The 72,089-nt window shown below is 45.6% G+C and overlaps 1 protein-coding gene and 1 pseudogene across 1 annotated transcript; one reads left to right on the forward strand and one right to left on the reverse strand.

The window, feature by feature from the left end:
• Positions 1-632: 632 nt before the first annotated feature.
• On the reverse strand, positions 633-57,288 carry ANKRD33B (ankyrin repeat domain 33B). The gene is made up of 4 exons (XM_054578330.1): positions 56,789-57,288; positions 23,291-23,420; positions 11,025-11,165; positions 633-3,273 (listed from the first exon to the last, which is right to left on the reverse strand). The coding sequence occupies exons 1-4, from the start codon at positions 57,152-57,154 to the stop codon at positions 2,441-2,443; spliced, it is 1,470 nt and encodes a 489-aa protein (XP_054434305.1). The 5' UTR covers positions 57,155-57,288; the 3' UTR covers positions 633-2,440.
• LOC129074698 (proteasome subunit beta type-5-like) lies at positions 41,776-42,557 on the forward strand (annotated as a pseudogene).
• Positions 57,289-72,089: the final 14,801 nt, after the last annotated feature.

Raw genomic sequence — 72,089 nt, forward strand, 5'->3', positions numbered from 1 at the left:
CTGTTAACTTGAAATTTACTATTTATAATTAATTAACATTAGGGGTGCATGCAGACACCAGACCCTCCCCTCTCTGTACATGGGGGTGGGGTGTGGTCATCTGTGAGGAGAGAAACCTAAGGCTCTCTCCCTAAAAGCAGGGGGTGGGGGGATTCTAAAGCACCTGCACAGATGCTGGAGAAATCTGCTCTTCATTCACTGTTGGGTATTTGGAGGTCATGACATGATCATTCGCCAGGGACGCCACATGGCCTCTCATTATGGCCTCTCATTATGACCTTTTTAGACCTCAGAGTACTAGGGCCAGGGATGAGCACAGCATTTAGCCAAATCAGAAGAAAATGGGCAGAGGAAGAAAAAGCAAGTGAGGAAAAAAAGAGGACACAAAGTGGGTGGCAGAGAACCAATGTGACAAAGCCAGGAAACATGAAATCAGAAGGGGCCCATCAGTGCCCTTGCCCCTGACACTAGAGGACAGGGGCAGGGAACGACCCTGGTGAGACAATGCAGCCAGCCACTCAAAGCAATAAAAATACATAAACACAAGAAAGTGGTCCTAAAGAAGTGCCAGATAGGACCATCCAGGAGACTACAGATGCTTCCACCTTGGGGACCAGTCCACATCACATCCAAGGGAGCTTGGCCAATCCGAGCTCTTGGGCATAAGGGGCACCTGCAACCAACTACTACCAGTGATGCTCACAGTGGGTACAGACCTCTGTGCCATTCTTATTTTCCCTTTCTGAGATAAGGAAGGAACTCACTACAGTCTGGCTTTCAAAGCTGAATTATCACAACTATTCCCCATCAGTTCAGGTGCACTAGGCAATATGGAGGGCTTTGCGAGGTAAGTGTGAGACCCCTGATCACTCAATGCCTGATGGTGCTGAGCGGGAAGAAACAGGGGAGGCCAATCCTGCTCCCACTTGCAGCATGAGGCAGCCAGGCATTGGCCCCCAAGGAGCCGGGGAGCACGCTTTGACCTACGAATCCGGGATTATAATAAAGACCTTCTAATTCAGTCTGTAACATTTTAAATCTAGAGCTTCCAAGCAGGATACTATTTAAATAAAGTGCTGTCAGTAGTGCATATGTGACATACTCTACAACCCACACGGCCAGTAGAATTTTTCAGTGCTTTACAGATTTAAAAACAAAAAACAAAAAACCTATGGACAAGAAAGTCCCACTGAGAGCTTGGGGCCCAGGGCAAGTCACGTCCATGCTCTGCCAAAGTCCCCACATCTTAGAAACCCTACAAAGTCAATATGAGGACGAACCGAACCTCGGAGCAGTTATCAAAGGAAAAATAAAAGTTCACATCAGGAAATCTCCGGAGCGGAGTCTGGGGGAGGGAGCCTGGCAGCCCGCTCGCTCGCAGAGAGTTTGCCTAGCAGGAGGGCGCTTCACAGCCAACTCTAATCCCTGTTCCTCTAGATGACAGCATCACCCTCCACTTCACTGGTTTTCACTCTGGGTTCCTTATTCTTTTTGCCTTTTTTTCCTATTTTAAGAACATTGAATTCAATTTATCAAAGAGCACATGACTGAATTTTGTATTTCTAATAATAATTTGTTAGAGTTGCTCCCATTTTATTAAAAAGTTTTTCCTCTTCTATCTATTTTTGAACATGGTAAAGATTTTATATCCGGCTTACCTAAAATCTCTTGCTTAAAATGAGGTTAGTTGTAGCAATAAATACACATTTCTCTATGCACCATTTCATGCTTTGACAATAGGTTTTTCTTCACTATTATTACTGTATAAATAAGAGCTTAAAAAATATGATACAAAGAAATCTGATTCCTGTCTCACTTGATCATTTTGCGTAAAAATGCCTCCATCAAATAGAAACAAATATTTGGCATCACTTAATCAAATTAAAAAGAACATACAGGGTTACATCCACCCAAGATGAGAAGGAAAGGCAAGATCAAAAAGAGCAAAACGGGGGAGAATTTCACAAATTCCATATGAAATCAGAGAGATATCACAGTTATTGCTAGAAACAGTATTTTAAACAAAGGATCTTCAGAAAAGTGCATTAAAACTGTCTTAAATACAAACAGCCCCACCACCAGTAAAATGTTGAAAATTTGATCATGATTAAAATATTATACAGAAATCACCCTTGGATAAATTGATTTTAAAAATTTTCTTGTTCTAAAGGCAGACATTTAGGCAAATTGCCTACTAGGTGTATTGATTGCTAGGGGAACTGGTTTTAGGCAAAGCAATCTGTGTTGCGCCCAGACCACTCCTGGGTGCAGCCTGAACAAACACGGATAGCTTTCCGGGCCCCGCAGAGGGTACTGTTCCGGAGGGCCCTGAGCAGCGAGGGCGGGCGGGAGGCGCACCCTTCCTGGAGCGGAGCCCCGCAGCGTCCCCGCGGACCCCTCTCGGGGCTCCGGGTGGCGCCTCACTCAGACCCGGCTCTCCTCACGTCCGTTTCCTCCAGGGCGCCACTCGCCTTTCCTTCTGCGCTGCCGCCGCCCGCTGCCTCTCCGCCTCTTCCGCCTTCCTCTTTTCCTCTTTGGCCTCCTTGTACCTCCACTTGGGGAGCTGCAGGTGGGAGCTGTCCTTGGTGCTGCCCTTCGCGTGCGCCCGCTCGGGCTGGAAGGTGGGCGCCGGCGCCTTGGTGATGCGCACCCTGGGGATGACCAAGCCCGGCCGCACGCTGCTCCTCCTTAGCAGCTGTAGGGGCAGGAGGCTGGCCTTCCGTGGGGCACCTGGCTGCTGAGGAGATGGGAGGCTGGCTCTCAGGGCCCCCTCTCTGGAGATGCTCACGGTGTGGGAGGTCCGGATTTGCTCCTTGGTGCCCTCCGCCTTGTCCCTCTCCTGGACATAGGTGTCCAGGGCCCCAGGAGCCTCCAGGATTTCCTGCACCGCTAGCCGCCTTTTCCCCACACAAGGGGGGTTCTCAGGGCACACAGTGTGGCAGGCGATGGCCACAAAAGGACTGTAGAGACTGGTAGTCATCCTGACCATGTGGTCCAGGGCCCCTCCATCCTCCAGGCCCCGGCGCGAGCGGGAAGTCAGCGTGGACCGCATAAACTTGCTGAGCCTCTGCAAGCAGGTTTTGGAGTCCGCAGGCCTCGAAGCCCCCTCAAGGGGCAGCAGTAGCTCTGGCCTGTACCATTCCCCAAACTGCTCGGGGCAGGGTCGCTCCAGCAGCCTCTGGATGAGGCGCGCTGCTTCAAACCGCCCCGTGTAAATGGCCCACTCCTGGGGTGACATCCCACGGCGGGGGTCCCTTGCGTGGACATCTGCTCCTGAAAAACACAAAACACAAACTGTTATGAGTGGAGGCAACAAGAGCTTATCCCTTCCACAGGCAGAAAACAAAAATTCAGTGGAATGAAACAAAGGTCAAACTTCCAAAACCTAATAACAGAATCTGCCCCTAGTCAGGCGGATGAACCCCTCTCTGATCGGCACCTGCTGCGTTTACTGTCACAAGTGCTCCATTGGATGGCTTGTCTTTCCTAAATGATACCACCTGAATTGAGCACCTCAATCTTGGAATTTCTTTTTTTTAAAATGAGATTTCTTGGCTTTTCATCAATGAGGAGATGATAACAAAGGTGCTTTGTGAACAGGCGACTGATGCTGCTAAAATGTTCTAAAAACTCTTACAGTAACAGTCACTTGCATTTATCTATCATCTCGCTTTTCCCTCACAGATCTCTGTGAGGATGGCTATGGTTGTTGTTTTGCAGAAATGTGAGGCCACTCACTTTTCCAGTACAGAGGCCACGTCTCACTTGCTTCTATTGCCTCAACACCTATCATCCTGGCTGGTAAGCATCTAACAAAGGTTTGTTACAGAATGGATGGCAGTCACAGTGGTCGGGGGCCCTGCCTGAGGCCTGGAAGCTGGTGAAAGAAAAGGTCTCCTGACCCTCAGCTCCATGCTCTTTCCACGCCCCACGGGGCAGTCCCTTCCTCAGGGGTAGTTTTCTGTGTCTACCTGGCCAGGCTCTAGTTCAGGGATTTAATCAAACACAAATCCGGGTGAGCTGCAAAGGTATTTTGTAGATGTGGTTAACATCCATAAGCAGTCTGGCTTGAAGTCAGGGAGACTCCCTGAAACAATGTGGGTGGGCCGTGCCCAATCAGTTGAAGGTCTTAGAAATGAAAGCTGGATTTTCTGGAGGACTTCAGCTTCAAGACTCCAGCATCACCTCCTACCCCAGTGTCTAGTCCACTGCCCTGCCTACAGGTATCGAGCTTGTCAGCTCCCCAAACCACGTAAGCCAACTCCTTAAAACAAATCTCTTAATAAAATAAACCTCTTAATGTATATCACCCATCGGTTCCATTTTTCTGGAGAACCCTGACTCCTACATCTTCACAACCTCGCCTACACTGGTCACTTCCTTAATAAATCTCCCCCATACCACCACTGCCCCCTCCTGATATTTTACAAATTTCAGTTTGGTAGTAAAGTAAGAATTAATAAGGAATTGCTGTTTGAGTCATCTTAGTCCAATCTCAGCCCCATATACAGTTAAAAATCATTCAGAATTTCAAGTCCCATTGGTCACGTTTCCACTGTCAGCAATGTGGAGAAGTGGGGCACTTATCTAGCCTGCGAGCGCCCCGGGACCAGGCCAGGCAGAGGCTTCTTTCCCACGCAGACCCAGGCGTCTGACCTGGGGGGACTGGTCAATATGTGCTGAACTGAGGAGAGCAGGGGAGCCTGGCAGCCCCCCGGGGCCCCATGACCCAGGCAGATCCAGCTCAACTGATTTCACCTGGTGACGCTCTTAATTCTGTGACACATTAAGGAATAGCTGTGTTAGAAGAGCGGTAATTATTTAGAACTGGAAATCAGGATGGAACTCATTAGCTAGAGTACAATTTATAAACGGACTGAAATGAAAAGGGGGCAGTAAAAGTGTCATTGCAAAAAATAGATGACACATTAAACCTTAATTAATTGCATGTCACTTAAAAAAGGGAACAAACTGCAAAATTAAAATCTTAATGAACACTGCTTGAAAGAGACATTTTTCAAATACTAATGGAAAACTCAAGGAGCAGCTGTCCAAAGCTGAGTGCACCTCTTCCTGTTCCTCTTGTACCTTTTCAAGATGATCTTGGAAAATACAAACATTCTAAAGAACAAAGGCCAGTCTAACTATAAAACAGCCCAAGAACATTATTCATGTTCTAAGTCAGGGATCCGTTTCCTTAAGAAATTACTATTAAGGGTAGTATGAATGGCCTTATTGTAGTGATTATATCATGAGAGACAAGTACTGATGCTTAACACTTTATATGTACAGGGTAGGGCAAAAGTAGGTTTACAGCTGTGAGTATGCAAAACACAGTTTATTCTTCTGTTATTATTTATTAACTATTATGTTATTTTTCCATACAAACAAATGTAACCATACTTCTGCCCCACCCCATATAGCTTTTAGAGAATATGGGAAACTTCCAAAACACGACTATCCATCTTCTTCCAGTGAGACGCTCAGCCTCCCCACCTCCTTCCCAACGCTGTTGCACCCAGGGCGCCAGCCGTGCAGACCAGAGTTGGACTCCGGCCACTGGATCCATTTGCTGCCGTGTTGAGTGCTAGGAGTTGTCTACACAAAATCCTCTATCTTATTCAAGGGAGCTACGTACTCAGTTCTAGACAATGCACCACGAACCATCTAACCCAGGGTTTCACAACCTCGGCACTATTGATTGCCATTTCTGGCCATATCACTTTGTTGTGTAGTTTGTCCTGTGCACTGCAGGACTTTTAACAGCATCCCTGGTCTCAACCCACTAGATGCCAGTAGCATTTCACCAGTTGTGAAAACCAAAAGTGTCCCAGGCCTTGCCAAATGCAATCCTGTTCCCCAAATTGGGGTATTTATCCCAATTTGAGCCCCAAAGAGAAGGCAGTTGCATCCTGCTGAAAGGGACAAATATGGCTGGGGCTGCTGCTTCCTGTCTGAGGCATGGATGTGCAGCCTGGAGCTGTGAAGACCATCTTGCAATCATCAGGTAACCAGTAAACAAGCTGGTGGGGGGGGGGCGCGGGGCACAAAGTAGAGAAGAGGAAGGAACCTGGGTCTGTGATGCCCCCTGGCCCAGGGCCAGCTGTGCATGGTGTCCGCCTACCTCAAAACTTCTAGCAAGGTCTGAAAAACATGCCTATCTTCCTTAAACCACTGTTAAGTCAGGATTGCTGTTCCTCACAGCAGAGAGCATTCTAAACCGGCCCTAAAGGAAAGCAAGCTGCCTTTCATCACTTATTCTCAGGCTGCTTTTCCCAGGGAGTCTTGGCCAGGTCCATGGAAAGAGCTGGAGACAAGCAGGGCGTGGGATACATTACTTCCTTCCTCGTCTCTCCACCAGCCCCCATTCGTGTTATCTATCCTTTAAAGCCCAATTGTGTCTCCCCTCTGCCCAGAAGCCTTCCCGGTCACATGGGACCTCTGTGGACCAGTCCCTGCAGGCCTCCTCCTATGCCACCTCTGGCCTGTTATCTTGGGCACTTGGGGTATAATCAGTATCACAGTTCAGGATGCAGGGTCACAGGAAAGCACCCCAGATGGGCATCAGGCCATCTACACTCCAGCCCACAGCACAGAGGGCAACTGCCACAGGTTTAATGTGCCCGGGGTCTCTGCTGCCCCAGGGATGAGCTGGACGATAAATACCCCGGCGACCCTGGTGCACCCCCACAAGGCATTCCTGAGGTGTCTTGTACTAGGTCTTTCTGAGGTTCTAAGGAGGGCTGGCTCCTGGCTGCCTGCAGGGGTCACAGCTCATCAGCACAGTTTCTTACCTTTCCTGCCATCCTGGCCTCACCTCCCTGCCCTCCACACCACTCCCCAAGGTCATCTTCCAGAAAAACTAAGTGCCCTCAAGTCTTTGCCTCAGGGTTTGCTTTCATGGGTACCCAAGCTAACACACTGCCCTAGATGATACAGAATGCCTAGTTTTTAACCCTTTTTCTGCTTAACAACTTGAAACTGTTCCAGCTGGGCAAATTCTTCATTCACAGGAAATTCACGTTTTCCTCATAAACAGAAAGAAACCTTTCAGTGGTATCACACCCTTTGGCTTTCTGGAAGCACACAGCCAGGGCTAGCTTAGAACAGAATGACCGCATGGTCAATACCATGAGTGTTCCCTCTTCCTCATTAAACAAGCCTCCCACACCTTCTGCTTTTTTCAATGGAACCACAAGTGACTTCGCATTTTTTTGTTTGCTTGGTTTTCTTCCAATAATCACACCACCCATTGGATGTAAAGCCAGCTCCCTTAAGCAAGGCCCGGACCTGCCAACCTCCTCCGAGTTCTGCCTGTCTTCAGAGATGATCATGTCCTCCACACGGCTTCCCAGGGCCACTTATTTAAATGGACCTGTCACTTTGGGGTATTAATATTCCATTGAATTAACAAGGTTCTACAGCGTTCCTTGTGATTCTCATCAGCAGATCTGACAGTATTCCTTGGGAAGCCAAAAACCAAAGAGCCAATAAATCAGCTTTTCAGAACCTGGTTATATTTTTATTAAAATCCAAAGTTCTGATAATTCTAACATTATTTTGTTCTGCCTGACAAGTTAAGATAAGAGCTGTTATGTGTCTGTAGGTTCTCAACTATTGGAAAAGGTGAACAATTGAGGGGAGCATCCAGTTCAACGATGCATCATTTCTATAATGAAATGGTTCTTAGTGAATATAATGAAATTGCAACTCAGAAATTCAAACTCAGGAGCAGAAGTACACTCATTTACAGCAGAATTTGTAATGAGAAGGAGATACACACTTTTACCCCAACCATTAATATGTAGCAACGAGAATGGATGCCTTCTGCTCCTGAAATAACCACAGGACGACCACCCTGTGTTACCTCTCAAGGTGCCTTTCACAGCTGTACATAAATGCCAACCTCAAAGAAGCACTTGGCCATTCACACCTTTAAAAGATTTAATTTTTCTTAATATTGATAAGACAAAAATACTTGTGCAAGTTTTTAAAATATCTTAACAACTATCCTTATTGCTGTCCACCAAACCCAGGGAAAACATTCAAGCACCCTCTTTTTTTCCCTTTTAAAATATACATACATGTCTGCTACAAAAGGAAAATGAAACTTGCTTTCCTGGGGAAAAGAACTATAAACTAACATAGTAGTAACAGTAGAAAATGAAAATATTCTAGAAGTTAGGCTCTACAACCAAAGCCTTTGGAGGCAGGGCAAAAGCTCCCTGAAAAAGGTGTCAGGATTTTATTTTAAGAAGGAATACAGGACAGGATGGAAAGAAGAAAGTATATAGAGGAAAAAAATTTTCTTTCCACAGTTTCCCTCTTTTCACATTTATACTAGTGACATCAGTGTTCACAATGGGGAACAACTAAACCCCCCAGGGGATTTTTGGCAAAGTCTGGAGGCAATTTTGGTTGTCAAACCTGGAGGATGCTACAGCCACTTGCCGCCAGAGGCCAGGGATGCTGCTGGGCATCCATCTACTCCCAAGACCACGAAGAATTACCTGGCCCCAAAAGTCAACAGTGCCAAGGTTGAGAAAGCCTAAGTTAATGCTTATTGCCCTCAATAAGAAAGTTTAAGTATCTCACCACAAGAATGTTTTTCAAAGAGAAGAATAGATCATATTTTTTCATTCACTTAACAGATAATTATTGAACACAGAAATTCACCAAAAACAATAACAATAATAGTAATAGCCAAAGCTGACTGAAGGCTTCCTTCACTCCAGGCACAAGTCCAAGGCCTTTCCACATGTGAACTCATTCAACCCCCGTCACGACTTCCTACAGTAGCTCCTGTCATTTGCCCCATTTTATAGAAGGGGAAACTGAGGCTCAGGACATACAGTTCAGGGATGAACACAGTCAAGGTCTGTACTCAGATGGAGTCTAGACTCTGATGGCTCAGGGCTCACGGAGGAGGAAACGGGAAAAGGAGAGCGCGTGAAACCAATGCCCACTTTGTTATCCAAACAGCTGAATGAGGCAGAAAACAACACTTAGCAAGGAACACACTGCCTGTAAGCAGGCCCATCTCTCAAGAGACCAAAAGGTGTTTTTGGAGTTTCACATCTGTGAACATGTAGCCAGTGCCTGAAACCTCCACTAGACCCGGAGGAAGATAGAAAAGCAGCAGAACCTGGGCATTTTCCAAGCGATTGGAAGGCGACTGACCTACAGACAAAAGGGTTTGCAATTCACATTAATTCATTGGGAAAAATGCACAGGTGTGACTAACACCCTACATTTTTGGTTGAAAAATTGAATTGCTAAAGATCTACACTCAGTTGTAACTAGATCCAGACTAAAAGCAGATGACACTTCCCCCAAACACAGAAGCAGCACACTAACCACTGTTTCGTCAGGGGTAGCCTCTCTCCCTGATACAGACAGACAGGGCCCAAACTGTTGAAACTGATGTCTCACTTTGGAAACTGTCGGTGAGTCAAAAGCAGTCAATGGGATTAGTTTTAAGTATGATCTTTTTTTATTGCCAAGAAAGTTTTCATCTTCAAAGCTTCTGTCTTCATTTACTGAATTTATTTTCCATACAACATTCTCTGAAACACTCAGGTTAAAGCAGGAGGAAAAAAACATCTAAAGCAAGTTGTGAATCTTACAACCCCGCTCATCACACGGGAAACAACAGGCAGGTTCAGAGTGGAGGACACTGGCCAGTGGCCGGTGTGGAGACAGTCAAGTCATGGACAAGGAGGTCATACTGGGAAGCTGTCAGGGACCCCAGGAGGCTAGGGACATGACAACTAAATGTGGGAGCCTGGATGGGACCCTGGAACAGAAAGGGGCCATTAATGGAAGAATTGGTAAAATGTGATGAAGTCTAGAGTTTAGTAAATAATAATGAACCCATATCAGCCTCTCAGTAAGGTGTTAACATGGGGAGAGAGGGCAGGGCCCATGTGGGAACTCTCTGTCCTATCTCTGTCACTTTTCCATATATCTGAAATGATTCCAAACTAAATGTTGTCTAGACAGCCCTACTAGCCTAGGTTGATGGCTGCAAGAACTCTGTTGCTGTCCTTGGGATAGTAAGGTGGGAGGGCAAATGCCCCCTCTCCAGGAACTCATAGCACCAAGTGGAATTGGGGGAACCCCGGACCAAGAAGAACACAAAACAAGTTAAAATAGCGAAATTAAATAAAGTTGACAGCAGCATCTCACATGATTGAGATGTTAGAGGCTCACCTGTGCTGGACCCTGGTGTCTACTTTATAAACACTTTCCCATTTAATTCTCAGAATAACCCAATGAGGTTGTGCTAACGATGATCGAGATTCCACTTTAGAGTCAGGGAAAGATTTAGTAATTAGTCACATGGAATTAAGCTTAGTAGTTCATTAAATCTGCGTAGCTCTTAAGAGATTACAAAGTATTGTCCTATTTCATCCTCAGGGGGTGAGAAAGAAGTCACCATTCCCATTTCAAAGATGGACACAGGGAGGCTTGGGGAAGGAAGTGCTTCCTCCAAGATGACAATGTCATAAACAGCAATGGGTTGATCCAAAGCTACAGACTGAGACCTTTGCATTCTGTGGCACATCATAGAAAAGGAGGCTGCCACACACCACATCCCATGTGGCTCCAACCTCTAGGAAGCAGGGAGCTAGGATGGCAACTGGGCCGACCCCACCATCCCTGTGCCCACCTTCAACAGGACAGACTTGCCGCTCACAGCCAAGGCGAGAATGCTCATTTCTGAAGAAGAACATGGGCAGGAGACGCTGAGGGGTGAGGGCAGAGCTCATCAGGGAGTGAGGAGGGGTGTCCTAGAGGGGTGACTGTGCCGTGACCTTTCACCTGACCCTGAAGGTGGCTGCCTTTGTTCTGTCCATTTCACCACGAATGATGACAACCATATACCTCAAAGAAACTGTTCTTCGTTGTTCCCACTGGTCTTCGTTTCCACAGGACTGATTCAGCCCCTCAACATACTCCTTAAGGAAGTAAAATCCCTATTTCCCGAGTGCCCAGGACTGCGCAGGACAGGGGAGACGTACCTGCTAGCATCAGGGCTCGGATGCACTCCATTCGGCCCTGCATGGCAGCTTTCATCAGGGCCGTGAACCCAAACACATTCCTCCTTTCAAGGTCCAGACCAGGGAAGTAGTTCAACAAGTAGTTGGTGATGGTGGCGTGCCCTGCAAAGAGATACGCACATGTGAACAGACCACACTCCACAAAGAGTGCTCTTTCCAGGGAGGCCTTCCTAGAGAGAGAGGGGGAAACGTGGCAGCGTTGACCGCCCCCCCGCGGCCAGGCCATCTGCGCGAGGTGAGTTTGCCTCGGAGGCTGTGAGAAAGAACCCTCATGGAGTCCAGGAAGCGGGACGACACTGGGTGCCACCCTGGCCACAGCGGTGCCAGGTGCTGTCTCTGCGGGCTCGTTCTTGTTCCTTTTGCCCACCCACTTGGGAGCTCAGCTGTCCTGTCACACTGTTAAGGAGAGGACGTGAGCAGCTAGGATGCTGCGGCGTGGCGTGACGAAGTGCTGAGCCAGCCTCAGCAGACACTGCTGGCCAGGGGAAGGTCCTGGATGCTGTCAGCTCCCAGCAGGAGACACCAGTGCACAGATGCAAAACCGAAAACAAGGCTCCAGGCCATTTCCCAGGGCTCCCGGGCTGCAGGCAGGAGAAAGTCAACGTCGCAGCAAGAGGATATGCCAGTGCACACTGCCACCCTCTGTTACTGCTCAAAAGTGTCTGCCTCTGTCTCTTGTGCATGCACACGCACAAGAGCACACACAGAGGGACAGACAGAAACACATATACACACATATACATGCAGGAAACACAGGCCGTGTTGCTACCAAGATCCTGAGCCAGAAACCCCAGCAGGTAAGAATACTGATTTGAGAATATAGATGTCTCCCCTTTGTCGTCTTGGACTTCCAGAAGAGACCCGGTTTTCTGCTGTTCTTAACCTCCTTAGTCGGAGTGAAAAAGGAGAGCCTCATACGAAAAGCAGTGTTCGCGGGGCTCTCCAGGCTCCGCCCCCCGCCGCCCCCCCCCCCGGAGAAAACCCAAATGGAGTGGGACCGTTCCTCAAGCAGACCGACCTGGGCCATGAAGGCAGGTTTGGGTGTCAAATGTCCATGCAGCCTAATGCCCACTAACCAGACTTCTTAAGTCAGTGTGTGAAATGACATGGCACCCTCCCCCACTTCAGCGCCCTAGGGCAGAGTCCCAGCCTTGGCGTTAGCGACCCTTGGGGAGAAATTATCCTCAGGGGTAGGGCTGTCAGTGCACTGTATACCCCTTGTCTCTTCCACCCATGAGATGCTGGTGGCAACCACACCACAACCACACCCCCCAGGTCGTTACAGCCAAAAACGTTTCCAGTCATGGCCAAATGCCCCTGCAGGAGCAAAATTACCCATTGAGAAGCACCATCCTAGAGGCTCAGGCTGCATTGTTTCAGGACCGATCGCGCCGAGGTGGAAGGCAGCTCCCTCTGCTCCTCACCTGCACCCTTCACCCCGCCCCCCACCCCCGGCCCCCCTCAGCTGCCATCTCCCTCCTGGCCCCACTGGTGATGGCTACCGTGCTCTGTGAAGTAAGAGCGGACTGCAGAAGCCTCTCCTGGGCCCAGGGGGCCATGCAGGTGCCCAGTCTGCTTCCGGATACTCTGAAGATCCAGCTCTCTGAACTGCCCCCCGCATGCATGTGCCTTTGGAGCTGTCACTGTCAGATTGCAGGCATGGGGCTTCATGGGCATTTCAGTGCACTCTCTGTCCTTAACAGGGCACACCCCTGCCCCCCAAGGAAGCCTTTGCACCATGGCGAAGCCAGGACCCAGGAAGTTCCTTCCCAGCTGCTTCAGGGAAGGACACGGGGTGAGATTTGGGATGCAGCAGGAGGGAAGGCCTCCTCCTGGGGATGGGCAGCCAGGGCACACAGGGGCTCCCCTCAAGGCTCACCCAACTGCGCTGAGGGCTGAGTGAGCGGAGGCCCGTGGCCAGTGCCACCCAACATGACCCCCGCCCAGGGCCGCACGCAGGGGCTGCACTCCCACGCCACCCCCTGCCCAGCCTCACGCAGAGGCTGGGCCCTGGTTTCCTTCCTCGAGGGCTGCTGCCCAAGCAGTATCAAATGCTTTTCAACTTCCAAGTTAAAAACTAGCAAGCAACAAACACCCAAGTGCAGACTCTTCTAGAAGCATGGCTGTCTGCTTATCGATGCCCTCGGCCCATTTTCTGAACTCACTGCAAAAATGAGAATGTGAAACATAGCTTTTCTGGGAGAAAAACACTAATACAACTGTGTCGTGGGTTAGCAAGCCAGAGACAGATGGGTGCCACCCTCCAGCTCTGTGACTCACAGGTCCCCACCAGCAACTGATGCTTTTTGACTCATTTCAGCCACTCGGCCATCCGCTGTCAGTTACAGAACCAGGGAAGGGGTAATGCTGGCAGTCAGGTGCCCAAAGCAGCTTAATTGCTCTAAACTGGTGGGGAGGGGAGAGGTCCTTTGGTCTCAGGTTTGTCATCCAGTTACACGCTCTGTGGCACCTGTCAGTTAGATTTAGCCAGGGTCGTAGTGAAACGAATTGCAATTCGTTTAGAGCCATTTCTTTAAAGATATGAAAGGGCATATCTGTCGCAATTTTCAGCACGATGTCCTTTGCACTGATATATTCTAAACACTTTGAACAGGCAGGGAGAGGAAAAATTGAAAATCTACAAAGCAAACAGCCCATTATACAGGTCTGTTCTGCATATTATGTTGAGCTCAGAAAACCAACACATGGCCAACGCATTCTGACCACAGGCGTGAACTTTGAACAACCCATGAAATCATCCCTGGCTCCCCACAGACTGTCCCAGAACAGCAGAATAATACGTCCTATCACACAAATGACCTCATTCAATGAAATCAGGGTGGACCCACTGTTTCCAAGAATGTGTAGATATTATTAACCGTTCTTCTTAAAAACCATGACAATTAATCAAAGGGAGCTTTTCTTTTCTTTAGTAAGAAAGAAGAATAGACAGACAGCTAGAATACAGCCTTCCTTGCATAACAAAATCCAACCATACACCATATCGATATCTAGTCTAAACCTAGCCCAGCTTAGGCCTAACAGGACAGAATTTCCTAAAGGCCTCAGAGGAAGTCCTTTTAAAAGGTGGCCTCACCATACAGACCCCAAGAATACCTTGTCCCCAGTAATCCTTACCCTGCCAAAGAGAAAGACACAAATGACCCAAGAAATAAGTTCATGTGAAATAGCTTCAGTGGGTGCGTAAACAGCAGTGTAGACAGAGAGAGTTGGCTGAGAACACCCAAGTTCAAGTCTCTAACCTGCCACTTAAAATCTGGGTGGCCCTGGGGAGGTGAGTCAACTTCACCAAATTCATGTTTCTGCATCTGGAAAATGGGAGATAACATCAACCTCACAACTGTGAAAATTACAAGAGGCAATGTGTTGTACAAACAGTGCTTGATATAATAGACAAATTTCTGGGCAGAACAACTCCCAGTAATTGATGCAGGTACTCCATTCTCAAGGAGGTGGAACACAACAACGCACTCCTTAACTTGTGGATTCCCTCCAGAGAGTGGAAAAGGGGGAAGGGGAGATAACTTGACAATAGAAACCTGGAAGGCACAACCTCAGCCAGGTGATCAGGGGCAACACCAACTGTGACAAGTCACACTGCTAACATATACTGACAAACAGTCTTTGACCAAACTTTAGTCAGGTTCCTGAACCTTTTCCGAGGCCCATCTATGCATCTCCTTGTAATATCTGTTGATAGTTTTAGCAAAAATCTCCCTTCTTTGATATCTGATCAAACTCCTCTTCCCCCACCATCTGCAGGCAATGACTGATCACTGTATCCTGTCTTAAGCAATAATCTCTATTGGGTTGGTTTAACTAGAATCTCTCATACCCCTGATGTTTCCTCTTCATTTTTCATCCACTGACTTTCACCTTGCTTCCCTGGCTGTAAGTTCCCACTTTTCTTTGTTATATTTGAATTTGAATCCAATCTCTCTTTTCCCATTGCAAAATCCCAGTGCAGTTGCCCCCTACACCTATTAAGATGATCCTGAATAGAGTTTGCCGTACCATCTGTAACAAGTGGCATTTAGTATTTTTGTCTTGAGCAGCACCCTCGATACGATGTGGTGAGAACGGCACTTCCCTCTGTGTCCCTCCTCCCCAAAACCCATAACTCCAGCCTAATCCTGAGAAAAACACCAGACAAATCCCAACTGAGAGACATTCTACAAACTACCTGACAAGTACTCCCCAAACTGTCAAAGTCATAAAGTCTGAGAAACTTCATGGCCAAGAGAAACCTAAGGGGACATGATGATTAAATGTAACATGTAATCCTACATGGCATCCTGAAACAAAACAAAAATTAGGAAAAAACTGAGGAAGTTGGAATGCAGACTGAACTTGAGTTAATAATAAAAATGCATCAATATTGATTCATTCATGGTGTCAAATGTACCATACTAATTAATATCAGATCCTTATAACAGGGGAAACCAGGTATAGGGTATATGAGAATTTTCTGTATAATTTTTGTAGTTTTTCTGTAAGTCTAAACTACTCTAAAATCAAAGTTTATTTTATAAAAGGGAGATCCTAGCATAAGGCTACTCGACAAGAATACGAGGTAGGGATGATGACTCTTGGCCAGCTACCAGGTGTGGCTCCCCTCCACACTGTCCCCAAGCCTTGCTGATGATGGGGGGAGCTCACCAGGAGGCTGTGATGAACATGCAATGGAAAAAGACATGCAAATGGTCCCCAGGAGGGCAGGAGGACTGAGAGAAGTGGCTGACTCAGAACACTCCTGCAGGAGTGAATGGACAGACCTTGGTAATTGTTTCACCGAGCCACACAACAGAAAGAGAAAAGCCAAGGATGACCCCTGGCCCACCACAGCTGTGGTCCCTGGCTCCACTTTGGATGGTGAATGGCGTCCTTGCTGAGAGAGTTTGGGGTAGAAACCCATGGTACCCAAGCTTGCCTGGATTCTCAAACAGGCCCAACCACTGCACTGGGTTTTCCCTTGACTTTCCCCCAGCGCCCATGTGGGAAATTTTAAACTTTCCCACTCTTAAGCCAACAACCTCAGAGCAAACCCCCTTCACAGGAGGTACACACCTCTTACTTCAAAGAGGGAACAGAAACCATAAAAAGGGAACTCCCTCAACTTCCCCCCATCACGGGGCCAACATCCCACATCCACAAGCAGTCTTTCCTTCCCTCCTAATGAAAAGAGAGGGCAATGCTTCCCCTAAGGATGCCAACGTCTCCCCGCCTCTGGAATTGCGCGACCAGTTACCTCATCTTCCTCTTCAACCTCTCCTTCCTTGCAAATCCATCAGATTGCATTCATGGCCCAAATTCTTCACTTTGTCTTTTCCATATGACTTCAAAATTCTTCTGTAAATAACTGGAATGTTTGCCAGCGTGACGCAAACAGAATCTTGGAATGCGCTTACTTGTCTGGATGCCCTGTCACGCTCATCCCTCAGCCACCTCTCTAAGAAGAACATGCTGAGGCTTACTTGATGGTGTTGGAAGAGAATGAGAAATGCATGGAGCAAAGCTGTCCCAGATGAAGTTCCCAGGCTCACCCTAGAACAGGGTCCAGCTCACAGCAGACACACAACGAAGCGAGTCAAGATCCGCAGATCTCCCTGGTCCCACTGCTGTGCCTCCATCCACTCTCCATGCTACCAGCATGATAACTTAAAGAAAAAACTCTTTTAACCAACCCAACTACCGCTTAAAATCCTTAATGGTTTCTGTTCTTTCTATGACATCTCAGCTCTTGAATGAGCTAGCTCCTTTCCCTGCTCTCTGAAGGGTAGCAGGGTAAGCCACCCCAAATTATGCCACTTGGGCATAAGGATGGTTTTGATCTGAAGGCAACTGAAAAAAGGCAGACACAAGAAAAGCTGCCTACCCTCCCCCACTGGTCTGAAAGCAGGACACAAATTCTTTACTTTCCCCAGTTTTAATGAGATATACTTAATATACAGCCCTGTATAAATATAAAATGTGCGACATAATGATTTGACTTACATATATTGTGAAATGATTACCACAGTAAGGTAACATCCATTATCTCATATAGATACACAAAGAAGAGGAAAAGGAATGTTTGCTTTTAGATACCATGAGCTGGAGATGCACCAGAGGAATCTATATAACAAACTTTACTAACCAGCTCTTATCTACCATTAGTTTCATATCCCATAGTTTGCTGCCCTTGGGAACCCAAGACTGCTTTCCTTTGTCCTAAAATTTCTCCACAAATTTATTGTTTTTTGGTGAAAATGCCACATGAGCTGGAGCTCTAAGCCACCTCCTTGAGATACTCATTTCTCCCTTGGGATCGCCCATGTATACATGTTTATAAAGGTATGTTTTTTTCCTGTTAATTGGTCTTTTATTACAGGGGTCTCAGTCAAGAACTCAGAAGGGTAGAGGAAAAATTTTTCCTCCCTTAAATCCCTTCTTCACCCTCAGCTCTTGCACCAATACCTTTTTACTCTATTTTGCAATCACCCAACTCTCCTTTTATTTCACCTGTGTGCTGTTCTTTCTCTAATCTGGTGGCCTTTGCACATGCTAGCCTCTGCCTGGAAGATTCTTCCTTTCCTTTTACCCAGCTGCCTGATGAGCCATGCCTTCTGATGCAAGTTTTTGCCTAGCCCCCCAAGCATGCCTTAGGCAACTAAACCATGATGCCATACGTTCCACATTCCCATGTGGCCACCACAACGCTCACGACCCTGCTCAGGAGTCCACACCTTCCGATTTACTGCAGAGTCCATAAATATTTAGTAAATGAAAAGGCTGAAGGATTCCTACTTCTCCCTTGGAAAAAGTACACACATCATAAAGGTTGCTAATTTTCAAGCCATAACCCACATTTATTTGAGATTAAATGGCCATCAAAATGATTAAGTATTCATTAATCAAACGTTTTATTGGGTAGCAATTATGGGCTAAGAATCTTCTTTACTCCTTTATTCAAGAAAAGGAAATATATAATAAACCTGCATTCCTCTAAAAATGAAAAAAATGTTAACAGAATTTGGGTTGTCTAAAGACTTGATGGGTTTGATGCCAGGTCCTCAAAACACAGTTTTCCAAACCAGGCCAGTAGAGGGAAGTGTTGACTTTGGAAACGTGTATCCGACAGGCGCTGCAGGAGGGAACAGAGTGGCCCGTGGGGAGGAGGAGGGGAGCAGGGAGGGCACCTCAGACAGGCCTCCCGCCTGTGGCTCCAGCTCCGTGGGACAGGCAGGCGGGAACAGGGTGAGCTGGGGGCTGGTCTCGCTCCCTCCTGCTGGGCCGGCGGGCAAGGGGTGGCATTGCAGGGGTTAGTCAGAAACGCTCTGAAAACTGGAGTTTACAGGGAAAGGCAAGGAACTGCTAGGGAACCCCAGAGACTTACCAAGTGCTAATTTCTTAAGTGAAGGCGTAGAAACCAAGAAAAGGGAAAACATTTCCCAAAAAACCATAAAAATCACAATGAAGTCAGGCTGAAATTTTGATCACGGGTGGTGATAATAAATAAGACAGGTGGAATGGAGGAGCCTTCATTCCTGCCTTATGACCCTGTCGTGCATGCTCCTCTGAAGCGAAACCGCCCCTAATCCAGCTTGGAGCCAGGCCTTGCGCAGGCAGCCAGAGCCCAGCCCTGACCAGCCTGGGAGCCTCGCCACCACTGTGCCCCCAGCAGCAGGACCCGAGCAATGCCATGCTGGCTGGCTCTCAGCGCGTTTCCTTCAGAATGTTTAAAAAAGCTCAAGGAAAAAAATAAAAATAAAATATTCAAGAAATAACAAGTTTCAAGAATGCACCAACGATGACTTATACCCAACGAACTTGATATCACCACCAGTTCAAAAAGAGTCCTTCTGCTCCCTCCCTGCACCGCACTCCCGCCATTTGTTAAAGAGGAACAGGAAATAGACAAGGTAAACACATCGCTCCATCCCCGGGGCCTAATATCCGTTTCTTTGGTTATCTTATTTTGTATTTTATTTTTGTTAGGGGAGGGATGGTAGAAATGGAAATTACTGGCTAAATGAGATTTAGGGATTATTTGGAGGATTTATTATCATACATTCTCTCCATTGTAAGGCCTAATACAGATTTGGCTGTATCTTTATTGTGCATTAAGTAGCCAAGGAGTTTAGACTTTGCAGAGAACATGCGACAGGCAGATCACAGCATTTGCATCCTAATTTATTCTCACAAATGCTGAGTCCTATAGAAAGCCAGGACTGCCAACTGTCAGACATGCAACACAGTTGCAACAGCAAATAATATTAACGGTGTGGTTGCCTTTAAAGTTTTCCTTAACCACAGAGATTCTGCCTTGGCCAGTATTGACTAGACCACGTCAGTTGAGGTCATTCCACCTCCCTTGCCAGACATTCGTTTTGGCTCCGGCCATGTCATGTGACCTGGCCATGAGATATAAACAAAACTGCTGGAGGCTTCTGGAAATGTTTTCCTAGCTTAGAGAAAAAAAACACAACAGGGATTTGCTCCTCCTTTTTGAGGCCTTTGTGTGTGGCCATGGCATGCTACGGTGCTTGGAATTGCAGGGCTTTCTTGGGATCATGAGGGAAAAAGGTCAAGAACATTTCTTAGATGCTGCCCTCAGGTCCTGACGTCACAGAGCCACCCAACGAAGCAACCCTCCAATTATCATCTTCAGAAATGTCATGTTGTAAGAGAAGGCAATTTCCTCACTGCTGAAGCCATTTCACTAGGTACTCAGTAAATTGCACCTAAAATGTCATAACAGATCCTAGACTCCAGGGAGAATCAGGCAAACAACTGCAAACAATATGAAAGTCTGTTTGGGATCAGCAAACACTGAATAGTGATCATCATGTCCACAGTTGGCAGAGACGCTCTTGGGGACGCGATGGAATGTATGAATTGGTACAGCTTTTTCTAAAGGTCACTTGGCAGCAGCCACATAAATGTGCACATTTAAAATATGCATGCCCTATGATGAAACAATTGCGTTCCAAGAATCTATTGTGCATAACTCGCTCTCCTCTGTCCTGCTTTCGCAGGGAGGGTGACCTCCCTAACCTGCCTGGTCCCTTAACCCTAAAGTCTCCAGTGTGGCTCAGCAGAGGACCCAGGTAGAGGGAACAGAGCAGCGCCCTTCCCCAGCCTCACCACCCACCTCCCACCCTAGAGGCCTGCTCACTCAGACGTCTCAGCTTACAGCGCCTGCCTGAGAGGCAGCTCCCTTCCAGGGTAACTCTCTCCAGGGTCCTGACCCTTAATTCTGCCTGCACCCCCACCCCCGGCCCCCACTAATAGTCCCTGATCAGCTCCTCAGTTTAGCCCTCTGAGCACATCTGCTGCTCCACCTGCATCCAGCCAGGGCCCTGCCAGATACATTCCTCCTCCGAAATGCACGCCTGGTACCCCTGGACTTCCTCTTCCCCACGTGCACTAGACTTGAAGCTTGGGAGGCTGGAGTAGGTGTGTTTTTGTTCACTGTGGTAGACCCAGCACTTAACATGAAACTGCTAAATAAATATTTGTTTTATAGAAGGATCTGGTATAGAATGGATGAGCCACCCTTTACTGAACTGTCTCAGAGCCATTAGGACACAGGGACACAGCCATGAACACACAATCACACTCAGGGACGTGTCCCGTAAGAACGAGGCAAATCGTGTGTGTTGGTCAACGTATAAAGATAGAGATCTGTTAAGGGAAAGAAATGAAAATCACAATCTCTACAGTATTAACCTCTTTGTATAAATAGAAGTGGAAGCACACTCTTGTGTTTGAAAAGGAGAGGTCTGAGGGGGGAGTAGCTGGAACTTGGTCAGTTTGGGAGAGGGAATTTGGAAGAATGAAAAGGGGTCTTTTTTCTAAAAAATAATATTTCTACAATGATATTTTTTACTATAAGCACATATTACTAGACTTATTTTGGAATTAAGAAATCATCAAATAAGTAAAACTAGTCATGAAATTGGATTAAAATGGGACCTCCCCTGATTCCAGCAGCAAAAGGCCTGAACAGACCCTGGCAAAGCAGTCCGTGAGGGCCAGCAACAGGCCCTCAGTCACTCTCCTTTATCCCCACTTTGATTTAAGGGCGGCTCTGGGTCACTCTGACATCTAAAGCAGGTCCGTGACTCCCCCGACTTTATTGCCCACCAAAAGGCTCCCCCAGTGACCATTTAAAATGAGAACTCTAAAGAGGGGTCCACAGGCCAGCAGTTCCAGGGGCACCCGAGAGCCCATTGAAATGCCCCCCTCTCCCACACGCTGTCCATCAAGACCTCTTACTTCACTGGCTGGGCATTGCCATGGCCTGAGCACGGATGGAGCCCATCCCTCCACTGTGCCCCTCTGCAGCCAGCTCCGTCCCCCGTCCAAAGGGCTGAAAGCCGGGCCAGACCCGCCTGCCCTCCACTGCCCACATCACAGCCCCCCAGACCTGAGCTTTCTGTCTCACTGCCCGGCTCTTCCTGTGCCTCTGAAACCGCCTCTGGGCCCAGCAGGGTCATCTGGCCCCGTCACCTCACACCCAGCCTCATGCCACTCAGGTGCACTCCCTCGCAGGTGACCTACACCCTTAATGAGCTGGTCCCTGCGTCCTCATGGGGCCACTTCCCATCTGTCCGAGACATAAGCAGTCCTACAGCCGCACTACCCTACGCCATTCCTAAGACTCACCAGCCCCCCTCCAGGCCCTGTGGCTTTGGGGTGCACTGGCTGGGCAAGCCTGCCTCTGACTTCTTCGCCATCCAGCTCACGGACCCCCCTTCCAGAACCCCTATCCTAAGCCACCAGGCTGGATGGGGTGTTCTCACCCCGCGGCCCCCAGGGCACCCTCCATCAGAGCTCCATCAGGTGGCTATTTAACTGGAGAATTACTCGAGGGCAGAACTGCCCATGTCTCCCACACCATTGTCCCTGGCCCGGTTCCTGGCCAGTGGGAAGTAATGAATGACGGGCCAATGGTCATTGAACGCCCAACGATATCCATTTACACTTGTGCAGCTCAGAAAGCTGTGCACCTAGGCTTTCAAAGCCTGGCGAGCGTCACCTCTGTGGAGGTAAAGCTTCACACCCTGAGACCTGATGAAGGGAACGTGTGTTAACACAGCCTGAACTCTGTAAGTTGGGGACTTTCTGCAGAGTACGCGTCCCAATTGAAAGGCGGGCTGTGCACAGGCTGCTTCCCATTATGGGTAGTGAGATTGTTAGACGCTGGCTTTTCCACCCGCCCTGGGCCCCCTGTCGTGTCACCCATGCTGGTTTTGACGCAGGAGCTGGAGATGCAAGATGGGACAGGCAGGTCTCTGTGGGGGCAATGGTAGATATTTACTTTCCACAATCAGCACGCAGTGTGGTTTGGAGTGTTTTCTCCAGCTTCTCGGCCCTGACTGAGTCGGATTGCCAACAACTCTCAACAGTGAGGTGCTCATACCTGTTCTGAGCTCAGCCAGAAACAGCTTCTTTGCCACTGAGAGCCTGCGTGATGCGATGGATGTCATCTTGGAAGCCAAGCATTTTGAAAGTGGTCAGTTACCAAACTGGTTAATACCAGTTATAAATGAAGTGTGGTCCTGAAGCGACAAGCATAGCTGCCCTGTTTGTCTCAAAGAATGCCTGCATGCAATTCTAGAAGAGGACAGCCACAGTGCCCTCAGCAATGTCGGCATAAGCGAGCCCCTTGAGATGGCACCTGGGTGGAAGGACACTTACTTGGACGCACATTCATCCGGGTATCTCACAAACAGTCCCACCTTGTTACACTGACACACTGCAGCCATTAGCTCCTGGCAGAGGGCAAGGTGACCCTGTAAATATGCCTACTTTTATACATTAACTATCATTGACATGATTATTTCTCTTCCGCTAGTGAGTTCACCAGCATCTTTCTGTCCCCACACCTCCCACTGGGGTGAGCGCAATGCTCCAGGTGAAGTGACGATGAGGCTGGACTTCCAGTACCGTTTCGGGGTTAGATGTGCCCAACACCGAGTTCTGCACTGGTGGATAAACTCTGTACCATTCCAAATGCACAGAAAACGTGCACACACACACACACCCATCGACCTTTTCTTGTACCTCAGCTGAAGAGGATTTCTGCTTAGTTTCCATTTTTACAGTAATGTCACAAGCTGATGGTGTGAGCACACCCCACCTCCCCCACCCCACCCCCACCATGCTGGCAGCGGCTCCCCGGCCTGGGCCCTGGAGGGAAAGGAAAAGCCAGGTCTTACCTGCCTGTGCAGCTGTGATTAAGGCCGTGTTCCCTTCGTTGTCCTGCCAGTTGACATCAATGTGGGGACACTCTGCTAAGACCACCACAGTATCCACAAAGCCATGGTAGCAGGCGACGATAAGGCCAGTCTAGAAATAAAGAGACAAGGGGGTCAGAGGAGCAGAGCCCGGAGCGCCCCTGTCCCCCAGAGGCTGGACCAGCAGCAGGGAGGACCAGGAGGAGGCCCCCGACTCCCCGTCCTCCCCGTCCTCAGCGGAAGTTTAAAGCAAGCCAGATGTCCATTCATTCTCAAATGTTCATTGAGCACCAACTACAAGTGCCTGGGAAACACCAGAGAACCAAAATCCCTGCCTTCAAGGGCTTGCCTTGGTTGGCGGGAGGCGGGGGGAGGGCGGGGGCAGAATGGGGAGATATAAACTGTAGACCTAAGCTGTGAGTGATAGTGCGAGAATGTACGCTAGGCTAAGGGAGGTGGCGAGTGCAGGGCAGCGACAGCTCCGTCTTAAATAGAGTGCAGGGTGGGCCCACCCAGGAGACACTGACAAGATGAGGAGGTGAAGAAACAAGCCCCAGGGGCGTGGAGGGAAAGGTGCAGGCAGAGGACAAGGCTGGCCCTCCCAGAGACCAGCCAGGATGCCTGCGGAGCAGAAGTGAGCAAGGGGGAAGTCAGGGAAGCGGCAGGTTCTGGGAGGGCCCCAGGAACGCTGGGGGCCGTGCAGTGTGAGAGGAGCCTCCTGAGCCGTCAGCGCCAGCCGTCGGCAGGACTCGGGCTGCCGGGTGGGAAACAGGCCCCTGGAGACCAGGATGGAAGCAGGAGACCCGTGAGGGGGATGCCGGATACAAGTTGGAGTGCAGTATAATAAAAAGTATTTGGTGTTTGCCCCCAGTCCCTGGCACAGCGCTCCTCAAACCCTTAGAATTCACTGTTTTTATATGCTAATAAGATGACTCCCGGGAGGAGGCGGGGTGGCACGCTCCAGCGTTAGGGCTAGTCTCTAGAAAAACCTACCACAGGATTAGAGAGTTAGCTCTTTCGGCTCCACCCCTACCCCACCCCGCCTCCAGGGAGGGGAGAAGGGTAGAGATGGAGTTCAATCACCAATCGCCAATGATTTAAGAAAGCAAATCAGGTCCACTTAGCGAAAGCTCCATAAAAAACCGTCAGTGGAAATTTTAGGCTTCCCACACTGAGACTTACATGATAATTAAAATCATTACCTTTCCCCTACCTTCCAGGGCTGACGTTCCCATGGTTCAGCAATTTTCAACCTTTTCTATCTCATGGCACACATAAACTAGTTACTAAAATTCTGCAGCAAACCAAAAAAATGTTGTATTTTTTGCCATTGTGACAAAAAAAAAACACCCAGGTATAATTTTGATTCACTCACATCGAAAGCCTATTGTTTGGTTGGCTGTTGTCGGTTTTTTTATTTGACAATCTAAGGGAAAAGAGGTCAGTGCCCCTGACTAAATGGTCGGGTATTGCATGTTTTAAAAATTCTTGTGCCGTGCCAGGTTGCCGCAGCACACCAGCTGAAAATCGCTGCCATGTTTAAAAAAAGTGTTGAGGTATAGTCTCAATTCTGTTTTAACTGGTGCATTTGGTGCCCCCAACAGAAAGGTGGAAAAAGAGGTACAATCTATGGCAATCCCCTGACCGTGGTTTTCCAAGGAAAACTGTAACAAGAGACTTATCACAAAAGCAAATATTGTCCCCTTGCTGCATTCGTAGAAGCCCACTTGCAGATGGCTCCCTTGCTGAAACCATAAATAGTTTTTTTTTAATTATAAGCAAAATGTTCATAAAAATAAAATAATATTATTGAGAAAATATAAGTAAGCTACCTACAAATGAAAGCCCCTATTTGGAGGTAACTATAAATTCTCGGCTCTCCAAACACAATCCCAGCCCTGCCTGGCATAGCTCCATTGTTTGGGTGTTGGCCATGAAGGGAAAAGTTACTGGTTTCAATTCCCGTCAGGGCACATGCCTAGGCTGCAGGTTCGGCCTCGGTCCAGATGCATCAGAGAGGCAGCTGATGGATGTTTCTCTTTCACACTGTTGATTCTCTCCCTGTCTTTCTCCTTCTCTTCCCCTCTCTCTAAAAATAATTGAATAAAATCTTAAACACACACACACACACAAGCCCAATTCTCAAAGTCTACACACCATAGAAAAGTCGGAGCAACACCACCAAAAAAATAATATTGATAAGTTGAGGTGATTCTACTTAAAACTTGTGTTTGTACATCAAAAAACAAAAATAAAAAACCAAAACGTCATTCCTTGCCAGAAGGATGGAAGAGCACCAAGATTCTAATAACATCATTTATTATATTAACAGATTAAAGGGGTGGGAGAGGAGCAAGAGTGATCATCATCTAAGTGAGTTAACATATTACGAGTAATATCCTCTGTAAAAGGAATAGGGACAGAGGGTGTATATGATGGTTAATTTTATGTGTCATGATTTTAAGTGTACCCAGATCTTTGGTTAAACATTATTCTAGATGTTTCTGTGAAGGTACTTCTGAGATGAGATTAACATTCAAATAGGTAGATGCTGAGTACAGCAGATTGTTCTCCATGATGTGGATGAGCCTCATCCGATCAGCTGAAGACCTGGGTAGAACAGAGTGAGAAGGAACTCTCTGCCTTTGGACTTGAACTTTAACTCCCTCCTAGGTGTCCAGCCTGCCAGCCCACCCTGCAGACTTTGGACTTGCCAAGCCTCCACAATTGCATGAACCGATTCCTTAAAATAAATCTGTGCCTGTGTGTACCTATAGATATCTGCAAATAGATATAGCTAGATACACACACACACACACACATATTTTACTGGTTCTGTTTCTCTGGAGCCCCCTGATTAATACAGGGTAGATATGGCAGGAACACTTTGGAAGAATTCTTTTCATTTTTCACTGTCTCTTTCTATACAGTTAGAATTCTGTAAAATGAGGCTTTATTTATAAGGCACCCACATGATTTTAATTTGCAATGAAGAACAAGTAAGCAAACATGATGTTTACATTAATAATGTTCTCATTAGGAAATACAGTTTTATAACAACCACGTGAATGGCTGTGAAGAGGGGAGGAGGGGCGCTGGGCAGAAGAAATGGAAGCTGACAAACAGCCAAGGGAAGAAGCAGACACAGCCCACGGGCAGATGGTGCACTAACAGAGTAATTCATCCTGATCACCCAGAACGAAAAGGTCATTACTCATGTTTGAATGTGAGAAAAAAATTCCATCATCCATAATATAATTTTTTTTTAAGTTCAGAACCAAAACAGTAAACTTGAGTTAGTTGAAAATCCATTTCTGTAAAACATCTTTCCCCATAATAATACCACTGACAGGGAGGGGGTATGTTTATGTGGCTTTAGGGAAGAATTCAGGAATTCTAGTCTTCCAGAGACATAGTTCTAAAAGGAGGCCATGCATTACCGCTAGCATGAGTGCAATTTGTTGCATGAAGTGTGTTAGGCATAGTTTCAATAATCTTGTTTATAACTAAGCACCATGATGAGAAAGTAAATTCCAGAACTGGAATTTGATCTACGCTGATCTCTCCAACAAGGCCACACAATGTCTCATGGCTTGAGTTCTCCCCAGTGCCAATTCCAGGCTCAGGTTCCCGTACCTCCAGGCCTGTGCATGTGCAGCAGCCTCTGCCTGGACTGCCCTTCCTCCCACCCCATAGTCTTCATCATAGAGTCTGCCTGCAAGTGTTGGTTCGAGCCCCTTTGCACCCGCTTTCCGATGCTATCATTGGGCTGCCTTGCACACACCACACCTCATCACAAAATGAGCACTTCTTAACTTTGTCTCCCCAGGGCCTGACATCTACAAGACACTCGATAAGCATTTGTTGAATGAATGAAATGTCCCTGAAATGTTTTAGTACCACCCACTTCTCAGTCTCACAGTACTCAACTTACTCTAAACTGAGGAGCTGACAGGTGGTGACGTGAGCTTTGAGCTTGTTATCTGACTTCCACACTCAAGTTTGGAAATTATCTAAGGTCCCACGGAAACCTCAAAGAGGAGAGTTGCCTTTCATGTGGTAAGTATCACTCTAGGCTGGTGCTGCCAGACCTAGAGCTGAAAAATATAGATGTGAAAGCAATAGCCAAAAGCAAAGAAAATGAAGGTGGGCTCAAGAATTCGACAGAGGAGAGGGGTATAAGGGGACTTAATGGTAATGAAAAAAATATACTGAAGATTTTATTTGTAAAAAAATAAATAAAAGGCAAAAAAAGAAAATTCAACCCCAAGGAATTCATTTCAGGGACATCAAAAGTGTGTCAAGAGATCTATATAAAGATCTGTAACTGCAAAAGCCTGAGAACAACCCAAATATACATCGAGACGATGACAGGCTGACCACATGCTATGGGACACTCTGTCGCCCCCAACAGGCATGAGGCTAGAATGGAGGTGCTGCTGTGAAAAGATCTTTGTGGGATATTAAGTAAAAATAATAACAAGAACAATAATAATAACCACGACAGGTCAGGATATGATAGATATGACCTCTTTTTGTGTGAACTTCTAAAACATGTGCATGGCTCCTGCAATGGCTAGGTTCATAAAAGATCTTTTATTTTACTAAAGGGAGATGAAAAATGTTAACTGGCTACCTTCAAGGCATGTAAGAGAGAGGTTTTAAGGGCTTATTATATAGTTTGGATCTGTCTCAATGTCCTTTCAAGGCATACACATTTTCTTCATCATACAAATAAAGATATTTTGGCAATGGAGTTACAGGTGATTACTTATATTTTTATTTATGCTTTTCTCCCTCAAATAAAGAGAGGTCTAATAGACTGTTTTAAATATTAAAAAGAAACATTATGGAAGATAAAATGTATAAAATATATCAGGAGAATTCTTACAGAGGCAGGGCTCACCTAGCAAACTTTGGGTGAGGAGTAGATAAATATAAGGTTGTCCTAATTCAGAATAACTTCACTTTAGATGGAATTGTGCATAAGATGTGAATTTTATTATCACTGCAAATCTCTTGTTTGGATTTGTAATTTTAGACTGTTATTTTAGAAAACTACTTTGTTCAACTACAGTCTCTTCCAATCCAATGTGTGTGCATGTGTATGTGCTTGTGTGTCTCAAGGGTTTGCCTAAACTTCCCAGTACTAGCGATGGTTTCCGTCCGCATAGTCGTCTTACAAGTATTCAGTGATAAGAAACCACGCCTGCTTACTAACAAGTGACCTGAAGTCAGTAACTGACCATAATGACATGTTCCTCTCATCATTTATTCACTTAATCTATCTGAAGTGAAGCTTGGAATTTTTATGATGGATCTACAATGCTCAACAGAGAAGTTTAAAGAAAAAGAAGAGCTAGAAGAGCAAAATAGAGAAAAATGGAATGGAATGGAACCCCCGACCCATGAGGAAGGGCTACTGTGGGACATGCCGCACAGCAAGGAGCTCGGCGAGTGTCTTCATACCACAGACTTGGGTGCTCCAGCCCAGGCAAGCCCTCAGACCACACAGCCCTGGCCGACATCTGTGGCAACCTCATGAGAGACTCTGAGTCAGAACTGCCCAGCCAAGCTGCTTCTGAATTCCTGAGCCAGAAACTGAGAAATAAAGGCAGCAGGAGATAATACAAACAATGAGTCATAAGGATAGATGACTATTGGTAACACCAAATCACAATCTTCTGAAACCCACACATATTAACAAATTATGTTTCTGTCTTGACAATTAGGCTAAGGTTGAGTATATGCTTATATAAAGTAACATGCAATTAAATAAAATGTACTAGCATTTCATTAATAATCAACCATTGCAATCTACTAGAAAATATGCTCAGTACAGTGAGATATAATTAATGCCACAAACAGCTAAGGAAATTTCCCCTTTCAGCTTAAACCAGGACTCACTATAGTCTCAGAAGGCATGAGACCAGTGCTGTTTTCTTTTTTCAAAAAGTTTCTCCTTTTTGAAATTAAAAAAAAGTGAAAGAACATTTTCAACTATGTAATATAACCTTATATGTGATCAAAGAGTAAAAAAGGGTATATGAAGAATTTTAGTCATGAGGAAAGCCTTAAATTATAATATAAAATGAAAACATAGATCTACTTTAATAAACAAGTTTGTAAAATTATCTGTCAACAATGCATTAAAAAACAACCTAGAAAGAAATGCGTGAAGATTTCAGTAGTGATTATTCTGAATGACAATGTCATGGGTGACTTCTTTATCATTTTCTGTAGTAAAAGGTCCCATTTTTTCCTTTTTGTGAACACTTACTTCTATTTAATAATCATAAATTTTAAATTTTTTAGGAAAGAAAAATTCAGTTAAAGCTTGCCAGTCTCTTGCATAAGCAGTAGACCACAAGTTCGTGATACGGGAGGGAACAATACAAAAGACCTAAGGCTGTGCTTAACCTTTCCTGGAAAGAGTTGGGGAGGGTATAAATTTTCAAGTAAGTGTACAGTTAATAAATGAGAAACAAATTGGACCTACCAGGATCTATAGATTATAATCAGCTTTATGAATTCCATGCAGAAAACACTCTGTAAAGTTTCAAGAACGGCATCCAAGTTGCCCACTACGTCAGCATCCGAGGTTGAAACCCTTGTTGGATGTTCAGCCCACTCTGCCAAGCATCTCTCCCTCTAGAGCTCCCACCCAGCTGGTCTGCTGTGGGCTCTCAGACAACAGCATGTTCCTCTGTGTAAATCAAACTCTACAACTTTCTTCAGGGAAATTTTTTCACAAATCTTGCCTCTGTAAGGCACAACTACTGCTTTGTGTCACATCGCATGGCATAATGTAGTACCAACCAATCCAGTGGATGGAGAATAGACATCCTGGCTACTTATTCCCCCGAATAACCTCGTTGCTGTGTTCTGATTGGTTCAGCTCAGCCTTAGCCACTCAAAGCGAGGTCCAGGTTCCAGCAGTCCATCATGTGGGAATGCGTCAGGAAAGCAGAACCTGAGGCCCCAGGCCAGACCTGGTGAGTTGGATCCTGCATTTTGGCCAGCCAGCCCCAGCTGGTCTATAGGACATACAGTGTGAGGCACGCCCACTAGCAGGCTGGGCTGTCAGGTGGGTAGTGATAATCAGTGGCTATCGCTGCACCTGGGAGCCTCAGTTTCTCCTCAGGGATGCCAAAAACAGAGCTCAGCTTGCGTTTCCTGTTAACTTTCGCGTTTACGATTTTTACTTTCAGTGGGGAGGTATGTCCTCTTTCTTGGCAAGCCCAGCCTCTAATCCGTCACCATGAGTCATCACCACTGGGCCTGTGGTAGGCTGGGATGGAGCGGGTCACAGAGAGCAGGTGAGAGCACAAGACTTTGGGGTTTGTATCTGCCCTGCAGATTAAGGAGTATTAGCCCTACAATGCATGTGACAAAACAAATCCAATGGAAAGCAGGTTCCTGAGGCAAGAGAGATTCACAACTTTCAGAACCCTCTCTTCATCTTCCCGTAAGTATTCATCACCATCCAACTGGTACTGATGGTCAACAGGTACCTGGACTTGGTATTGAGGTGAAAGGAAATCTTTGAAAGGAGACAGTCCCTCCCCTTTGGATGCTCAGTCTGGGGGAAGGAGACAGGGACATACACAGGGCAAGCGGCCCCTCCCCAGGGTGCTGGGGAGGGTGACTGAGACTGGTCCAGGCCGGGGGCAGGGCTGGCACGGACCCAGCTAAGCCTGTTAGCCCCACCTTAGACAGGAGTCCCCGTGGTGCTGGGGAGGATGGGGACGGTGTTCCGGGCATCAGACGAGCATGTGAAAAGGCTGGGAGCTGGCAGCCCGTGGGGAAGCAGACTCACCCGGCTGCTCACAAAGGAAAGGGGCAGGCCATGACGTCATGGAGGGTTGACACGGAGGGGCTGAGGAGTCTGGGCTGTGTCAGAAGCTGGGAGAGAACCACGGAAGGGCTTAAACTGGGTGCATCATGATCAGGTTTTCCTTTTAAAAACCTGCCTCTCGGATATGAGTTCAGGTGAAAGGGGAGGGCCCTGCCAGTTTCTTCTTTCTATTTTCAAAATAGTCATTAAATATGGGCACCCCACACACACTCCACTCCCTGCCCCATTTTAGCTGATTTGGCAACTCCTTTGTGATCTAAGATGAAAACTGAAACTGACATCTGTCTGTCTGACTCATAGCTGTCAGGGAGACGGCTTCAACATAACATTCCAGGCTTCGCAACGTCCAGGTGTTCATTAATGTCTTCTAACTTGAGTTTTTCCCATGTAAAATTTTAAATTATAACCTTTTCTAAATGTGAAGCTTCTTGATATCATTAGTCATCAGAGAAAAGCAAATTAAACCCACAATGACATACCACCACACACCCACCAGAATGACTAAAATTAAAACGACTGACAACACATTTGGATGGCGAGGGTGTGGAACTCGCGTGTTCCCTGCAGGTGGGACTGTGAAATGGAACAACCACATTGGAAAACTGCCAGTTTCTGATGAAGTTCAGCACACACCTACCTCTGACCCAGCAGATCCACTCACAGGTATATTCTGAGAGAAGGAAAAGTCTCTATAAACATAAAATTACCATATGATCCAGCAACTCTGCTAGTAAGTATAAACCCAAAACAATTTAAAGCAGGGACTCAAAGAGATATTTGTAAACCCATGTTCATGGCAGCATTATTCCTAACAGACAAAAACATAGAAACAAGCAAAGTGTCCCTCAACAGATAAATGGATAAACAAAATGGGGTATATGCATACAATGGAATATTATTCCTTTAAGTTAAAGAATGAAATTCTGACACATGAACCTTGAAGACATTATGCTAAGTAAGGAAGACAGACACGAAAGGACAAATATTGTATGATCCCACCTATGTGAAACATCTAGAATAGGCAGATGCACAGAGACAGAAAGTAAATTAGAGGTCATTGTGACTAAGAAGAGGAAGGAAGAAGTTATTGTTTAATGGTTACCAGTTGTGTAGGGTGATGAAAAAGTTTTAGAACTAGACAACAGTGACGTTCATGCAATATCATGTATGCAATACACACCACTGCATTATACACTGGTTGCAATGGTTAAAATGGGAAATTTTGATATATATATATATATATATATATATATATATATATATGTAATATATATAACAAATATACATATATAATATATATTACCACATTTAAAAAATTTAATAATGGGATATGCCAAAAACCACTTAGTGCTACACTTTAAATGGACAGATTATATGATATTAGAATTATACCTCAATAAAGCTGTTAAAAATGAAAAAAGAGGCAACTTCGTGATATACACAGAATACAAATAAATCTCAAAACCATTATATCGCACGGAAGAAGTCAGGCACCGGAGCACTGCGTGCCTACACCGAAACCCCAAGGCTAGCTGATCGGAGCCATGGGGCCAGAAATCCCAGCAGCGGTTGCCTGTGATGGGCAGGGACTTGGCAGAAAGGAGTAGGAGGGACCTCACCATGGTGATGAAATTGCTCTATGTCACTCGTGAGTGGGAGATGATTGCACAGGTGCATCCAGCTGTTCATTGAGAATTTGTTCACTTTCCCATATGTAAATTATACTGCAATAATCTACTACTATAATAAAATGTGGTTAAAGAGCAACAAGGCATTTACAGTGCTGTGATAGTGCTGTGGAAAGAGCTGGGCCAGACGTGGGAAACCAATCTGAAGTCTATGATCAGAGACAGGGCAAAATGTTCAGTTAGGGTAGAGCGATGAGCCCAGAAAGATGGCATGGCAGGCATGGATGAACCTTTAAAGGTTAATTTCATCTCTGAAAGCTGCTCAGGGCTTTCCCTTGGCACACTCTGCCCCCCAAACCGTCTTCTGAGTAGAAGGATGCCCTCCACTCGGGTGTCTCAGCCACAACCCTCTCTCCCTCACCTACTCCCTAAATGCCTGTTGTGGGTTGAACTGCATACGCTCCCCCCAACCCAAAAGATATGTCCAAGTCCTAATCCCTGGTACTTGTGAATGTGACCTTATTTGGAAATAGTCTTTGCAGATATAATAAGTCAAGGATCTTGAGATGAGGTCGCCTTGGAGATCTGAGCTACAGATGATACACAGAAGGAGGAGGCCATATTAGGTGGAGACAAAGACTGGAGTGAGGCAGCCACAAGCCAAGAAAACCTGGGCCGGCAGAGGCTGGAAAGAGGCAGAAAGGATCCTCCCCTAGGGTCTTCAAAGGGAGACAAACCTGCTGTCATTTTTTTCTAGTCTTCAGATATGTAAGAGGATAAATTTCGGTTGTTCAAGTCATCATATTTGTGCTAATTTGTTACATCAGCCTTGGAAATGAACATCCACACACCAGCACCACACTTGCCTTGTGTCCTCCAAGCATCTCTATCACCTGACCTTCTCCCTCCTCTCCTGCTCAGGATGTCAATAGTGGCAAAAGCCTCCATCAGATCACCTGCTACCTGGTCTGACTCCCCTCCATCCTCCACACACTCACTACTATGATTAAAAACGTCCACTCCTGCAACTCCTGAGTTATTCTCAGGAAGAAAAGCCCGGGGCAGCCCCCTGCCCCTGCCCCACAGCCTCAGCGGGCATCACGTCATTGATATTTGTTGTGCCAGTAGCAGGTACTGTTTGATGCGTTTGCAAAAATAAGATCCAACCATGCCATGCACTAAAATACCCAAGATGCCTGCTAATTTGCTTACCTTTTACTCCCCCAGCCATCCATGACCTCAACTTTTAATAAATGGAAAAATCCAGCTGATTAGGGAAATGAACAGAATGAATACTCCACCAACAGAGCCCTGCCATACAAACCTTGTTCCTTCAAAATAACCAAATACAAATGCAAAAGAAACAAACCATCTGGGCAATTAACACCATCAAAGAGTATCTACATTTGCAACAGAGAGAACCCATCCATCAGTCCCCTAAGCTTACTGTTCTCAAAAACACTATTTTTGAGCAAAGCCCCTGAGCATTCAGTCCACTCACCTACTCCAAGCCTCTAATTTCCAATGAAAGAGATTTCTACGTGTGCAAAAATTATTTACCCACAGGAAGATGTGCCATGGCACATATTACACTGTAAGTCACAGGCTAATGAACAGCTACAGCTCTGTGCTGCCTCTAATTCATTCTGGTTTCAGATATGTTATTTAGAGAGAATGTGCCTCTTGGTCTTTCCAACATTAGCAGCATGTAAGTTGATCAAAGCCTCCAAACAGTCACCTGCAAAATTGTGCTGTTGTTTTAATGTGACTTTATTTTTCAAAGCAGTTTTAAGTTCACAGAAAAAAAAAATGAATGGAAGGTACAGAGATTTCCCCACCTGCAAAGTGTTAATATGTGCAATGATGTCCAGAGCAAAGAAAGTTCAAATTGCAACAGTTGAGCTATAAAAGCTAAGATAAGTCTTTAAACACACACACACACACACACACACACACATATAAAGTGGATTAATGGCTAAAGCTTTGCACACACACACACAAAAGGAAAATAGAGTGAATATATGCCATAATATTTAAAAGTGTGTTATTACAGAGAAAACGGTAGGCCTAGCACACTGATTCTTCAATTAACATTAGTTACATTGTGATAATGACATAAATGCTACTTGTTTCAACTGTTAGAATCAAACAGATAAAGTCCAGATGTGCAAAAGCATAATTATAGAATTTTTTCTTTCTCTCTCTCTCCCCCTCACTCCTCACTCCCTCCTCCCCCCTCCTTCCAACTTCTGCTGTGTGGCCCTAGGCATGTCCTGTACCCTTCAGAATCTGCTGAGTAATATATCCTGGTTTTTGATCGTTGTGGCCCAAGGCATATCTTATAATAGAACTGTAAGCGCCAGTACGGCGACGACATTGGCTCTGGCCAGGGTTCACCATAGGTAGTACAGGCCCAGGTGAGTGTCCCAGGCACTTCTAGTCGATAACATCACTATTGATAAGCTAAGAAGAACACAAAACAATAAGGCACTGAAACAATAAATGTGAAAAAAAATGGCATATGTAGAATTATTTAAATACCAACAGCAATGTTAAAGATCAGCATAAATACATACCTACAATTTTTAAATGGATAGAAAACAGAAAAATTAAAGAAGAAAAGCAAAAGATCAATAAATACATGTGAAATGTATATAACCTCCCTAGTAAGTAAAGTAGTGAAAATTAAAATATTAATGAGACATCATATACTTAACAAAGAAAGATTATATTTCTGATAGTCACAGAAGATGGATTACTCACTTACTGGTGCTGGACAAATGCCCTCGCTGGATGGGGGAAAAAAATAAGGTTGGATCTTTACCTCATGCCTATGCCAAAATGAGTCATTAAACATACAGCCATAAAAACACTGGAAGAAAATTTAGATGACTATTTCTACAAACTTGGCTTTTACAAAGCATTTTGAAGCCTGGGAGCAAAGCTACAACCATACAAAGATAAATCTAACTATCCAAAAATCTGTCCCTTCTTAGCAACACAATGGTATAAATAAAGTAAAAAGACCCAAACTTTCACTTTCGGCTAAGAAAAAACTAGCTTCAATCACATCTACTCTTCCACTGAGAACAAGTAAGACTGAATGATTTCTTATAAATCTATTTGGAGGTACCAGACTTCCAAGAAAAGCAGGACTTGCAGGCCCAAAATACAAGAAAGAGGGTAAAAGCCCTGAGATGAGCTTCTTCATCCCTTTCCTCCTCATGGTATTTGCTGGTTCACAAGCTGAAAGGCTGCACAGCAGAGCACAGTAGATAAAGGTCAGCAGTGTTAGGCAGAAACCGTCACAGTCTCAAGGTTAAGGAGACAAAATTGAAGTTCATGACCTGCCAAAGTTGATAGGCCTATTAACAATGTCACATTTTCTGCAGGGAACCCAAAAAATCAGCTGCTATGAGTAAGGCAGAAATAGACCAAACTTTATAGAGACTACAGCCTACCTATTATCATCTGCCCCACTGTCTGCCAGAAGCAAATTAAATCCTCTCTGGAAGAAGACAGCACTCTCTAGAGCTACTTCAATTTTTCATATACATCTAGCATGAAAAAAAATCACTAGACATAGCAGGAAATGGGACCAAGAGAAAAACAGACAATAGAAAACATCTCCAGGAGAAACAGATAATGGCATTATCAGACTTTACAGTAACTATGATTAATATGTACCAGAAAATAACGACAAATGTAGGGTTTTAGCAGAGAACTGGAATCTCTAAGAATGAATCAAATAAAAATTTTAGAAATAAAATATGTAAAAACCGAATTTAAGAATTTAAAAAGGAGTTAAGAGACAAGCTAGGATAAAGGGAGAATTGGTGAACTGGAAGATGGGTTAACCAAAAATACACAGGCAGGAAAAAAAAAGATGGAAAAGACAGGAAAAAAACATGAAAGGCAAATGGAACATAGTGGAAATGATCTGATATATGTGAATTTGTTGTCACAGTAGAGGATAAAAGAGAATGAGACAGAACAATATTTGACAAGACAGTGGCAGAGAATTTTCCCAAACTGACAAAAGATATGAAGCCATAAATTCAAGGAACTCTACAAACCCCAAATAAGATTAAAAAATAAATGCACACTGGAAAAAGAATGTGGAACATATGCTAGATGAAGAATAGTATCTTTAACATATTTTAAACATTCTTAAAACTCAAGAAGAAAATACAGACTAATCAAAAAAATGGGTAAAGGATATGAGGTAGAAAATTTAAAAAAACAAAAGAAAAAAATCTAAATGGTTCATAAACCTGTTACCTGAAACATATAATCTGAAACATTATTAATCAAAGTCATATGTATTAAAGTGAGGTATCATTTTTTTAGCCATGAGTTAGAAAAGATTAAACAGAGTGAAAATAACTAGTATTGGCAAAGTGTAGTAGGAAAAGCTCTTTAATACCTTGCTAGTGAGCATAAGTAGGTTCACTCCTTCTAGAGAGTTGTTTGTTATGTATCATGTCAGGCAGGATAAGTTAGTTTGCGCAGCAGTAACAAGCAATCTCCAACAGCTTATGACAAATGCCTGCTCGCTCACATGACATGTCCACTCAGGGGTGCTGCAGGTCTTTTCCATGTTGTTTTCCCTCTAGGACTCAGGTTGGTGGAGGAACCTCCTCCTGGAATCTTGTGGGTCTTATAGCAGAGGAAAAAGAGGGTATGGTAAATCATGTGTGGGGCTTAAAACTTACAGCCAAAGTCATACAAATCACACCTCATACTGAATTTTCCAGAGGAAGTAGCATGGCCAAGTCTGAAGCTACAAGGAGAAAACCTCCTCCTGCTCCAGGGAGAAGCAGAATTATTCGTGAAAATAACAGGACCCACCATGTGGATCCAAACTCAAGAACCAACAATTTCTTAATAATTAGATCAATATGGAAAAATATATAAAAATTGTTCTGTTACCTATAAACTAAAAATGCTGAGAAATAATCTCAGTGCCTACCAAGAAGCCATAAGTTAAATAAATGAAATTATCCAAAAAATAAAATACATTGGAGTAATTAAAATAATGATGTATATTTGTTGACATGCAAAGATGTCCTTAGTAACTTGTGAAGGAAAAAAAGCAAATTACATGTACCATAGTACATTAAATGACTCTGAAGTTATACCTAAAAAAAGTAATTATAGCTAAGACAAGTGATTTTTATTTTTGGTATTTTACATTTCTATGCTACCTGAGTATTTTACTGTATGCATGTGTGACTTTTAATGTTTCAAAGACCAACAGAACGATTTTAATATTTTCAATAATTAATGTATAGTGTGATGAGGATACAACAAAACAGGACATTTCATAGCCTGCTGGTGGAAGATTAGTACACTCTTCCTAGAAAACAAGATGGCCTTTAAAAGACTCATACTCTTAAATTCAATAACATACCTTCTAAGAATTCATTTAAAATGCAATGTTCCAATAAACTAGGACACCCATTCATCAGAGCATTATGTCTATAGCAAAATTTCAAAAACAACCAAAATGTCTAACAAATGATTAAATAAATGATGATATAGGCAGAAATGAGTTTTAATAATCTCACCTATAAGTGGAACCTAAGCAACAAAACAAACAAGCGAGAAAAATATAACCAGCAACCTTGAAAGAAAAAACAAACCGACAGTAACAGAGAAGAAATGAGGAAGGAGGGTAACAGGGAAAAGAAAGGGAAGAATCAAGTCAAGAAACATGTATAAAGGACCCATGGACAAAGCCAAAGTGGGGAAGGATTGGGGGTGGGAGGTGGGGGTGGGTGGGGCAGGGGAAAGTGGTGGTGGGAAAATGGAGACAAATATATTTGAACAATTTTTTAAAAAAAGATTCTCAACATAAATGAGCTCAAAGGATGCTTATAAATGAGGGGGAAAAAAGCAGAATCCAAACTCCATTTACAGAATGAACTTTAGAAATAGATAAACAGGCTGACAGATCACATCAGATGTTAACTTCATTATCTCCAGTTACCAGCAGTGTACAGCGTAGGTCTCTTGTTTTTATTTTCTCCTACTTGATTCTTTTCTTTCTTTCTTTCTTTCTTTCTTTCTTTCTTTCTTTCTTTCTTTCTTTCTTTCTTTCTTTCTTTCTTTCTTTTTTGACAAGTCAGGGCCACATGGAGCCATTTTATTGTAGTTAAATACCTTTCTATTTATGTCCATTTTTCCATTAAAAAAACACACACATAAATATTTCTATCGGAAGTGAGAAAAAATATCTACTAAATATTACTGTTCAATGTCAAAAGTAAAGGAGTAGGGGTGGTGGGATCATTTAGGGAAAATCAAGCTCTATCAAGAAGGACCTTCACAAATCACTATGATCAGAGACATTCTGCCTCAATGAAAACTTCAAATGCCCAACTTCATTGCCTCTTGAAATTCAGCAAGAAAAGATTCTCCCAGGCTCTTCGCAGAGTCCATGCTGCTGCTGAGCCAGGACACATGTGAGTAATGTCCTGAGAATGGAAAGGCATTGTGAAAAGCCCACATTTGCACTGCTGTTAAGTTAAAAGCTAAGAAGCAAATGAGTAATGACCTGGAACATGTAAATGTATTGGAAAAGGGCCACATTTGTGCTGGAAAGGTCTTTTCCCATTTGAACCTCCTGGCTACAGGAGCCTAATAACAATTTCCTACATCATGGATTAAGATAACGCACAGGAAAAACTAAGCATGAAAAGACTAAAGATAAGGACTTTCCTCTTGGCCTAAATGTTACAAACTGCATGGAAAAGAGAGAGAAGTATTACACACACACACACACACACACACACTGAGCTACACCTGAGTTACAGGGCTCTCATGCGCATTGTATTTTCAGTGCATCAAACAACGATATCCAACCAGGTAAAGAGCCGCTGGCTGTGACACCAGCACAGCCCTTTCTTTCTCCCTCACAGAGGACTGCATTTCTGTATTTCTTATTGTCACATGATAAAAAGAAAGATATACTACTTAAGTGGCATGGAGCATAGCTGATAAAGAAACTCTCAAGACCCACAAGGACCCAGAATTCAGGGTCTCTATCACAGACTATGTTGCCATCTGTGAGTTCCTCAAGGACAGAGCCTCAGGGCCTGTCCCCCAGTGCTTCTCCCTCAGGAGCTTGGCCTGGAGAAGCCATCAGTGAGGATCTGGGCAGGGTGATTGATGGGGGTGTCTGTTCCGGGTGAGGAAGGCGGGGAGCAGCCCTAGCGGGGAGGCTCAGAGGTACAGACCTGTATCTGACCCCAGCACAGTTCTGCTTTATGCTTGCCACGAGGTACCCTCAGCACCACGTGGAAAACCATCAAACATCACAGGCTAGCACCTCCTCTTCCTCGGGGACACCCCAAACACTTATTAGGCAGGCCACTCACAGGGCAGCCAGGCCACGGAGGCTGACCGAGGAAGCCACCAGCTCCCCAGGAAGTGCTTTCTAGTTCTAGGCATCTCTCCGGGTTTCCTTTGCCAAGAGCAAAGCCTCATGCTCCACAGACCCACATAACCACATTCTTAAATATTATTCTGTGTCAAATGGAAATACTCACACTTGAGGTCACATCTAAAATACCGATGCTTAAGGACAATAGATGAGCAGCCCAAATATGGATTTGTCAACCAAAGACAATGTTTGCGAGCCCCACTTTCCACCATCCATGAGATATTTGAAGGATTTGTTATATGAATATTGAAAATGCATTAACCCAATTAAGTAGAATGTAACAGATGAGGGAGCTCACCACAACCACTTGAGAACCTCTGGCTTTAAACACCTGTCCACATTAAAGAGCACCAAATTTCAAGACATTACTAAAACTTGCATGTCTGAATGGAACTGGATCTTTTTCCTTCCCTTCTAATTCTCATTGCCCAAGTCTCCTTCTCTCTTTAAGTTCCTGCCAGCTCCCTCCCTTCATTCTGCTCTAGCCCGCCTGGCCTCCTCAATTGTTTCAGAACATCCCAGGCATTCCCACCATTATGGTCCTCTGTTCTTACCTCTGCCTCTGGACCAGTCTTCCCCCAGACAGCTGAACCACAAAGCAAGACTTTCACTTCCTCCAGGTCTTCACATTAAAGCTCCCCTCAGCAAACAGGGGAAATGTCTTCAGCCCATTACTGACAACACCTGCCTGGCCTGCTTTACCTTTTCTCCTCAGCATGGAACACTCCTTCACTTGCTAAGCACTTCACATGCTTCTTAATCATTTTATTTACTGTTTTCCTCCCCCAAAAGCCTGTGAACTCCATCTGAGAAGGCATTTCTGTCTTGTGCAGTGCTAGTGTGTGGTGCAGGACGCAGTCAGTATGTACACATATTTGCTCAATCAGTGAACCCATTAAACTGAAAAGAAGGCAGCTTCATGCAGAATCATGAAAAATGTTTAATGTAAATTGTTTTCTGTGTTTTCTTTTTAAAGGCAGAATTGCAGTGTTTGCCTGAGTGTTACTAGTTAACATAACTCCCTTTGCAATCAAAAACGTACACACAGTTTTTGGTAGACTGCACATTGCTCTGTCTTGCTAGACATGAAATGGGGCATCTCTGCCCCCTCATCTGCTTCATTATCAATTACATGTCCACTGAGCATGTGGTGGCAGCGTCCACATGTCCCCCTGGCACTGGATAAAGGTAGGGTGATAATCAGGAAGGGCAAACTGTGTGAAATTTGGAGAGAATGTGCCGTGCCTCTTGCAGCTAACCTCATATTACATTTTTAAAAGCACAGCTTGTCCTACTATGAGTATTTTCCCAGAGGAAAATATAGTCAAATGTTAAGATTCTAACAACAAATACTCCAAATGAGAAGTGTTTACAGTGCTGGGAATTCTAATTATGGTAGGGTGTTTTTGTTGTTGTTTTTTGTTTTGTTTTGTTTTGTTTCATTTTATGAAATAGGAGCACTTCAGAGGAGCTGATAGATAAAATTTCCTAATAAGCTACATATTTTTTAACTTTAAAAAACACCTGGCAAGACATGGTGCTGGCCAGTGTGTTGGAGAACTCGCTACTGATGAACCGGCACTATTTCTTAGACTCAGAGGCCGTGCGGATCTGTTGGGCCCAGGTCCAAGTAGACCCCAGTGATGAGCCAAGCCTGGCAGCATCCAGCAAGGTATCCCAAAGGGGTTGAGAATTTAAATACTTCATGGAACCATCATCTTGGCCTTCAAGTGTCAACATGGAATCATTGTTGCAGTGGATTGGGGCCACGGCAGGTGCCTACATTGTCCCCCAGACAGTAAAGAGGGCGATAGACATCAGCCCCTACCTGTTGGGTACCATGGCTGAGGGTGCAGCAGATTACGGCCTCTGGGAATGGCTATTGGCTTGGCAATGCCAAATCTATGAGCTTCGAAACAAGGAACACATCTCAGTAGCAGCTGCCTCTAAGCTGCTTGCCAACATGCTATGTCGGTATAAAAGCAAGGGGCTGTCCATGGGCCTCATGATCTGTGGTGGCTGGGAGAAGAGAGACCTCTACTACGTGGACACTGAAAACCAAATTTCAGGGCCCACTTTCTATGTAGATTCGGGCTCTGCGTATGCATATGGGATCATGGGTCAGGGTTACTCCTATGGCCTACAGACAGAACAGGCCTATGATCTGGCCTGCCAAGCCATCTACCAGAACAACCATGAGAGACCTACTCAGGAGATGTGGTCAACTGCTACCATGTCTGTGAAGGTGGCCGGATCTGAGTCTCTAGTGACAATGTAGCTGCTCTATATGACAAATACAATGAGTATACCCTCTAAAGGAGGATGGATGTAACTGTTGTGTTTCTTGGGATGACTGTTGTTGGTAATATGGGAATGGCTCCCCATTCTATAGTGGAGTGGTCCCCAACTGTATTGATTATTTTTTAAGCTCTAGGGCATTGACCTCTATGAGTTACCAGTTGTTAATGAGCTGCTGCAGAGGTATTGGTTTGTTCTACTTTCTTGGATGTTAACATTACACTACTCAACCTAAAATAAAATAAAAATAAAACACTTGACAAAACGTTTAGTGAGAAGTAGCAGAAGACAGCAACCAGGCACGCCAAAGACTCTAGGTCCTTCTACAACCTCAGGAATTTCTCCATATAAAAAAGCACTCATGTGCACAACTCAAACGATTTTGCTGACTTTATTCTCTGTTTCAGTGATTTTTTTTCAGTCAGGGAGTGACTTTGCCCCTGCACCCACCAAGGGGGCATTTGGCAATGTCTGGAGACATTTTTGGTTCTCTTAAAGAGGGGCACGAGTAGGAGGAGGTACTACTGACATCTACTGGGTAGAGACCAAGGAGGCTGCTCAGCATCCTACAATGCACAGAACAGATCCCCTCAACAAAGAATTATGCAGCCAACAAATGCCAGTATTGCCAAGGTTGAGAAGTCTGAACTCAATAAAGGTCATTGATGAGAAGCCTGCAGCTCACTTCATAACCAGTGAGGAAACACTGAAAACCTCTTCTCTGACACCTGGTACAGAGCAAGGACACCCACTCTCACCGTTTCCACTCAACGGTAAGAGAAGCACTAGTCAGAGAAATCAGACAAGAAGGAAAAATAAAAGACATCTGAATCCAAAAGGGAGATGTAAAATTATCTCAGTTTACAGATGACATAATCTTATATATAGAAAACCCTAAGACTCGAACAACAAAACTCTTAGAACTAATGAACAAGTTCAGTGAAGCTGCAGGATACAAAATCAACATGCAAAATCCCATTCATGATAGCGTCAAAAATAAATAAATAAAATACTTAGGAATAAATTTAACCAAGAAAGTAAAGATTTGTACACTGAAAACTATAAAAACTGATGAAAGAAACTGAAAAAGGCACAAATAAATGGAAAAATAGCTTGAATTCTTTCCAATCATGAATTGGAAGAATTAATATTGTTAAAGTGCGTGTGCTCCCCAACACAACCCCTTATAAAAATTCTAAAGGCTTTTTTCACATTAATAGAAAAAACAATTCTAAAACTTGTATGTAACCACAAAAGACTCCCAAATAGCCAAAACAATCTTGAGAAAGAAGAACCAAGTTGAGGGCATCACAATTTATGATTTCAAATTATATTACAAAGATATAGTAATCAAAACAGTGTAGCTCTGACCAAAAAACTTTATGACACACAAATCAGTGGAACAGAATAGAGAGCCCAGAAATAAACCTAAGCCCGTACGGTCAATTAATTTTAGACAAAGGCACCAAGAATACACAATGGGGAAAGGATAATATCTTCAGTAAATGGTGTTGTGAAAACTATATAGCCATATGCAAAAGAATGAAATTGGACCCGTATTTTACACCATCCACAAAAGTTAACTCAAAATTATTAAAGACCTAAGTGTAAGACCTAAAACTGTATTTTTACATATGTTTAAAATCAAGGGTATATAACTAGCAGCAAAACACAATATCCCAATTTTATCCAATAAGCTACTGTGTGCAACAGACTCTACTAGACTGAAGAGGACATAAACAATGATGCTAAGGATCTTTGCTCATGAAGTTTATCAAGTTTAGAGATAGAAAATATCAAATAATCATTATAAAATGAAACAGAAGGAAAGGAGTTTCTGAAACAAGTTGCAAATGGGAGTCCAAAGTCAGAGAAGCCATCCAAAAAAGGGCATGGGAGAGGTCCATGGGGAAGGTGACATCTGAGATGGACTTGCAGTACCGACAGGGGGCAGTGTGTGTTCCAAGGAGAATAAGGATCTGCCAAGGCTGTGGGGGCCCGGCTTTGCAACACAGAGGGAGGCAGTGGAAAATCAGGTATTTGAAACACCATTGTGGAGAAAGAAGACTTTGCAAAGATGATACTTTTGTAATACAAGCCACACATATGAAAATAATCCAGAAGTGGTAGCAGACTAGACTGGAAAGTGTCCAAACGCAGGAAACCACAGAGAAAGTACAGTATTTGTTCAAGTAAGACATCTCAAAGCCCCAAGTTAGAGAGGCAGTGAGACCCCAATGAAAAGTGACAGGCCATCGCCAGGCACTGTGCAGTGCTTGGAAAGTGGCTGGATGTGGAGGTAAGGGAGGCCGGGCTGGCTCCAAGGTTGCACATAGGGGCCACTAGAGTCATGGAGGCAACCCGAGTCAGCTATACAATTGGCAGCCCCTGTGTGAAATGAGAATGCAGGACCCCCAGTTCAAAATCATTAATTTTAAGGCAGCGACAGCAGAGCATCGCAGCAATGACTGGGTGCTTTTAAGCACAGGATACTGGGCCTGCACAGGTTGCACACTCACAGAGTTGCCCTTGGAGGCAAGAGAAACAATGCCAAAATGTGTGGGAAGGAGTAGTAAGTTGTGCTACTATCATGCAAAGTATAACATGCTGGGAGGTTAGCAGGAGAAACCCTGCACTTGAACCTCAAACGCAGGTTCAGGAAAGTGGTTCCCAGCCAAGAGCTGGCATCAGCTGTACAAGCTGGGGGGGGGGGGGCGCTGCTAGCAGGTAATATTCCCAAAGGAATGTGTGAATCAGGGTTCTCCAGGGAGACAGGAACAACAGGAGATACAGACGTAAACCTTTACCGGGTATTTCCCAAGGCCCTCGCCAGAGATCGAGTCAAGGGCAAAACCAGTCAGGTCCTGCTCTCGACACAGCTACTCATCTCCCCAACCCCAAAAATACACAGCCAGAAGAAGGAACAGTGAAGGGTCAAACAAGCTGGAGGACACCGACCTTCACCTTTTCCTCAAAACAGAAAACCAGGACCCCTTAGGAAGAAGAGGAAAACTCCAAGGCTGAGCTGTACCATTAATCAGAAGATGCACATGCAATCCACAGGAGGTTCTTGAAGGCGAGCTGCAGGGAGCCACTGCAGGGTGTGTTGGACAGAGTGCTGACCCCACTCCAGGGGGTCAGATTCAAGGCCTGGGGTGAGTTCCCAGGTGCCCAAGCAGAGATGAATAAGAGGACCACCGGGGCCCAGCACTCAACGTGAAATGGCTCAGGCTTGGGGCTCTGCACACTTTCTAAAAACTTAATTCCTTATCATACATGGTAATTCATAGGAAATTTATAGTGAGACACTTGAAGGTAGAACCATCATGTGTGACATTCACTGTCTTGCACATGGCTGACACTTCCTGGGGTGAAGTGAATGTTTCATTTATTCATTTATGGAGTATAATGTCAAGAGAGGTGGACATGAAGTTACACAAATTGAGTTCTTCCATCAAAATCCTGTTACAAATAATGTGAAGAAAGAAAATAGATCCGTGGTTGCTCAGGGCTGGAGGTGCTGGGGGGGTAGAGGGTGATAGCTGAAGACGACAAGGCTTCTTTCTGAGGGCACGGAAATGTTCTAAAATTGTTCTGATCTTTGCATGTAGCTGTGAATATGCTAAAAAAACAATACCCACTGAATTGTGCACTTTAAATGGGTGAATTGTGTGGTATGTAAATTATATACCAAAACAGCTGTTTCTAACACATTCGTTTTTCTTTACTTTCCCTTTCAAATTATTTCATTTTACTTTGCATTTGGGGCATTTCCTATCACTTAGAACTTTAAAGGCTTAAATTAGCTCTCTTGAAAATTTTTTTTCTATTTCTATACATTCTACTACCTCAATTATTTAATTATATTCATTTAAACATTTTTTTTAAATCACAGAAGAGTAGACTTCTGTATTTTCAGAGAAGGAGATCATCTATATGTGAACCCATCCAATTTCCCAGGTAAAGATCTTGGGATATTTTTTTTTTCTAATCCTCTCCTGAGGATATCTTCATTGATTTTAGAGAGAGAGGAAGGGGGTTGGGGACAGAAACATAATGTGGGAAAGAAACATCAACCAATTGCCTCCCCTATGCAACCCAACGGGTTATCAAACCCACAACCTAGGTATTGATATGTGCCCTGACCAGGAATTGAACTCCCAACCTTTTGTGTACAGGATGATGCTCCAACCAACTGAGCCACCCAGACAAGGCAAGCTTGGGATTTTTTGAGTGAAAATCATGCACGTGTAGTTCTATTCAAATACTGAAAAATTATATGCCTCTTCTGCAACAGGAAAGATGTTTCAAATACGTAATTTAATTACTCCTTCAGCATTGGATATTGTTTTGCTACAGACTGAATGCACACCCCAAAATGCCCATGTTGAAATTCTAACCCCCAATGTGATGAGGTTAGGAGGTGGGGCCTTTAGGAGTGATTGTGTCATGGAGGTGGACATCCTCCATCATGGGGATGCTTTCCCTTTCAAATTACTTCCTTTCACTTTGCATTTGGGGCATTTCCCATCACTTAGAATTTGAAAGCTTATAATGCTTCTGCCATGTGAAGGCACTGAGAGAAGACAAGCATCTGTGAACCAGGGAGTCAGCTGTCACCAGACAACGCATCTGCCAGCACCCTTATCTTAAAATTCTCAACCCTCAGATCTATGAGAAATAGATGTCTGTTGTTTATAAGCCATCAGTGTATGTATGGTATTCTGCCATAGTGGACCGAAAGGATTACAATATGTTTTAATAGAAAATATTCAGGAATATCCATTCTTGGGGTGGGGGAGCCTTTTTCCTTTTTACAGAGACATTTTTCTAAAGTACTCCTGCTATTGATAAGGAAACACAGCCACCATGAATTTCTTAAAAACCCTTATGTCAAAATCAAGCACTGACCAGGTGGCTCAGTTTGTTTTGAGCATCATTTCACAAGGTGAAATGTCGCCTGTTCGATTCCTGGTCTGGACACACGCCTGGGTTGCAGGTTTGGTCCCCAGTCAGCGTGCATGAGGAAAGCAACCAATTGATGTTTCTCTCTCACATCAGTGTTTCTCTACCTCTCTTTCTGCCTCCCTTCCCCACTCTCTAAAAACAAATAAATAAAATGTTGAAAGAAAGAAGGAAAGAAGAGAAAGAAGAAAAGAGAACAGAAAAGAAATCAAGCCATTTGCAAACTGACAGGTCAACTTGCCAGATGCAAACAAAAGGTTGATATGTTATTCAGTTATTTTCATTGAATTAACATTAGCAAATTTTTACAGTTAATAGTATCTTAAGTATTTCTGGATCTAATAAAATTATTAATAGAGTTAATAATTGTAAGTCACTGTCTTTAACAGATAAGGGTGTTTTTTTAATTAACTCTATACATTTGTGCCTCATTCTAAACCAACCCAATGGATTTAGATTTGTTTATACCAAAGAAAAATTGTAATGATTTCTATTACAATTTACCACAGTTTCCCTGGTGCATTTTAAGTAACTAAATTTTTTAGAGAAATGTATTTATTCCCTTTTAGTGTATAGCAGTGGAGACTTAACCCCCCACTCCCAACCCTGCCCCCATGGGCCCTCCCTGATTAAGTGGTCCCCTGCCTCCCAAACCCTCCCCACCAGATGCGTCTGTCCTCTGTCTGCCTAAGTGATAGCTCTCTTGTGTGATAACAGTCCACTCGAAGCAACAAAGGCAAATGCTTCTGTTTCAGTGGATATGCTCCCAGATGGTACAACTTAATAGCTTTCCTCCGAAGTTGGGTTTCCAGATTTTGCTAAAGGAGGAGTTCTATCATCTGTGGGTGTTTCAGCTCACTGATATGACACTTTATATATGGTCCCAACGCAAAAGTGACCTTCACAGGTAAGGGGACAAACTACCCTGGTTTGCACAGGGATTTCCTGGGATGCGGGACTCTCCGTTCTGGGCTGACTGGAATGAGTTGATGCTCCTATAAAGCTAATACGTGCCTGTGGAAAAAGCCTCGCCACCCATGATAGAGCACGGAGCATAAGCCTGGGAGCCTCAAAGGTGGCCTGTTGCAGCCCACTCTTCATCAAAGCAGGATGTGTGAGTGACAAGACATGACAGTCACTTGTTCCCCTGCTCCATGGTGCCTCTTTTGTTCCTTTTCGCTGAAGATGAAACAGGTTCCCAACCACCTAGATCCTCTGAAGCATGACAGTCAGAGCAGGGAGATGCATCTCCAAGTAAAAAAAAGGACTCCACGATGCAGAAACCAGGCGTCAAAGTCCCTTCCACTGATCCTGCTGTACGCTGGTGCTGCTGTAAATGGATGTCATTTCCCAGAAGCCCTCCCGTTATCTAACACCAACGAAAAAAGCCTAACTCGGCAGCGCTAGCGAAACTGACTCAGGGGCTATGTTATCACTGCTATTTTTAGCACATGACTCTGCCCCTCAGGTTTTCAAATACAAAAGCTGGAGGGTCTAGAAGGAAGGGATACAGACTGATCTTCCTGATAGGAGCAGGGAGGTCCAGGCCCTTTGGAATGTCTGGCTTGACAATGTTAAGAAACAGACACTTTGTGAACCTACTGCTCTGCTTATTTATAGCAGAACCAAGTGAGCAAATCAGGCCCTGAGAGCCCCAGAGTGGACCGGGGCTCTGACCTCAGGGCTCTTTGTATTAACTATTACCCATGGAAAATTTGAAGAAAGAAAGAAAGAAGGCTTGTAAGAAAAAAGCCCTGTGACAATCCCTGGCCTGCGGGCAATCCTTCCTCTCCTTGAAATGCTCTACCTCCTCAACATTCAAGAGTCTGGATCTTTCTCATTCTCCTCCGAGCCTCAGACTGCTTCCACTCCCAAGGCAGCATCCTGGCTGCCACCCACTGTACTCATAGGTGCTCCCAAGATATGCCAAGATGTGGTCCTAGCACCCTTCTCTGCTCCTTCTCCCCTCTCCTCACTCCCTGGCTTCATTTGCACCCACAGCACCAACAGTCACTTTCCCTGTAGTCTGAACACTTAAGAGGAGCTCTAACCTCTTTCCACATTTGTATGGTTACAAAATATCATGTCCAAGTAGACATGATATTTTCTTGATAGCTCCTCTTTAGTTAAACATTGGCTTCTGCCTTTTCCCTTGACTGAAATGGAAAACCATCTTCAGATTAATTCACCCACAGACACAGCAGCTCCCCTCACTGAGTGCCTATGCTGTGGCATGCACTGTATATATGTACTAATTTATTCTGCCTGGAGCCTCTGTCAAGCACTGTTTTCCTCATCATAAACGTCCCCATTTTCTAGATGGGAATTTAAGAAAACTGTGGATCGAAAGATCACGTGACTTGTCCAGGATCATATAACCAACCTAAGACTGCCGTCTTGGGCACCAAACTTGTTTTCTGTTCTGAGAAATGTTCTGGAGCCCTTCAGACAAGTGTACAAGACAATCATCTCAAACCTGCATTAAGGGTTGCTTCTGGTCCAGTCTGTCTAGGGAAGGGCCTGGGATCCTGCATTTGGGAAAAGCTTTTAGGTGATATTTAGTAGCAATGGTTCAAACTGCCAATATTCCCAGAGTATCCCAGTCTCACATATTAACTGGGTCTGATCCTGCTTTCGTTCCCCAAAGGGAATCTATTCACAAAGGTAGGGCTGCGGATAAAAGGTAATCCATACCTTCTTTCACTGTTTTCCAATTTTTTATTGGAGTAAAATACATGTAACATACAATTTACCATTTTAACTATTTTTAAGAGTTGCCCTCCTTCATTTTTATTAAACTTCTGATTTTGAAATAGTGATCAACCCACAGGAAGTTGCCCCTTCTGCCATCCTCCCCGATGCCACCATTTTGCATAACCGACAGCACAAGAGCACCACGATGAAATGGACATTGCTACAGGCACAGAGCTTGTTCCGATGTTACCTCATATATGTGCGTATGCGCATGTGTCTGTGGTTCCCTGTGGAGCCCTTTTAACCCCCCGTATAGCTCCCTGTAACCACAACCACAATCAAGAGGCGAGGCTCTTCCATTACCAGGAGGTCCCTCCCTTCCTGCTATCTTGTCAGAGTAACTAATACCCACCCCTCTCCCCAAAGCCCTAACCCAGGCAACTTCTAATCTGTTCTCCATCTCTATGTAAATGAAATCACACAGCACATAATCCTTTGAGATGGTCTTTTTTCACTCAGCCTAATTCTCCTGTTTTCCTTTAGTTTTTAAACCAACTTCATGGACCCTCCCTTGCCTCAGAAAATGTGCTACCATAAATTTATATAATGCCCTTTACTGGGCACCTCCCATGAGCACTGCCCCTGCCTCTTCATCAGCCTCCCTCCCACCGCCTGCCTGCACCTCTCAGCTGGACCATCCTTCACCAGGGGTGGTCTCTCACTCAAGACTTAAATCTCAGAAACAGAAGCCAGGGACAATTGCCCAATTCTCCCTCCCATCACATGCCTACTTGGGACTGGAATATTCACAGCTGATTTAAATATGCCTTTGGAAGCACTTGTTTTTATGTTACTTTGAAATTACTCTCGAATCCCTCACCCCAATCCAATTCCGCTGCTAACCCAATAGTCACTTGGGATTTCACATTTACTCGATTTAGTAGAAATAAGTAAAATCCACCTGCAACTGTCTTTCAAATTCAGGAACACCATTTAAAAATATCGTCTCTTTTAAATTCTTTATGTATCAAATCAAATTATTATATGTATGCATCAAATATTCTTAATATCTTACTTCATGTCAAAATCTAACCTCATCACACACACACGTGTACACACACCATACATTCCACCAGATTGTTTAAATGAACGACTTCCCAAGCATCCTGAATAAAACGTATTTTCTTTGTTTACATATTTTAATAACGTCTCTAAATCCTTCTTATTTCTTTTAATTAAAGGAAATTACATATTGTTTTTACATATGTAACTGTTTTGACTTAATTTGGAGAAGTCATAGAATACTACATGGTTAAGATTTAGAATCACTGGCCCAGCAGGCTGTATTTCTTGAGCAGACTCAAGAAATACCAAAGAAATATCACACAGGCCATATTCTCTGAATTCAGTTTAAAAATTATTTTAATAAAGCTTCAAATATATATTTAAAAATCTTTTAAAGTAATTCTAAGTAACTTCTAGGTTAAAAAAAGGAAGTTATAATGTAATTAGAACAGAACAATACTAAAATACTATATATCAAAATTTGTGGGAAAAAGAAGTGATACTTTGAGAAAAAGTTACAGGGAGAATTAACCTGAAAGAAAAAATAAGAAAAAGAAAACGAAAAATTGATGACATAGTGAAGAAAGAAGCAGGTCCAAAGCAAAATCCGAATAAAATAGATATTTTTGAAAATATCTGTCACAAAAAGGAAACAGCACAATTTCAAAAATATAGAAAAACACCCTGGCTGGTGTGGCTCCGTGGATTCAGCGAGGCCTGTGAAGTAACCCCGGGCCGCTTGAGTCCCCATCAAGGCACAGGCCTGCGTTGTGGGCCAGGTCCCCAGCAGGGGGCGCATGAGGGACTACCACACATTAATGTTTCCCTCCTTCTCTAAAAATAAACAAATAAAATCTTTTTTAAAATTTTGTTTAAAAAAAGAAAAATGGGATATAACACAATTATAGCAGAACTTAAAAAGAGAACTATAAAAATGTCATACATTATTAACCTTTAGAACTTAGAAAAAATGGGAATTTCCCAGAAAAGGAAAGGTTACCATAACAGATTTGGGAAGAAAGAGAAAAGCTGAGTAATCCTGTAATTACTAAAAAGTTACCAGTCTCAGAATCTGCTAGGAGGGCTTGAATTTTAGTAATTTACAATTAGTTAAATAATACTTAGAACTTTTCCTGGAGTATAACCATATCTACCAGAAGTTGTCATTCAAAACAGTTTTGAATAATAGCCTGCATAGTATACTGATATGAATGTTAGGTGAATAAATGGGATTCCAAAAAAGTTCATATACCCTATTATTGTTTTAGATTTTTCATAATACCTCTCCCATTAGTCTTCCTTTACAAGCATAAGATGGAAAAGATAGCGGATGTTCAAAATCATCCCAACCAAATTCATAGCTGGCCCATTTCTCAGGTGCAGCCAGGAGGCAAAGGTGGAATGCGTAGAAGCCCCTCAGAGACCCATGCTGGTTTAAAGGAGCATCGGCAGCAGCTTCAGGGGTGTTCTAGAACCCAGCTCTCCAATACTCTAGACACCCTCTTCTCTGAGCCCCACTTTCATCAACCACAAAATGATGGGGACCAATAACCCCTAAAATCTCTTCTAGCTCCAAATCCTGTGATGGTGGTCCTAGACTTCTGAAAACTTCATCAACACAAACACAAAAAGCGGCAATTCAATGTACCCCTTCCCATCAAAATCAAAGCAGGCCTTTGGGCGCTGATGCTCATTGATGCTAGAGATTAGGATGGAAGAATTTTGGTACCCCCTAGTTGGATACCTATCTACAATTTTCCTTAATAAAAATAAATTTTAAATAAACAAATAAACATTATGGTTAGTGAATAATGTCCTATACAAACAAAATAAAATTCACACTTAAGAGGGTAAATCTGGGCGTGGTCTTGTAACTTGCTTCAGCAGGAGTGGCACTGAATTTTACTGGCTCTACTTGCTGTCGTGGAACCCTGCTCTGTCATGGAGAATGAGCCCAGGCCCATCTGCTGGAGAATGAGAGACCACATGGTGCAGTCACTGCAGCCAAGCCCTTCCTGGTCCTGCCATCTGCAGTTGACCCCAGCGGAATGTAAGACCAGGACCAGCTAAGCTGGGCCACCCTTAGCAAAACGTTTGCTGCTATATACACTCACAAGGTTTCAGTTATTTGTTATGCAGCATTTCTGTGGCCATAGATAACTGATACACTTATATGAAAACACACGGGATACTTTTAATGATATAATGATGACTATAGATTATACATTTGTCCAAACCCATGGAATTTATACCAAGAATGAACCACAATGCAAACTATGGACTTTGGGTGATAATGACGCGTCAATGTATTGTAGATTCATTGATTGCAGCAAATGTACTGCTCTGGTGGGGACATTGATAATGGGAGAGGCTGTGCATGTGTTGGGACAGGGGTATATAGGATATTTGTATACTTTCCCCTCAATTTTGCTGTGAACCTAAAATTGCTCTAGAAAAAATTAAGTCCATTAAAAAAATGAAAAACACATGGGCCTGTCCATTGCTACTGGGCCCAGGGCACCCCAGCCACGGTCAGCGGAGGAGGAAGAGGCCGACATCTGTCAGCCTGGCCGCTACAAGCCCAGGTTTTTCCCGGCTCACTTCTGCTAACACACTTCTCTGCACCAGCCCTTGAGCCCCAGTCTCCCTTCTCTTCTCCTTTCCCTATGCTTGATGGCCCTCAACACATGTATGGAGGCGTGAGGCTGGAACTCACTTTCTGCACTAACTAGCGCACAAGCAGGCCTGCGGTGCTGAGGCCTGGAAAATGTGGAAGGGCTGGATGTGAACTCCAAACAACTCGGTTCTCATTTTAGGGAGAGACAAGTCCAAAGTTTATGCCTCTTCTGTAACCTTCGAAAAACCACCACCAACAACAAAATTTCTCAGGTATCTGCCGAGATAAAGGTCCCACTCAGAAGTACACATTAATAACACACCGAAGCCCCTCAGGAGTAAGGGGAGACACCTCCCATACTGGGTGTATGGTAGACTTTGCTAGTCATTAGAGCAAATGGGTGGAGGGACTTTTAAAATATTTCCTGGAGGTCCTGGGATTTAAACATGCCTGAGAAGACTTACATACTTCAAGAAAGGAGTGCAATATCTTAAATTTAGCAGAATTGGACTTAATTTGGTTCAAGAGCTGCCTGGCATTCCAGCTGCCCTCTGAACAATGAAGACAGCACAAACACTTCTTTCGGTCGCTGGGCTGTCCGCAGAGATGTCCCCACCGTAAAGGTGAACCTCCAGAGACAGTAAGTAGAAAAGAAGAATTAAGAAAAAGAATTATGACAGCTTTCACTTCCATAATTCAAAGAGAAAAAACCACCATCAATCTGAAAGCCAGCAAGAGCACACTTTGTTACTGGAGAATTATTTGACAAATATTTGCATGTTCCATATTAAATTATGCAATCCTTTTAGAGCAATACATATTTTAGAAGAAAAATTGTGTGCTGAGACACAGTTAATACTCTACCAATCTCAGGACCAGGAAAGAATGTATTTTTGTAAACAAAAACACATCTGAACCTTAGTTACTCAAACCCAATGAAATATCTGTCCACTCAGGCAGTCCCCCTTTCTCAACTGACCAGAAACCAGCAGCTCAACAAATACAGCTCAGAAAAGCTGTCAAACCTTTTACAGACATTTTTCTTCCAGGAAACTGGCTGTGGGCTGTACCTGCGAGGTGTGCATTCTGTAGTTAATGCAATCAACTATCCCTCTACCCTACCAAAGCTCTGGGGCAGGGGTGTCTAACCTTTTGGTATCTCTGGGCCACATTGGAAGAAGGAGAGTTGTCTTGGGCCACACATTTAAACACACAAACACTAACAAAAACAAAAACAAAAAATCTCGTGTTTTAAGTAAATATACCATTTTGTGTTGGGCCGCATTCACAGCCACCCTGGGCCACTGTGGCCTGCAGGTCTCGGGCTGGACACCCCTCCTGCTCCAGGGCTTTCTGTGAGGTTTTAACTGTCACTAATCATGGTAACTGTAGACCAGGCCCAAGGGTCTCTTGCCTCGGAGACTTTGCACCTGTCATTCCCTCTTCCTAGATGCTCTCCCCCAGATGTCTTCTCTACACCTTTCCTCAAATACCACCTAATATCTCAAATAACCACTCTCAATCCCTGAACTCCTGGATGGCCCTAACCCAGCTCCCGGTGCTTCTGGCTTAGAGGGGGTAGAGGGAAAGACCTCCCTAAGAAGGTGCCACTAAGATAGGAACCTGAAGGCTGTGAGTGAGCGGGTTCTGTGGCCCCAAAGTTGGTCAGTGGCATGCTGAAACCAGTTTGCATCCCCATTTCCTATTTCTCCCCCAGTTACCCCAGGTCAGCCCCTCATCAGCCTCTCCAGCTTAAGCTCCCACATTCCCCCCTCCGAGCCACACCACATCCAACCACACTGCACCTGCCTGCCACTGCCTCCAAAAGTTTTTGGTTCACATGAGATAAACCAAAGGCACAGGGTCCCACCAGTTCCCAAGCGAAAAAGCACATGTCTTCTGTCAGCTGTGGGCTCCTGAGCAAAAGCACTTGCATTCCTGATTTGTGCTATGCTGAGACTGCAGATATCCCTCAGGACCTGGGAAATGTGACAATCAGGTGAGACCGCTGCTTGTCCGCACAGTACAGACTAGGGGACACTTGGCTACTGTGGTCACGCTGTGACTTTTCCCTCCACGTGCTTCATGGGTTGCGCTCTGCGAGCCAGTCCTGGAGTCTTTTTGCAAGCCAACTTTTTCTTTCTTTTTCTAAACGATTCTTGCCGTCTCTGAGTCTTGACACAACTAACCCACAGATACCCCGTGCATCTCTCCCCATCCCCATCCCCACCCCCGCCCTGCCTGCCCCGCGGAGTGGGGTCGGGGGGAACAGCGGCGAGAGAGTGCAGTGGCTCGTGGCAGTGGCCCTGAGGACACCAAGTCGGAGATCACACTGGCTGGTCACCACGCTGATCACCAGACAAAGAGAGACGTGGGGTGAGGAGAATAAGCAAGAGATCTGGGAAGAAACTCCAAACCTGGGTGGCCCAAAGGAGCCGATTAGCTCGGGTGTGGAAGAGAATGGGCAGGGGCAGGGCGAGGGGCTGGTGGGGGACAGTTGGCGAGCTGGGGGGAAAGGGGGTGCCCCTTTAGGCGAGGAAGGTAATGGTGAGAGGCGACCCAGGTTGAAGAATCCCAACAAGAGGCTTCCAACCCGGATCTCAGCACAGTCCCCAGGAGGGATTCAGGGACCAGAGAGCCCCCCGGGGCGCGCGACTAGAAGGCTGCGACGCTGTGGGGACATCTCCCGCCTGCTGTGACCTCAGACAAATCAAACTTGCCCCGCCCCAGCCTGGGACTGGCTGTACACCGCAGGCTTCACTTGCTCCCCACGCTCAGAGAGCGAGAAAACGGCACTCTTTGCCGTGGAAAAGTCTCAGCGGGACCTGGTCAAAGTCGGGATTCACATGGTGCAGGGACTGGGAGGGACGGAGGAGAGGACCCGAACTCTGCAGGAACGCCCGCTTACCCGGCCGTTCGAATCGGTCTCCTGCACCTCCTCTGCGCGGGGTCCCCGCCGCACCAGCGCTCTCAGCAGCCCCACGTTGTTGGCGCAGGCGGCGCGCAGAAGGGTTGCCGCCTCCGGGACGCCCTCTGGGACTCCCTCGAGAATGCTCTCCACGCTCCCGGCACTGTACTCCTCCTCGCTCAGGGTAGGGTAGAAGGAGTCGTCCGAGGCGATGCTATGGGTGTCGGGCAGACGCGAGAAGTCCTCGTACTCCTCGTAGTCACTGGGGTCTTCACTGGTCTTCGTTTCCCGAGGTGAGGACGGCGGCTGCGGAGACACGCAGCGCCCTCCGCCGCCCTCCGGCCCGGGCCCCGCCAGAAGCACCATGCGGTCGGCTGGGGCGCGGGCCGGGGACCGGGAGGAGAGCCGGGAGACGGGGACTCGAGAAGTGTACCGAGGTCACCTCCTCTTGTCCCCCGAGGTTCCAGAAAGCAGGGCTCTGTGCGATCCAGGCTGGCAGAAACGAGTGCCTGGCAGCAGCGTGGCAGACTAAAAAGTCGCTGACACCCGAGACAACCCCTTAGGGGTGGGAGGAGCCGCGAGGGCCATCCAATAGCAGTAGCCGGCGCGGGCGGGGACTGGCGGGAGGCGGGCACAGGCGCGCGCCCGGGTCCCCAGCCAAGCGAACCGTTCTGGACAAAAGTTAAGAACCCGGCAGAACCAAGATTCTCAGCACCTGCGGGGACAGTGCAACCAGCTCTTTTGCCCCGTAGCTGAGAAATGCATGCGCAGGAAAACTAGAAGCAATAACTGAAGAACGCGAACGAGTGCCTGTGTCGAGGGTGGCGATCAGCCCCGCCCTCACCTCCAGCGGCCGCTGGGTGAGGAGGAAGGTGGAGGTCGAGGAACACTGTAGGCAGAGCTTGCATTGCACGTCAGGAACATCCAAACCCTAGGGGCCTGGCGCCGCCCTTGGCGTCTGGGCTCCAGGAGAGGGTGGGAGAGTTTCTCAGCGTCGGAGACCTCGAACCCATTTGTCACCTCCCCCTGTAGTCTAGGCTCCGGGGTCATCTCCGCTCAGGGTGTAAGACCAGCGAATGCCGGGGGCACACTGGACACCGAGGATAAGTTGTTGCGGGGGGCGGGGGGAGTCCATCGTGGGGGCCCGGAGCCAGGCCTGTATTGGGGAACGTGCTCCTCTGAACTGAAAACTCCGAGCTGCCACGGAGAAGTCCCAACCTGAAATAGAGGATCCGCAGACACCCCCTCCCCCAGCCAGGTCACGCAGAACCCGGGCCAACTGTGGCTTGCATATTGCTCCTAAAAGAGCAACTCCGGGCACATGTCCACAGGCCTCGGGGGAAACCTTTGGGTGGAAAGAGTCAGCTCCGGGCCAGAGCCGTGAAAGGGTCCCCTTCCCCCACCCTTGCCCAATGTCACCGTGCCAGGGACTAGAAGTCGAGAGGGATTAACCAGATGAGCCTGGGACAGGGCGCTGACTCCGCGGTGGGGCCAGGCCGAAGACGACGGCCTTGGTCCCGCCCCAGCGCCCGCCTGGCTGGAGCTTAGGCTCTCTCGGTCTGTCCGGATGATGGGGGCAAGGATTCGCCGCCAGGAGGCCCTAGCCTCCGTTGCAGATGGATCTCCGTGGAAAGACTGGGCATGGAGGCGCGGTAGTGATGACGCACCGCAAGCCTGGACCCGGGGTCGGGGGAGGGAGGGTGCTGCCTCTTTGACAGGAAACATTGCGGGCTCAGAGACCTTGAGACCACCGAGGAAACACTATACCCCTCCTATTCCATCTCCCTCTGGTCCTTCCTTTTTTTTCCACCACTGTTGATATCGTGCCCACCGGTTGCCAAACTTCAGGGCACAGAGGTGAAAAAAAATACGTGTGGACATGCCAAATGGGGACAAACGTGAGTAGGCAAGCAGTGGGCCGCAGAGGGAAACACAGTCACGAATACCCCGAGGCGGGGGAGGGGAGCGAGGAGTGAACTGGGAGGCCGCTTTGGCCTCCGGCGTTGCTCGCTGGAGCTGGACTGGTCAGGCCATAGTGGTCCCTGGGGCCTCCAGTGTCCTCTGCAGAGCCCGGGAGGACAGCATTTCTGCTGAAGGCAAGTCCATGCCTGAGCGCACCCGCAGCTGGAAGTGACTGGCTTCCTTCTCTACTCGGGGTTTTCTTTCCGAAACCAAAAATAGCCCAAACCATGGTTTGCTTTTTATACTTTTTTCTGTAACTGGCCATATTTACATAAATTCCCAGTGGGAATTTCCCCCCTTTCAAGGTTGACCATTGCTTTAGCCTTTCCAGAGGTTTAAGTGAAGTCAGGGGATTTACAAGTTGAAGCGCTCCCCTCCCAGCGCAGGCGTGGGGTTGCTGGTGCACCTCTCTCCCAGCCAGGAACCGCTCTGTGCCTCTGTGCAGTGTTAACGTGAGAACCTCAGGGGGCAGTGACAGGGTCCCCGGTGGGTGGGGCCGGGGGTCCTTTGGACAGCTGCAGCCCTGGAGGGGCCCACCGGCCAGCCTCTTGGTCCTCACCACCCAGTCACTCAGACACGGAATTCGGGCTCTGTCTTGAGAATGCACCACTTCCTCCTTTCTTCTTAGAAAGTTGAGTCCAAATGGCATTCAAGAGGTTTTCTCTTTAAAGATAAACTCCTGGGACAGTCCTTTCCAAGTAAGAGCTAATGTTCTGTGAGTGATACAGCTCCAAACCTGAGCTGATCATTTTCCTCATTCAGAAATATGCCTGGTGACCACCCCCTACCCACTGCCCAGCACCTTGTAACACGGAGGTTCTGGAGGCCTGAGGTTCAGACTCTGACCACCTTCTCAACCATCCTAGGTATTTCTACCACAAAAACAATTGCTTTTCAGCATTGCTAAAAGAACACAAAATTAGGCGTAGGTAGTTAAGTCCACATCTGTTTATTATGTGCACAAAATCTCCATAAGGGAAGATAGTAGTTTCTCATAATTGCCAAAATACTCAGGATAACTTTAAAATCGTATCCTGATTTTACAGGTAACATTTTGAAAACCTGTATTTTATCCAAGAATTTTTAATTTCAATGAACTACTTTAACTTATACTTTTTTAAAGGCATACATATCAATTACACAATTTGTTGATGTAGTTGAAAAAATTGTTCCTTAGGCTATTAAAAAAATGAACTACTTCGATCATATTCCTGGAGCAGGCCCTGTCACTGTACTACCTACAACAGGAGGATCTTTCAAAACTGCAGGAAGTTTGTGTGTGAGGCCGGAAAAGTGAAGACCCTGCAGAGGTGCTCCCCGAGGGGTTCCTAACTGTGGAGCAACCCCGCCCCTCCCCCACCCCATCATTCATAAAATACCAGCCTCCCGCCTCCAGGGCTAGAGTTATTTTAAACCTTTGCACTTGTTTGGAATTTAGCATAACCCGTTAACTCCCATTATTATTCAAATTAAAGTATCCATTCACCCTGATGATATAAACTGCTTTGCAGAAGCTGCTTCTCCAAATTTGTTGTCCTATTTGCAGAGAGAACTAGCTTTTACGAATGAAAAATGCCTTTTAATTTTTTTCTGTACCGAAGACAATGTGGTTTGGGGTAAAGAACAGACTGGTTATCAGACAGAACTGGTTTCCAGCTATAGCTCTACCACTGTTGAGCTACAACCATAATAGTGATGTCTATTACTAGTTATACCAGTGTTTATCTGACCAATCATCTACTCTTTTTCTCCCCCACAATTGTTAAAGAACCCTTTTATTTTGAGATAATCAGACACACCCCTCGTGCCCTGCACCCAGCTTCCCTGGCACTAACACCTGCAGAACTGGAACCAAGGCCACCATCAGGGAAAACCCCCCTTTTTAAAGACCAGAACCACACAGCAAACACTCTGATGTATTAGTTAATGATACAAAATATACAGGTACCAACTGTTACATTCTTTAAAGGCTAACTTCCCCCTGTCTCCCCCACTCAGGCAAGACATTGGGCTGAACTAACAGGTGAGTGATAGATAAACATGCTGTTGCAGAATGGAACAATGGTAAACTTCCCCCTCTTCATGTTGTTTGCAGTATCCTGCTTAAAATGAAATTATTTCAGAGACTTTGCACATTAACAATTCAGGAGGCTGCTGCTTTGATGAACCATATAAGCTCCTATGAAACAACAGCCTTGCCCTGGCTGTCATGGCTCAGTAGATTGAGCACCAGCCTGTGAACTGAGGAGTCGCTGGTTCAATTCCCAATCAAGGCACATGCCTGGGTTGCGGTCTGGGTCCCCCAGTTAGTGGCTTGCAAGAGGCAACCTGTTAATGTATCTCTCACACATTGAGGTTTTTCTCTCTCCCTTCTCCTCTCTCTAAAAATAAATAAATAAAATATTTAACACACACACACACACACACACCCCCATGTCCCCATGAGTTGGGAGACTCCATAGAGCATCCATGGGACTTGTGGGTGGTGGGCACAATGCCCCCTGGGGACCTGGCTGATGCTGGTGCTGGCACTAAGGCAGATGCCTAATCACCTACCCTTGATATTTAGGGTATTTCCAGCATTTTCTTATGGTACACTCTGTCCAGGTATTTTTAACACACCCTTGTCCAGGTACCCTTAGAACTACCCATATCAAGTGGCCTGAACTTTTAAACTCCAATATTTTCTTTATTGCTGTATTCAGATGGTAACCCAAAATCTAGATGATGGAGAAATCAACAACAAAAAAAAATGTTTAAAAGACTGTTCTAAGGGACAGAGACATGAATCAATGGAGAACCATACCATCAATGTTCCATTTTCTCGCTCCCGCTTTCCCTCAGAAGTCATCTTCAAGGAGCTCATTACCTTCTGCGGTTTGCAGCAGGCTCCTCCAGCTCCCCTGGTCCCTTAAGGAGAAAGTAGAAGTGAGTGGGGGATGGGACATCACTTAGTGACCCATTTTTTTTTAATTTAAAAAAGAAGTTTTAAGTAAAACAAAATTATTTGGCTTGGAGTTTTGCAAACTTTTCTGACTTGACTGCAAAAAGTGGAAGCAACTTAGAGTGTCCTGAAGTCAATCTACAAAACTGCTATCCAGTTTATCTTTCTGACCTGCTTAGAAATACAAAGACAAGTTTCTGTATATATTTTTGGATTTCCCCATTAAAGAGATTACCAGCTTTTTGGCCCTAACTCTATTCAATTGACAGCAACTAGATCCCTCCCAGTGTAATCTGAATGGATGTAACCATTTAAGGACTCGTTTTCTTTTAGGGAGGATTTCTGCCTTCATGGTTAAAAATTTGGAAAGAGAATATGAATGTATGCACCTAACTGCCAATTCTTCTACCTTTTTCTTGCTTTTGACAGGAATTAGCAATAATGGGGTATAACTAGAGAACCTATGTTTACTCTAAGGACAAAATGTCTTGGGTCTTCATCTGAGTGAATGTGGTTGGGAGTTCCAGCTAAGATGGAGGTGTAGGTAGAAACGCTTTGTTTCCTCCCACAACCAAAAGAAGGGTAACAACCAATTAAAAACAAAAAATAACCAGAACTGCCAGAAAATCAAACTGTGTGGAAGTCCGACAACCAAGGAGTTAAAGAAGAAACGTTCATTCAGACCAGTAGGAGAGGCGGAGACAGGAAGCTGGGGCAGAGAAGATGTCAGACAAGGGGGCGGCTGGTGGAAGAGGGTAGGTGAGGCAGTGGCTGCCAGACTGGGATATCCCGCATTCGAGTGCTGATAAATTGGGAGGAAAAACTAGGGAGAGAGACAGACCCCGCAACCCAGGGTTCCTGCATGGGAAACTAAAGCCTCGAAACCTCTGGCTGTAAAAATCTGTGGGGGTTGTAGCAGCAGGAAAAACTCCCAGTCTCACATGAGAGTCTATTGGAGAGATCCATGGGGTCCTAGAACATACATAAGCCCACCCACCTGGGAATCAGCAGCGAAAGGGCATAATCCACTTGTGGGAAGCAAGGAAAGTGATAGAAAGTGAATGGAGAGCCGAGCAAGCTAGCCACTGGCATTTTTCCCTCTCTGACCCCTCCCTCACATCCAGCTCCACAACACAGTGAAGTGAGTTGCCCCGCCCTGGTGAATGTCTAAGGCTCCGCCCCTTACAATGTAACAATTGTACCGAGGCAAAGAAATATGGCCCAACTGAAAGAACAGATCAAAACTCCAGAAAAAGAACTAAGTGACAAGGAGATAGACAACCTATCCGATGCAGAATTCAAAACACTGGTAATCAGGATGCTCACAGAAATGACTGAGTATGGTTACAAAATAAAGGAAGAAAGGAAGGCTATACAAAGTGAAATAAAGGAAACTATACAGGGAACCGACAGTGAAGGGAAGGAAACTAAGACTCAAATCAATGATTAGGAACAAAAGGAAGAAATAAACACTGAAACAGAATGAGGAAACAAGAATTCAAAAAAAAAAAAATGAGAAGCTGAGAAACTGCTGGGACTTTAAATGTTCTAACACCCAGATCAGAGGGGTGCCAGAAGGAGAAGAGAAAGAGCAAGAAATTGAAAATGTATTTGAACAAATAATGAAGAAAAACTTCCTCAATCTGGTGAAGGAACTAGACATGCAAGCCCAGGATGCACAGAGAATCCCGAGGAAGTTGGATCCGAGAAGAAGCACACCAAGAGGCATCATAATTAAGTTACCCAAGATTAAAGATAAGGAGAGAATCTTAAAAGCAGCAAGAGAAAAGGAGTTACTTACAAAGGAGTTCCCATAAGATTATCAGTTGAGTTCTCAAAAGAAACCCTACAAGCAAGAAGGGGCTGGAAAGACATATTCAAAGTCATGAAAGGCAAGGACCTACATCCAAGATTACTCTATACAGCAAAGCTCTCATTTCTAATGGAAAGGCAGATAAAGTGCTTCCCAGATAAAGGAGCTCATCATCACCAAGCCCTTATTATATGAAATGTTAAAGAGACTTATCTAGGAAAAAGATAAAAAACTATGAACAGTAAAATGACAACAAACTCACAAGTATCAACATCTGAACCTAAAAAAAACAAAAACAAAAACTAAGCGAACAACTAGAACAGGAACAGTATCACAGAAATGGAGATCACATGGAGGGTTATCAGTGGGGAGGGGGCGAATTGGGGGGAAGGGCACAGGGAATAAGAAGCATCATTGGTAGGCACAAAATAGACAGGGGGAGGTTGAGAATAGTATAGGAAATGGAGAAGACAAAGAACTTATATGTACAACCCATGGACATGAACTAAGGGGAGGGGTGGAATGTTGGAGGGAGGCAGGATACAGGGTGGAGGGGGATAAAGGGGCAAAAAGGGACAACTGTAATAGCATAATCAATAAAACATACTTTAAAAAAGGAATACAGGTGGTTGGATTTTTCAGGCCCATTTAGGGAATCATATGTGGTGTTGTAATGGAGTGCAGGCTGAGAGGCCCCAGGGCCCCTGCACAAGCCTAGTGTGGGGGCTGGGAAAAGCAGCAGCACAGCGATTGAGAGTTATTCGCATATCCATAACAGCAGGCTAGCTTCATAGCCCGTACAGAGCCAGGGAGACGGGCATGACTTTGACCACTGATGTAGCTAGAAGGCAGCTCCCACCGCGCCCCCGCCTCCACCCCTGTTACAGTACCTGAGTGAGAGCTTGGAGATGGTTCGCCACATGGCCACACCTGCCCAGACTAACTATGGCAGCCAAGAAAGGCAGAGATACGGGAGTGCTAGCAGGTTTAGCCCATTGTGGGAGGAGTTGGAAATGGGGTTATGGAGAAGGTTCCAGGCTGGGATTTAAACAAAAAGGCAGACCTCCATGTGGTACAAGGAGGGACAATGGGAGACAATGCGAGGCCATGCAGGAAGAAAAGGGGTTGGTGGGCCAGGAGGAGGTTCCACATAGTTTTGGATTAAGAACTAGAGATCAAGGCAACACAGCTGATGGTACTGGGAACTGCGGGAGACCTGCCCAGCTGAGCACGGATTCCTGGGAGGAACCGGGAGAGGTGAGCTGTGGACTTCTATTTTTTTTTCTTCTGGAGGGCGGTACTTCTAATGCGCATGCTCTGAGACTGGCCTGAATGGGCAAAGGCGGGAGGGCAGGACTGTGTCTTTGTGGGTGTATCTTCATTTCTAAAGGGAGTGGGATTTAACAATAGAATTCCACCGTTATTCTAAACCTGTATAACTTTTCATTAACATAGTTCTCAATGCCAGAGTTTTTACCAAACTCTGGCATTGAGAACTGCAGTTCCTAACACGGCAGTGGGCAAAGAAGAACCATGGTAAAAAATGACCCTGGGGAAGGGGGGGAGGTTGTTTCTGTAACAGTGTGGCAAGCGACTAAAAAACCTGCTCAGCAGAAAGCTTCTTCATGACCTTGGTCCCCCACGGCAAGAGCAGAGCCTCCTTTCTTCCCCTTACCGCCCCTTTGTTCACACCCTTATAATAGCTCTTATTGTCCTGGTTTCCAATCACTTTTTGCAAAACTATCTTTTTCTTAGAACCTCAAAGTTCACCAAATACAAGGGCCAGGTCTTACTGGGGTTTTTTAATCCCCAGCACCTCAGAGGGTAGTTCACCATCTTGGTTGATCCTCGACAAATCCCTATTAAAAGAAAGAGAAGGCATGTCCTGCTGGGCTGTCTCTCAGAACTTCTAGATCTATACAAGATCAAGCACAGAGCAGGAACCTGAACTTTCTTCAGCTACTTACATTTCTAAGCCTTTGGATGTCCTGGAATTTTTTTTTTTTTTTTTAAAGACACACCACCAGAGGTAGGAAGACGCAGAACCCCGAGAGATGTCCAGATTCCTGCATGAGCTACCTACCATTAGTAGTTCCTTCTCATGTGGTGTGTAACCACCATATTCAGACAGCTATGGGCATGATCCCAGGAGACTCTGGGGCCCACCCAGCGCTGGTGGTGCTGCTTCCAGAGGCACATCTTGTGAGACAGGAGGGGTGGGCACCACCCATGGCTCTGAGCCTGGACCCGCATGTGCTTAGCCCTTCTCCCCTCGGCCCCAGGAGCTGTGAGCACCTTGTCTTCTCCCCGCTCCAGCAATGTGGGCGTTTGGTGTGCTGCGCCTGCCATCATGTCCTTCTTCCTGTTCCCACAGCGGCCTTCTCAAGTCTTCTCCCACTCCCTTCAAGCCCAACCCACCACCCTCCTCAAAAGCCCTCCCCTCCTGATCTACGGAGAGAATGGGGAGGATCTGCAGAGTGAGCATGCTGGACTCCCCTCCCAGTCCCTCACTGAGTGTCAATCTGCATCCTGACTTTTGCTATGTCTCAGTCTCCAGTGGGAGAGGCCCCTCCTCAACAGGTAAGCCCAGAGCCCTCCTCCCTGGGGACTTAGGATGTCCCCGCCCCCGCCAAGGCTACTCACGGCATGATATGGTACTTGTCCTCTGACATCGCCAACTCCACTAAGATCTTCGCTTTAAAGCAGAGTCTGCTTGCCCCCCAAGCCCTCCTCCACCTCCCTGCACCCCACTTTGCCTTCACAGCACAACAATCTGCGAGAAAGATCTCCTTCAATGACTCAAATTTTCATCCTTCATTTATTTACTTTTAAAAATATATGGGGTTTTTTTTAAGCTACAAAAGTAGTACATACCCCCAAAGCCCGCAGGGCTGTAAAGTGAAAAGGCCAGGTCTCCCCTCTCTATTTCCCTTGTTACTCTTTGAATCACTGTCAACTGCTTCTCCATACCCTGCCCACTGCTTCTCCAGGAGTCTGTGGGGGTTTCTTTTCTATTAAATTCAATGGCCGTCTCTAGCTCTGACCCAAATTCTCTGCCTGAACAGTGACTATCCACAGGAGCCACACACAGCTGCTAGGACTCACTCTGGCCGCCCGTATTGTAGTCACCCAGCTCTCCAGTGCGGAGCTGGGAAGTGGTGATCCCCTACACCCCATAGGCCATAACCTACATCCCTGCGGCTCCAGGAAAGGAAGGGATGGGATTTCTGCCCACACAGACTGCAGAGGGGCAAGGCTGAAGGCCTGTGAACTAGACTATGAATTTCAAGAGCAGAGACCGGGCTGTATGCTACCCCAGCACGTGGTCCAGACTATCCTAAGGAAAGATTCCTGAATAAATCAATGAAGGAGATGGCTGAATGATCCCAGCTTTCTCATGGTCCTATGTCTATAGCCCCCTACCCTTTCTACCCAGCCTGGAAGCGGTTGGCTCACAAGTCCTGCAGACCAGCTCAACCCTGGCACAGAGTCTAAGGGAACTCTATCCACCCCTTTACAACTGAGTCTGAGACTGAGACAACAGTTACTCTTTTCACTGGCATGTTTTTCACACTTGAATATGACTGCCTTTGGTTCCAATTCACCAGAACATTTTGGCATTTATTCTTTTGGACCAAAAATACCCCAGATGCACAATCAATGGCTCAATATGCACATTTTATCACAGACTCCCCCACAGATTCCTCCCCCACCTCCACCCCCAGTGACTCATGCCCACATTCCCTGCATGGCAGCTGGCTTCTGAGCCCCCCTCACCAGACTGAAGGAGGCTTCAGGCATCCTCTCCCCTTTGAGACCTGGTTTCTGGCTGCTTCTTTCCCAGCGCAGGCCTCTTCCCCTCCCATCCCTCACAGACATTCTCCTTGACAGGATTCTTGAATTAAGTATCGATTTCATGGAGGGATAGAAAAGCATTGCAGCATGGTCCTGCTCTGAAAAGCTGGCAGTTACGCTCAGTGATGAGCTGCCTGGGCCTGCTCACAAGTGCTCCCTGAGAGCTACCAACCACTCTCCAATCAGAAGGCTTGAGCCATGTCGCTGAAGACAGCAGAACTTCGATAAAGTTCTCAGATGTAGACAATGGCACAGAGAGAACACCTCTGTTGACTGCAGTAGCCGACCAGAGTCTTTATGACTCTAAACATGAGGCATAATGGATGAACAGTGGCTGCTGTTGCTAGCTGGTTGAAAGTGTTGGCCGGAGAACCAGAAAAACATAAAAGTCAGTATTTCAACTCATTTCAACTCTCATTCAAGCCTGATAACATGTGAGTATCTGGGTGCTGGGGTGCAGTCAAGGTTACACGAGTCATTGTTTCTCGTCACCTTGTATCCCAAGAAGAGAGACTTATTTGATGTAAACCCTGAGAAGGAATTCATCTGCTGAGAAGGACTCCTGATGATCAACCTAAAGCTGGAATTGTACAAGAAGAGTCCAGTGGCTATTTGCTGACAGGAACTCTTAGCACAGTCCCTGCACCAGGATGAGCCTCGGGCTGAACTCCTGGCTTCCCAGCACTCCAACCTGCTTTTTGTCTCCACCCCCGCCAACCACTGCAGTGGAGTCCTGGTTCTGTCTTCCTCCCAAAAAACCAAGACCTGGCCCATCCAATCAGAACTGCACGATTTATATACCTCATTTTTATAAAAAGAACCTAATTGGAAACGGAGCGGGAAATTTCACTATACAAGGTGGCCTTCCCTTTGTTTTGGGGAAAACAATTCAAGTTGCTACCTGTGACTCTGTGTCTCCAGGCTGTAGCTCCATATGCTTTAGTGTCAAACTGGCTGGAGTATGTCCCACACCAAGAGGACAGAGGATCTCAGCCGTATGAGATCTAATATTCCCTAGATCTCTATTACACATAGGTTTTCACTGCTTACTGTGTCGCTCTCCACTCTCTCTTTGAGCCTCTGATTCTTGGGTCTGAATAGCCCTTCCTTAGATTTGTAAATGCACAGGAACTTCCATTCTTTAATGTGACTTTTTCCTTAATTCAAGCTAGCTTTGTCCCGTCTACTAGCACCATGACATACTGCACTTCTACTCCCTTAATCATTAAACCCTCAGGACATCAGATTCTGGTCAGAGTCAAACTGTCTGAAGAATGAAGCCTCAGGTCTGTTGGTCAAAGGCACAGAGTTCCAGTCAAATGAAGATAACATCTCAGCCTCAGTTGTATTTCAGCCCCAGGCCCATGAAAATGGAAATGGCCAACTGACCACACCCTCAGGTAACTAGGCAGAAGGACAGCATAGGTGACAACAGAATCTGGTACAATGATCAACTACTCCCTACCCTGGTGCCCACCTATAAGTAGAGCCCACGGCCCCAACTCCATTAGTAACTATGGTTAGTGGTTTTTCCTGTATACAATCTGCCCCTGTGCAGGCCATCAAAGAGTCAAGTCTGAAAGCACTAGCTTACCTGTGTCTCTGGGCTTGGCGCCACTCCCTTACATAAACTTCTACTTTCTTTGCTATGAACTCCTGTTCCTGTTTTATGGGGCTTTGATGTGTACAGGCAAATGGACCCCTTCAGTCCAGTAACAGATTGTCAGAGGAATGAGACCAAATCCTTCTCCATCTGGCTCAGATCATCTACCCTTGGAAGATTTCTGAACTATATTAGTCTAGTTTTTAAGAGGTTTTTCCAAGATCCCAAAAAATATCTCAGAATGAACTTAGTTTCTCTTTTTCCCAAACCGGGCCTCTTAGGGCTCTATGCTTCAGGCATTCTCTCAGCACATCCTTACCTACCTCCCATCCTTATTTCTCAGATTTTCCAGGTTCCAGGGTGCCCTCATTAGGACATTGTTAATTAAGCATCCATTTAATTTCACCACATGAACTAGGATCACTCTTAACCAGCAGAAAATATGACTATATTCCTACACCGTAAAATCACAAGTGCCTCCTACCCTCATCCAATGTACACGTGCACAGAGCTCTCAACTAAAGCACGATTGTGTCTTTGGAAGGACTTCCAGTAATGTTTATTTGCCAATCCTTCACCCTTATGGTCACCCGTGAACATTTACCACACAACAGCAGTGAGCACTAAAGGGTAAAGTAAAATGTTGGTGTAAATGACCCTTAAAATAGAGATGGTAGAATTCTACACAACTGGCACTTTTCTGTGAATTTGGAAAAGATTGTCTTTGTTTTGTTCTACCTGAAGGTGGTTCTGATAGCTTCCTGGACTACATATTTCCCACCAAGATGCAGGCTCTTAGTAGATCCTTGCGCCTTTTGACCTTGCCCCTAGGGGATCTTGCGAAATCCCCTAATCCTCCATCCCCTTCTTTTATCACCCAGCCTCACAGCCTCCTTTCTGTTTCCCTTCCCTTTCTCAGGGTAATTCTATGAGGTCTCATCTAAATTCTTCTCTGCCTCCAGGCCTTACCCCTACCTCCCATCACCCACAGGGACCTAACCTCTCTCGGCTGTCATGCCTGCAACTCTACTTCTGGGCACTTTAACCCAACCTACTGAGTACCGCCCCAGAAACTCATGCCTGCTAAAAACAAACAAACAAACTAACTAACTAAAAACTTCCTAAAAATATGGATATGGTCTCCAAACTGGGAGTTTCCTAGACCCAGTCAGAAATTCTGGTACCTGTTTCCTGTTCTTGCCATTCTAGGTGCTCACAACTTTCACCTCTTTCCACCTCACTTGGCCTTAGCAGGCAACCTGACTCCAATGCCAGTGGTCCACAGGGCTCTTCTGTCTGGGTACGTTCTCCCCAGCCATCTCATCTTACCTGGCCTTCTCTACACGGAGGGGTCCTGAGTTAAGCTCTAAGGGCACAGCCACAGAGCACCCTGACTGATGCTGCCTGGAGGTCTTTTGTTTAAAAGGTTTTCAAAGCTCAGCTCTTTTTAGCTCGGGCAAGATAAAACTCCTCTAGGGTTAACTACCCCTTACTAGGGAGAGCAACATCAGCCTTACAAAGTCGAAGGAGAAGATTGCAAAAAACAGCACATGGGAAAAGTTCAACATGGAGCTCATAATTAAATAAGCACTTGTTTAGTATTAGCTATTATTATTAATTAGTGCTTAGCAAATGTTTGTGGAAGGAAAGCTAAACCCAGAGATCTAGCTCTCCCCCTACCCCAGAAATTCCTTTAATCTCTATATCTGAAGGCCTCTCCCCACCAAAGGTACCCTGGGAGCCCTCTGTGCTAGAGCTCACCTGCTCTCCGACCTCCCATTGTGAATGAATTCCTGCCTTCACCTACCCCGTGGTGTGAGGGAGGGACCCCTCTGCCTTCAGGTCCTCTGGAGCTCTGGAATTCAGGACTGTTTCTAGGACTCAGGGTTCAGGCATTTCTTGTTGGCCCAGGTGCTTCATTACTCATATTGTTGTTTACCCCAAACTTCCCTCGGCCAGGCCACCAACTGGGGAACGCCTACCCTGAGTGGCCCTCAGACTTATTACTGAACATTTTAACCCTAAGGGTGGTATTGATGATGAAGAATGTGCCCAGGAGATCCCAATCCCCAACAAGCCTTCTTTAGGGGTGTCACTGACCCTTACCCCCACCAGCTCCCACCTTCCACACCTATTTACAGGTAAGATGGATTTTTCTTGGCAAGTAGAATAGTGTTTCAGCTACTGTTTAAACTTTTTATATTTTCATTTCTCTGTAAAGATGGGAAGGGTAATAGTGCCTTCTTCACAGTTTCGTTAATGAGGATAAAACAACTAATTTATATAAAATGCTTAAATTAGCAGCTGGCCCATAACAAGCATTGTGTAAGTGTTAGAATGCGCTTTGCTGTTCTTTAGAAAGCATCCTGACAGGTGAGCTGTGGTCCTCCTTTGCTCTGTAGAGCCTGCAATTATACCAGATTCCTGAAGAAAGTACCAGTCCCTGACACCCAGGAATCGTTCTGGGAAACCAAAGAGTGAAGCAGAGAAAGACGGTAAAGAGATTAGGCAGGGATGTTGTCACCATACTCTTCAAGCCTCCAGTGCCACTGCGTTGAGGCATTAGCGGATCCATCTCCAGCCGTCTCCAGGATGCCCGGGGCCACTGCCCAGCCTCCCAGCAGCTCTGGCCACAATGTCGCCTTCCTTGAGAAGGTGACACAACCTCTGTAACACAATCACTGCCAGCCCTTCCACACCGGGGGGCCCTTCTCCAGCTGTGCCGCGGGGGCACGTCACCTCCCATCTGCCTGCCCTCTTCCCTTGTGTCCTGGGTCAGGAGCACAGGAATAACAAACATGAAAAAGCTTCCAGAACCTTATGGACTTCTGCAACTGCAGGCCTGCTGTGGAGTTGCCAGCACCCTCCCCATCATGACACGTGGAAGCCTCTCTGAATTCCTACCCTGGGCAATTAGTGGGACGAGTTTGTCTCCCACAACTTTTCTTCATCCCCTGCCGATCCCTTCCCGAGAAAAGCCTAATCTTTCCTGCCAGAGGTGCTGCCACCCAACCCTCAAGATGGAAGAGCCACTCAACGTGTGATCATGGACATTCCCTGGTCTCAAGTGAGTATTTCTACCTTTGAAGCCTTCTAGATCCAAAGTCCATTTTCCTGACTTTAA

Source organism: Pteronotus mesoamericanus, unplaced genomic scaffold (genome assembly GCF_021234165.1).
Source record: "Pteronotus mesoamericanus isolate MK-2021 breed Mesoamerican mustached bat unplaced genomic scaffold, CSHL_Meso_final contig_50, whole genome shotgun sequence".
NCBI classification, from domain to species: domain Eukaryota; kingdom Metazoa; phylum Chordata; class Mammalia; order Chiroptera; family Mormoopidae; genus Pteronotus; species Pteronotus mesoamericanus.

What these genes read in the sequence shown, in the direction of transcription:
- ANKRD33B (XM_054578330.1), bottom strand. Translation starts at nt 57,154, where the DNA reads ATGGTGCTTCTGGCGGGGCCCGGGCCGGAGGGCGGCGGAGGGCGCTGC. An exon ending in AGACCGATTCGAACGGCCGG is followed by an intron (nt 23,421 to 56,788) that starts GTAAGCGGGCGT and finishes CTTTATTTCTAG; the next exon opens with ACTGGCCTTATCGTCGCCTG. An exon ending in CCGAGCCCTGATGCTAGCAG is followed by an intron (nt 3,274 to 11,024) that starts GTACGTCTCCCC and finishes TGTGTTTTTCAG; the next exon opens with GAGCAGATGTCCACGCAAGG.